The 57,158-nt window shown below is 32.2% G+C and overlaps 2 protein-coding genes across 3 annotated transcripts; one reads left to right on the top strand and one right to left on the bottom strand.

The window, feature by feature from the left end:
* Nucleotides 1-3,437: 3,437 nt before the first annotated feature.
* On the bottom strand, nt 3,438-30,917 carry LOC134683875 (E3 ubiquitin-protein ligase UHRF1-like). The gene is made up of 17 exons (XM_063543183.1): nt 30,634-30,917; nt 18,858-19,025; nt 17,336-17,398; nt 16,552-16,781; nt 15,569-15,784; nt 13,463-13,590; nt 12,627-12,813; nt 11,977-12,103; nt 11,133-11,240; nt 10,535-10,639; nt 9,751-9,857; nt 9,193-9,355; nt 8,605-8,742; nt 7,925-8,036; nt 7,247-7,392; nt 5,591-5,689; nt 3,438-4,885 (listed from the first exon to the last, which is right to left on the bottom strand). Exons 1-17 carry the CDS (start codon nt 30,784-30,786, stop codon nt 4,736-4,738), a joined length of 2,400 nt encoding a protein of 799 aa, XP_063399253.1. The 5' UTR covers nt 30,787-30,917; the 3' UTR covers nt 3,438-4,735.
* Nucleotides 30,918-30,944: 27 nt separating this feature from the next.
* On the top strand, nt 30,945-54,752 carry LOC134683885 (delta(24)-sterol reductase-like). 2 transcript variants are annotated; one of them, XM_063543201.1, is made up of 9 exons: nt 31,078-31,213; nt 32,594-32,638; nt 37,996-38,257; nt 42,056-42,174; nt 42,660-42,926; nt 43,263-43,403; nt 44,519-44,716; nt 45,703-45,881; nt 54,536-54,752. In XM_063543201.1, exons 3-9 carry the CDS (start codon nt 38,032-38,034, stop codon nt 54,690-54,692), a joined length of 1,287 nt encoding a protein of 428 aa, XP_063399271.1. In that variant the 5' UTR covers nt 31,078-31,213; nt 32,594-32,638; nt 37,996-38,031; the 3' UTR covers nt 54,693-54,752. The 2 variants fall into 2 exon arrangements, with proteins under 2 accessions (XP_063399264.1, XP_063399271.1); XM_063543194.1 differs by lacking the exon at nt 32,594-32,638 and having other exon boundaries at nt 30,945-31,213.
* The last annotated feature ends 2,406 nt before the right edge of the window (nt 54,753-57,158 follow it).

The raw sequence follows: 57,158 nt of genomic DNA, 5'->3' as shown, positions 1-57,158 counted from the left end.
ACAAAGGACAACAGTTAAACTTTTCCAGTTAACTGCATTAGAAATAATCCCACTAGTTACATGTAGTTAGGTTAGGCAGGTTTTTTTTTTTTATTTGTACATGCATATCTATAAATAGTATTGCTTTATTTTTATTTATACTCATTGATGCCTTGAAAAGGAATTTTTTGAAGAGTTCACGCCCAAAACTACTGGAATGCTTTCTAATGTAAAACATTTCTTTTTAACAAATTCACAAGCAAGATAAAATCATTTTTATTTTAATGGCCTTATCTCTTTAAGCATATGTTCAACAGATGTAATTATCACAAATATATGAATAATTTTATGTATTTTATTATGGGTTTTAGTGCTTTTTATTATGTTTTGTAATATTTAAATCAATCAAGTGAAGATTACTGTTGTTTACATTTATGTTGTACTATTTAATTTATATGGTGAAGAGTAGACTATAAAGCTGTATATTGTTTGAATTTTTTTAATAAGCATAATTAATTTTGTATGTGTAGCAGAGTGCTTGAGCTTTTTTTATTTAATGTTTGTTTTTATTATATTGTTCATGAAAATATATTTATGAAGAAAAAACTTGTTTGTATCTGCCATCAGGGAAGGATTATTTTAATTTACACCTTAGTACCTAAAGTAACATTAACATCAGAGGAGGTTAAATATTCACCACGGTTACTTTTAGAGTTAGTATGAATTTGAGTCAGAGGGAGTTGAACAATCACCAAGGTTACTAAACAGTACACTTGTAAATATGCTGGTAAAGGTTACTTACAAATGTATATGTGCAGTTGTACACAAAAAAATGAATAGGGAGTAAAATTCACTTGGAGATACATGTACATGAATTAAGGGTGAAAATACAGTACATGTACATGAATTAAGGGTGAAAATACAGTACATGTACTACAAGTCTAAGGAAAGACATACAGACAACACCATGGCATAAAGCATAAAAAATACAGGTGAAATTAGACAAAATCAAACATCAACTATATCAACTGATGAAATGAATAATAAGCAACTTTAATATTCGGTTATTCCAGACTTGAAGAATACTGTGGATTAAACTTGGTTTAATAGCTAGCTAGACAAATGAACCGTAAAAATGAGGTCAAGGTCAGATGAACCATGCCGGGCAGACATGTACAGCTCACAATCATTTCATACATCAAAATTGACAATTTGCTTCTACTTCAAAGAAAAATAGACCAAAACACAAAAACTGAACACTGAGCAATGAACCCTGAAAATGAGGTCAAGGTAAAATAAAACCTGTGAGACTAACATGTACATCATAAAATATTTCCATACACCAAATATAGTAGACCTATTGCACTCAGTATAAGAAAATAAGACCAAAACACAAAAACTTAACTTTGACAAGTGAGCCATGAAAATGAGGTCAAGGTCAGATGACACCTGCCAGTTGTACACCTTACAATCCTTCCATACACCAAATATACTAGACTATTGCTTATAGTATCTGAGGTATGGACTTAACCACCAAAACATAACCTTGTGCACTGGTCTAGGTCAAGTGAAAACTGTCCAATCCACAAAAAACGTGTGTGAAGTCAGGTGCTCTGTAGAGTTAAAGGTTCTGCTCATGGTGAAATTTTGGAATTACTATCCACAGGCAAGTAAGCTATATTTTAGCCATCTTCTCTGCCTAGTGTTGCAAGTATATTAACAGTGCAGTGAGGTGATTATTCAGTCAGCATTGTTTATAAAAAGATACTCAGATACTCAATTTACACAATGTGAGTTGGTATCCCCACACTTGACAAGAAAACCATTTCATTGTCTACAGGGAAACTAGTATAACTATCCATCTCACTTGTACACTACTTGCCAGTTTTTATTAAATTTATCTAAAAGGTCTAAAAAAAAAAATCATTTGCACTGCTTTACTGACCATGATTGATTTGATTTTATGATAGGACTTCAGAAGATTAAATATATATTTAAAAGAATTACATAAACAAAGCCAGACAGACATTTACATACACAAAATGTGGTTGACCTATTGCCTTTTGTTCATTAAAACCTCAGACCATTGAAAATGAGGTCAATGTTAGATGAAACATGTACACCTTTCTTCATTCCATGCACCAAATGAAGTGGACATACTGCTATTAGTATCTAAGAAATAAACTAAAACAAGAAAACTTTACATTAATCAATGAACTATAAACATGAGGTCAAGGTCAGATGAGCCCTGTACATCTTACAATAATTCCAAACCCAAATATAGTTGACCTATTGCATAGTATTAGAAAAACAGACCAATAAACAAATCCTTCATATTAAGCAATGAACCATAAAAATGGGGTCAAGGTAAAAAAAAACATGCCAGACTGACATCATAAAATATTTTCATACACCAAATAAACTGACCTATTAAATCCAGTATAAGGAAAAGACACAAATTAAACCTTAACATCTGAACCATGAAAATGAGGTCATGGACAGATGACACATGTCAGTTGAACATGTACACCTTACAATATTTGCATATATCAAATATAGAAGACCTTTTGCTCATGGTATCCCACTATCCTGAGAGATGGAACTTAACCTTGTTCACTGATCTATGAAATGAAACCGATGTACATTAAAAACTGTCAGGCTGGCCTACGGACATTGAAAGGTACACACATACCAAATAGTTAATTCTATTAATCACGATAAGAGAGAATTTAAGAATACCAAAAATTCTACCTTTTTTTCAAAGGAAAATGAAGTCAAGGACATATGACAGACAGAAAGTTCATAACATACAGCATCTATATACAAAGTATGACGGATCCAGATCTTTCTTTCTTTTTTATAAATTTTTTTTTGAAAAGAAGTTTGTTAACACCTCCACCAGAACAATGTTTCCATTGAACAATAAAAGATCACGGCTAAAGGGGCAGATACAACTGCATACAAATATCATCTCCATGGAATGATATGAGCCAATGCTTATATAACTGAATACAAAATATCATTGACCTACCACTTCTGGTTCACCATAAATTAGACATAATCAAACTATTACATTGTTGATGCTGCTAGAACCAATATACCCATGCCTTGCATCTTGACTCAGTCAATAACTCTATAAGTCTATAAGGAGATAAGATGAACATTTCTGTCTGTCACCTCTATCCCTAGGGACTTTCAAGATAGACCAAAACATGCCATCTCATGCCTTTGTAAACTTTAAGCCATATTATAAAGGCAGGTTGGATAATTGAACACAATTCTAATCTAGATATATATTGTGGCCAATTTTGGTTCTAATGTGCCCACAAGTTTCAAATCAGTTTAAAAAAATTGAATAAAGTATGCCAGATGCGAAGTGATTATAGTAGCTCATTTGAGCCTGTGTGTCAGGTGAGTTAAAAAGACATTTGGTTTTAGACCTAAATTAACAACAACTATTGCAATATCATTTTTATTCAATACATGGTAATAAATTTGATCAATATTTACATCTTAATTAAAATTATATATCATATATATCTAAAAATTTAATATGTTTAAATCAGGTTGTGATAAAAATGACAATAAAAATTAAAACAATTATTTAAATCACTCCCAGTTATTACATTTCATATTGTGAACCAAATCATTTAGAGAGGTTAGTTTTACATAAATATTCTGTTGTTATCCATATAAGGGCTATTCCAGAAAAGAATGTATGGGGGGTGGTTGGAAGGCACATTGTATTAATAATACATGGGTGATGGGTATCAGAGCAACTTTTCACACTATAATGCACTACAATTCTTAATTACAATTGTTTGGGTGGCGGGTGCTGACAAAAACTGCCTTCCACCCACCGTACATTTTTTCTGGAATAGCCCTTACATCAGTAGACAGGGATGGATTTTAGATTATGTTTTTTTACATTGAACTAATGATACTGAGCTTTGGAACAATATTATGAAAGAAACATTTTGAAAATACATACATGTAAACAATTACTGGTTTTTCATTTTACATGTTCAGAAAAATAGACAATTTCATTGTTTACAAACCAAAACAAACCTAAATCGTTTGTCTTAGAAAGTGTTTTAAATCTTTTCAAACAATGATGTGTGGTTGTGCAATAAAAAATCATGAGATTTTCGTTGGCTGTGGAAAATATCATATGGAAAGATTGATTGGAATGATGTACAAGTCTTACTGACCAAACATTTATAACATTACATGTTCTGAAAGTTGATCAACCTGTTCTTTCTTTAAAAGATTGCATCACAGTCAAACATAAATTAGTAACCATACTAACTGATTCAGTGTCTTAGACACACTAATCAGGTTTCATTGAACATTGGTTATAAATTAGGTACAATGTAATTTTCTTTTTATCTGGTTCAATACACAGATATATAAACTGATTCCCATCCATCTATTAACTATAGAATTTTATCCTTTTAAGATCATGATTTAATTCATTCAATTCTCCATTAACAAACATATATCAATCTACTTGGGAGGCCAGATTCAATAGTTACTTGTAGCATGCATGGTTTCAAATTTTATGTACGAATAGTTAGAATTTTTTGCAGGGGTTCTAAAAATATTCCCCTGTGGAAATATTAATTTGAATAGCCAGTACACACTTGCAATTTTCTTAGCACTATATCTGCCAAAAAATATTAATTGTGGCTGCTTACAGTATATTTCCTGAGACTGAAATTAGATTTATAAAATCTGACAAAATGTATTTTTGTGTTCATGACCTGCCATTGTCATATCCTGGATAAAACTTGAGCAATATTTGTGATAATGTCTTGTTCATAGGTGGATTATTATTTTTTCCTAGATCTGCTCTGCACATTGGACAGTTGAACACCTCTGCTTTAAAAGATCTTACTAAACAGGGCTGAAATTAAAATAAGTCATATTTAAAATTGACAACAAAATCAGTACAAGTGTTGAGCAATGTTATGTGTTTACCTCATTGTTCCAAAAATATGGTTGCTGCAGGAGTAAGCCAATTTTTCCAATAAACCCATTTTTTTTTCTTTCTTTACCAAGATGTTAAAAATAAATTCAAGGAACAATCACAGAGAGCCCTGCTTGAGTAAAGAATCACATTGTCATGGAAAGAAGTAGTAAATTGGTTTATCCCATTTATACATAGCTAATTACACTTATGCAAGTTAGAGACTACACAGTTGCACAACTAATTCATCCCTAACCACTTTAGTTGGAAAGCTGAAACTATATCTGTCCTTATGCAAAAGGATGGCTAGAATAAACAGTATTTATTACCATTACTCAAATTGATGCAATGTAAGACAGATCTTTCAGTAGTGTCGAATGCCTAGGGGTTTGAAAGTTAGGAGAGACAAACAATTTGTGATGGACTGACATAGAAGCTGATAAAATAGACTTTTTACAAATCAAATAACTATTTTAACTAAAATTGATTTGAAAAGACTCAACAATTTTTGGGCAAGTGAAGAATGCTTTAACTTCATTGTTCAGGATGATTGAAAACAAATTTCAAGACTAAGTAAATGAGTAATTGTTCACAAGAAAAAGTCTTAACAGTGAAGAAATCTGTGTAGTGACATTCTCTTACCTTACAGATATTGTGTTTACATTCTGTTGTAACAGGTTTAAAAACTATTTCTTGACAGCAAATACATGTAAACAATTCTTCAACTTTCTGTAGAAATTTCTAAAAAAACAAATTATATATGACTTACAAAATGCTTCAATGAATTAGATATCTATAACTATCTAAATCATCATCTTAAAATAAATTGATGAAAATGTAAACATGAGGCTATAAGATGTATGTATACTTCATCAGACATTTCACATTAAAATGATACAATGCAACAAGATATCTTGTCTGGTTGAATGTTTTAGAAGCACAGAGTTTTTGTCCATCCACAAGTTTTATGATTAAAGACAAACATTACAAGATAACTATGCTTCAGCAAAATGTTCCTGGTGCTGTATAAATTAAGAATCAAATTATGTTTCACAATGTGGCATTTTATTAAAAAAAGTCCCATAAAAATGGTCATATCAAAATGGTCTACTAAATGTCTTAAATGTGCAGTGAGGAGAGATTTGTTTTTAACCTGTGTTGAAGGCCTCACTGTAACTTTGAGATGAAGAACATCAATATAAGAGCTGTTCCTTTGCTTTTTGTATGTTTTTTTGTTGTTGTGCATGTGGTGATTTTGTGTTATGGATGAATACACCATATCCTTTGTCTTTCTATTAAGTATGTTAGTGGTTGTTGGTTGTCCTTAGTTGATGTGGTTCATAAGAGTTTCTTTTTTGTTTAAATAGATAAGACCATAGGTTTTCCTGTTTGAATTGTTTAACCATTGTCATTTTGGGCCCTATATAAATTGCTGAATGATTTGATCCAAGGCTCAGTGTTGAGGGCTGTACTTAGACCTATAATTGCTTACTTTTTACTCATTGGGACTTAGTCCTATACCACAATTGTTGTCCCTTGATTTTCATTGTTCATGAATATGGTCTCTAGTGTTAACAGTGGGTTACTTGTCATTAATTTTTATACCCCTTCCAAATTTATTTCTCCATGTTTAATGCCTCAAATTGTAAGTAGGGGGTGAAATTGCACTGTAGAAAAATTTGGGTCCAGAATTTTACAGGAAAGTAGTGATATGGTCCAGCTGAAAAAGGTTGAAAATTAGCACTTCCGAAGCTGTCAAAAGATTTCAAGACACTCTAAACACAAAATTGTCCATATTTTGAGTTAGAACCGATGAAGTTTTCTATAATTTTGATATAATTTGTCCCAAAAGTAGTACAACACACTGTAAAAATTTCACTGAGAAAGCGCAGGTGGGATTTTTTTTAATTTTTATTTATGTTCTAAAAGAAATGCACTACAAATTAATTGTGGTCTCTGACCACTTGGATAAAGAGATATCTCATACCACATGTCCTTCCTTTTTTTTTAGTTTCATAAATGTAACTCCTTTGATACCATTTGACATAAAGCTATCAAAGGAATTAGACTTAATCCTGTGAAAATAGTAGATTCTAACTGACAATATAGCATGGTCTAAGAAGATAAAAATATCTTAGATCTGCTCTTGTATGTTATACTTTATATCATAAATAAATAGAAGTTACAGTGTATTCCAATAGTTTTTCTCAATCTTTCCAAGGCAATAACTAAGTATCCTTCCTCTTTTTTTATGGAACAAAATTATTCTTCTACTTCTGTTTCTAAGCTAAGATTTACCTGTCCACCTTCTTTAGTGAACTTCTGAGCCTCCTCCCATACGTTTTTGTTGTCAACATCCTCTTTTATCAATTGGAGTTGTTCAGAGTCTATTTTATATCCCACTATTTTTTTCTTCTTTTCTGGAGATACACTTGGCGAAGAATCTAGGAAGAGTAAAATATTGATAAACATCAACCTAGACTTTAAAAGTTGTTTGAATGTACAAAGATAATTAGTTGCCATGTACGATTTTAGCTCTGATCTTACACAGTATTTTGATTAAATAGTACATTTTCAGCAGTGAACTCAATTTTACTTCTCTATACCATTTCAGCATATAAAAACGTCTTTTGAAAGCACTAGACTTAACATTTGTATAAAGGCTTACAAACTGGATAGGAATCTACAAATGTAATTAATTCCATTCTGTGGTAACTATTTTATAACTTCCTTCCTTTTAGAAGATATTTTTATTCTTATCATTTCTGATTTGTTCTGTACTTAAAATTTCTATTGGCAACCTTCAATATTCCATCCTGGTAAAAAAAGACATTGAAATTTCGGTCTCAAGTTGACTTATACAAATGCATAAACGGATCATAATACAACTCCAACATTCTTAAATAGGGATTATTAAAATGATAAAACAAATAGTAGCAATGAACAATCAGTGTACAAAACCTAGTGATGACTAACCATTCTCATCTCTCTTCCTTTTCCCTTTCTTTGTACTTTTTGTTCCATTCTTTGCATTATTCTCTGCTTCCTCTTCTTTCTTTGCTTGAGCCTCTAAGTAACCATCTGGATACTACAAACATAAATCATTTATACTCAGTATGATGGACACAGCATAAAATATAAGAAATAGCTATATTACATGTTTATACTTGTAGCCATCCATCAATTATTGATATTATGATTGTAAATTGAGTTCAGGATATTCATGACAGTATTAACAAACATAATGACTCAACTTATTCAAATGCAATTGCTAAATTCTGCCTTTTAAATGAATTATTAGATAAATGGATATCTCAAATGCAATTGTTCAGAGCAGTACAGCAGATACAAGACAGTCAAGGAGGCAAAATATTGAATACTGACATTCCAATTCTAGTGAGAACTAAGTATTTAAAGTTTTAAATGTTTGACATCAGACCAAGCTAGTCAATCATGAGACATTTCAACCTCTGAATTTACATCACAGGAAATAAAACAAGAATATATATCTATGCATGAACACTGTTCAAAATGAGCTTTAAAACACAAGTATGTATACTCTCACTTCTCAAATCAGTAATTCTCTAACATATCTCAATCAAAGTAGAGATTAAATTCAATAGGCCCATTCTAATTTCTATCAATCAGATTCAGACCTGCATAGCAAGACCAAGTTGGTCAATCTTTTTCTTTCCTGCTTTGGTCCAAGGTGCTGGATTGGGATCATCCCTTCGTAGAAGATATCGCCACACTAGAAAACCTGACTTCCCTTTCTCTGGCCAATACTTAACTATCTACAGAGATATAAATCATTATATACATTAATCCTATGTTGGTCCCTCATAGATATCTCTAATTGACTTATAAATTATTTGCTTTCTATTGTAGTCCATTTTGATATTTAATTTAAAAGTAACATTCTATACAACTATTTCTACCCTGAATGCATTATATACTGTACTCCAGAACACAACACAAGAAAATCAGCCATATTTTGATGGTTAACAATACCACAATATCTTCTTACTTTTACAATTGATTGTATAATCTTTGGCAAAAAAAGTACAAGATGATTGCTCATATATAAAATTTTGAAACTTTCACTTTTCCAGTAGGTCATTATTCTACAAAAAATAGAATTCAGTTTGCTAAAATTTCCCAAAATCAACAAAACAATATTGAAAGCCACATCCACATTATTCAAACACTGGCCTGAAAAAACATTAATATGCTGAATGTCCTACCTTATAAATACCATCATATCTGTTTCCTTCTTCTGGAGCATACTTAGAATGTTTCCTGCCTTTACAGTTTCTAATAACTCTTGTAGGTTTACCTCCCTTCCAGTTCTCTGCACATGATCCATTCTTAGCATCGATAGGAGCATTCACATTCTTAGCAAGAGCCCTTAAATTGACATGCAGGAAATGTTTATGTACAGGTATTGAATGTTTAGTCATGAAGATTGATGAAATTAATCCCTCAAACTTCAAAGCCCTAAACATAGAGTGTAAATATTGTAAACTATTGACAGAAATACATGTATACCTTGTCTACATGTAATTTTGATTCTCATAACCAGTTGATTTCACTCAATAAGTGAATATAATTAATGTTTGAAAGCCGCATAACTATTTTACAATACTGATTTTTAAACTAGTCAAAGACAATGCTAATATAAATCTGTGATAAAAGTCTTTTTCAAATTAATCTGACAAACATTGTACATGCAATCTGAACTACTGGAAATAAGAATATTTAGTTTTTTTCAAAATGAAAATTTTTCAAAAATGTGTTCCTACTTGTTCATTCTAGTTAGCTGTTGATCACATGATTGTTCTGCTGTTCTTTTATTACCAGACAAGTCTCTGCCTCCACTTCCTGTATATGTAAATTCATCACCATCATCCTATAAAAACAAGAACATTCTAGTTTTAATACATGCCTTTTTTTTTTTCTTTTTTTTTTTAAATATTCACTTCTAATATTTTAAAACAATGTCAGAATATGAGCAGAATCATTTCTCATTTTTAAAAATGTATAATATCAATTCACAAATAATACAGGCCAAAGATGCATATATTTTCATACATATCTGTGAGGGAGAAATATTTTACAGGTAAAAAAAAAAATGTGTTTATGTTGACAAAACAGTGTGTTCAATTATCTAGTTGATACCTGGTATGTGCTATATATTTTTTTCGTTGAAAAACTATCTTTGAAAAACAATCATCTGAAAGTTGACCAAAATCTATACATTTATCACAAAAGCGCACAGAAGGGGTCCTTCCATGTTGTCAAATAAAGATGTATTGTGATGTTTATATTACCCCAATTTAAAATAAATTGAGAATTTGTCTATGGGCCATAGATACACCTGCTTGTAAATATGCTTGGGTCAATTCAGGCTTCACATAGTTAAGACCAATGTGCTATTATAAGCATTTAATATGCATAAATATCAATATTTGATTAAAGCAAACTAAAGTTAGAGAACAGAAAAGACAGATTCAGCAATTTTCCCATAAATACAGGGGCATAACTCAAGAACATAAAGTTCTTTAATACACAGTGTACTTTATATACCTTGTCATCTTCATAACCACCTGACAATACAATAGAGTATGATCCTTCATCTTCCCTCCCATGGATACCAGCAACATGTGGTCTGTGTACTCCAGCTTCACTCACCTACAAATGACACATTATTTAACAACAATATGTACAGCCATTTCAATAGAGTATTAGTGGTTTTTGGAGGATATAGATTTGACAAATTTTTCAAAGAAATTACAGATACTTATTGTCAACATAAGTATAACAGCAGTGTACACTGTGAAATGTTTTGCCTGCTCTTATCTTGATTCAATATATGTTGAAAACTTTTAAGACAAAAAATAAAATATCAATGATCCATTAGAACAATATCAAGGTCAACATGTTTAACCTTGCCACATTTTTTATGAGTCTGTAATAAATGTATATATGTAAATTTGCAGAAAAATGTAAATAAAATACCTCAAGTTTAACTTTTCATAATAAAATTACTGTTTATTTACTAAGCATTTAGCAAACAGTCAATGGCTGAAAAGTCATAACTGTGAAATATCTTAATACTTTTATCTGTTGTTCATCTATCCAATAGATTTAACATTTAAAGAACTATACAAAATAAATAAAATACCTGAACTCTGAATTTCCATAATGTACCCACTTCTATACCAGGAATAGGCCCAAAATGATTTGGGGGAACAACAGAACAAACTTTCTGTCTACCTACACATGCCATACCCTAAAATAAAAATCAACCAAGTGTGTCAGAGAGATACTCAGGAATTCATTAGCAAGCAACTTAACAGTAAAAACATTTTTCATTTAGATTGCAAATCTTCAACTACATATGCACACTAAATAAATTAATATTTTCTAATTTTATAGTTCTAAAACGTTGTATACATTAAGTCTAAATATTGTGTTCTTATCCAATTTCATGGTTTTGCTCAAGTCTGCATACAAACATATGGAAAATCTGTAACCACGAAAATTGGTATCCAACATAAAATCAATGAATCTACGGTATTTTTGTTTATTATCTTACTAGGCCCTATTCCCATATCCTATTTAAGTTGCTCATCTGTTTTGAATAATTGTTGGGGTTTAACACTAATTTCAACACTGTTGGCTATATCATTGTGGCCAGCTTTTATTATAAGTTGAAGCCAGAGTGAATAAAGAGAACCACTTCCTATGACAGGAAATCAGGCAATCCTAGTCAATTAAGATAAGAGTCAAACGTGCCTGCCAATTGCTGGGTTTTAACTGACAACCTTAAGTGTTGACAGGCTAGTGATACAGCAGGTGAACTTCTGAGACCACTCAGCTTACAAGATGATCTTCTTACTTTCCCCATTTCCTAGTCCTGAATTTCATTCAGTCATACTTTCCTCAAATCCTTGTACTATTTTTGTTGATGATCTTACTTTACCCCAGTCCATTGCCCCTTGCCATATTTTTGTTGGTTTTCTTACTTTGCCCCAATCCCTTGTAGTATTTTTGTTCTGTTGTGACGCCATCTTTGATTTCTTTTTACTTTCTTTCAACTTTTCTCCAGCTTTAACAATAGCATTAGTATCTGTTTTGCAATCTGGACAATACCTTCAATAGATATCAATAAAAGTTTCAATTAAATGTGCAGAACATGAAATATAAGCAATTTTGGAAAGAAGTCATGATTTTCTTCTTAAACTGTGTAAGAACCTTCTTTACGATGAAAACTCATATGCTATAATCACTATTTTTACTATTCAGACTAAGGAATACAACTTAAATATTCTTAACAAGTACAAAATTTATCATGTTTGTAAACCCAATAATTAAGAGAAACAATGATTTTGATAATCTTATAAATGTAATGACTTTGGTGGGCTGATCACAATTGTCTATCTTGGGGAAAGTTCAAAATCCAGAATAATTATTTTTGTATAGAATTTTGTAAAAAAAAAAATTTTAAAGCTTTTTTCAAAATCATGCAATAGTTACACAAGCGGTCAAGATGGTGTAGTTTATGCCGAAGTTGTAAAGCTGGAGGTTTGATTTGAAGTAGTTAAATATGTTTTACTATTCAGCTCAACTACAAATCATTAATGTAATAACCCATTAATACTATCCATATCATTACCATTCATCATCTTCTGGTATACTTGTCAGAGGTGGCTTTAGACATGCTAGATGATAGGCCTGATCACATTCATCACAGAGTATCTGTTTATCAGGGTCTTGTTTACCTCCACATTCACAGCAGGCACAATGTTTACATTTCTTACGAGGATTGTCTAAACAATGGTCACAGTCTGGCTTGTTTTTTCCTGATAAAATAAAAGTAATTTCAACATAAGCTTCCCTTGGTTTATTGAAACTATGGTATGTGTACCAAATGTTTTGGCTAAAATTTGACGGGACCATAGGTTAAGGTGGTACCTAACACTACAGGGAGATAACTCTGTACAATCAGATAAACGTTTTAATTACATTGTGTTGTTAAGGGAAAATTAAGCTTCACAATAATCAAAATTAGTGTTTGTCAAACTGCTATATAACCAGTGTAATTTTTCTGATAAAATGGTTTGTTCAAATTTTTAGAAACTTTTCTATTTTTGTCAAAGGGTCAATGCTAATACTTTGTCAAAATTTTAGAAAATTGAACGAGCCAAATTAATTTTAGTGAAAGTGTTGGTAACCACATTAAATCTCCTACTATTTTGTAAACAGAGTGTACAAGCCTGAAGCACTTTTCTTTTTATATAAGTGATATTCCTGAAAGTTTTTTTTATATTTAATTGACTGAGTTTTGAATATACAGGCAACCTTGTTTAATATTTTTTGTTACTGTAAAGCTTAACTTATTCTACCTACACGCTATAGTTGTCTCATTGGCGTTCATAAAACAATTGTAGAAATATGTCAAAATTCCCCTTCTATGCAGCAAATCTGAATGAATTAGATATCTTTACTTACGTTTAACAGGAGATGCTGACTGCTCCACTGGTGTATCATATTCATTCAATTGGGTACCAGGCATTTCAACATCAAATATTTCATTAACAAATAGCAACTTACAGTCATCTAATGGCATCAAATCGGGACTAAAAAAGAAAATGTACAAATTACAAATTATCTATTTAATCTTATTCTAATTGGTTTATAATCAACAACATGAATTCTAATATTCAAACTGAGTAAAAATCAGTATTTTTTTAGTAAAGTTGTTTTACCTTACAGTACGTCTAAAATTTCTTACGAAAACCTTGTCTATCAGTCAGGATTCTACTTCGTCAAAATTATCTCCTCATTACACCAGTTCATTTTCACAATCGTAGAAATGGAAGCCATTGTAGGGATGACGCGCTACCAAATTTGCTCTTGGAAACCGATAAATTTATCAACATTGCACCATTACGATCTTTGTATGTCAGTTGTATCAAATAGCTAATGAGCATCAGTTAATGATCTTGTCTGAATTGATTCAACTTGAAACTATTGTCTGATCACAAACAAATGGAAGTTTTTAATGACCTTGACTGGCTATACAGCCCTTGCACGGTCGGTATTGTCTGATCGGTTGTCAGGTGGAATTTTCAAAAATTCATAAACATTTAAAAAAAATTTAATTAAATATTTAGTGGAAGGGCAGACTAGATTTTTTTAGAGGTTGAAGAATAAAACTAGAGGCTCTCAAGAGCCTGTATCGCTCACCTGAAACAACCTGGGTTTTAGAATTCATAAAAAAATAAAATTGGGCTACAACTTAACAACACTTGGACAGAACCTCATAAGGAAAGGAACATTTATGCTATGTTTGGTTTCATTCAACTCAGTGGTTCTCTAAAAGAAGAAATTTGTATGTATTTCCCATAGGGTCCTATGTTAAACTAAGTCCCCCCTGTGGCGACCATCTAGGAAGTTGGATTGGCGACAAAGTAACAACACTTGGTCGGCATCTCATTAGGAACATTCATGCTATGTTTGGTTTCAATCCATTCAGTGGTTCTCTAGAAGAAGTCATTTATATGCATTTCCCATAGGGTCCTATGTTAAACTAAGTCCCCCGCTGGCGGCCATCTTGGATAATGGATCAGCTACAAAGTAACAACACTTGGTCAGCACCTCATAAGGAACATTCATGCCATGTTTGGTTCCATTCCATTCAGTGGTTCTCTAGAAGAAGTTCAAAATGTAAATTGTTAACGACGACGACGACAGACGACGGACGCCAAGTGGTGAGCTAAAAATCAAAGGTTATGCATTTTCTACATCCAACTTGAAAGATACCCATGTCGTCAACTTGATATCTAATTGTTCTGCTGAACTATAAACTAGATAAATTGAAAACTTATGCAAATGGTGTTTTTAAAATAAAACACTGCGTAATTGAGAAGAAAATTGTTATTTTGTTTGTTTCTAATAACTTTTTAAAAATTTGGTCACTATGGTAAACATTACAGTACACATTTATCCCCTTCTCCAACAAAGGGCTTCGATTCTTTTGTGCAATTTCAACCAGGTTTCTGACTGCTATCAATTATGAAGACTATATTTAATAATATATACTTTCAAAAATAGAAATCAATAATCAATTTCATAAATTTCTGGACAAAACTAGTGAAAAAAACACTGTAAAAAGAAGGCCTGTTGATTCCAGCACATTGATGCTGCTATTTCTGGTTCAAACATCAAGGATCCACACAAATTATTGTGTATCATTTGATATGACATTCTGCAAAGACCAAGCAGATTAAACAAAGTTTCTGTTGCTACAGCTGAAGGGTTGTTCTACTGTGCAAAAAAATCCAGAAAGTTACAAACCTGAGCTGAAGCTGTAATTTGAGGAGAACAAGGCACTTGTGAATCCTGACGGCTGGTTTTACTGTCAAAGGTGTATAACTGTGCTCTGATGAAAATTATTGTTTCAAACAATTGGATTCTTAGTGCCTGGTAGTTCAAAATCAGTACTTATTAGAGATATTCTACAACAAGCAATTAATGAATAGCTCTTATAAGTTCTCATTTGAACTGCTGCTGACATTCTAATCAACATACAGACCACAACTAGTATTGACATACCCTATAAATACAGTGGCAAATAGATCTTTGATTGTTCTTGTGTCTTGTTTCTTTGTTATAATGCAGTCGTACCAAAACCCTCGTTGTTCTGGATCATCCACATTAAAATTAGCCATAACCTTTTGACCCTCATTTATTTCTTTAAAAGGAACATTTGTTCTTGCTCTTGGTCTGAGGTCTTTACACATAAGCTTTTCAGGGTCATTGTCATCATACCTGAAATGTAAACAAAATATGTCTTTCTTCCTGGGATCACATTATTCTGAATCTTAGCTATAAGGAGAAGTAATTTCTCTTTCTTAATCTGACTCGAAGAAGTAGAAAGACCTAAGAGATAAGTAATTGAAATCTTAATTGCTGAACACAAAAGCCTAAAGTGGGACAGATTGACAAACGAACACATAGACCAAACAAGAATGTGTCCCAAGTACACTGATGCCCCATCTGCACTATCATTTTCTATGTTCAGTGGACTGTGAAAATGTGATAAAATCTCTAATTTGGCATTAGAATAAAAAAGATCATATCAGAGAAAATGTTTATAAAGTTGATTGAACTCCAACTTCATCAAACACTACCTTAACCAAAAACTTTAACCTGAAGCAGGAGGGAGGAACAAAATTCCAGTTTTAAGGCGATATTAAACCAATATACAGCGTACATGTAATTGAAAATTTTTCAGCTTGATAGTTTTCATGTGTATGATGTCATGTTTTGAAATAACTTTTAAGCGTGAAGATCGTTCATAAAATTCTATTTTATATTAATTTTATACATTTAAAAAATTTCTTAAGCATTAATTCTTATGATCTAGGAGAGGAACAACAGTTCTATAGTTTCTTTTTCAACTTTTATTTGAACAAAACGAAACCATAAGCATGTTGAATTCAGTAAGTCCACAAAAATTTCAAAGAAATATTCTTAAACATCTAGGACTTGGAACTTACACGTTTTCAACCCTAACCTTTACTTATATCTCTTACCCTTCAAATACTACATGATACACAAATCCATCAGATGGAGTATTGTCTATATTATGGCGTTCTTTGATAGCTTTTGTTTTATCTTGGCTATCTGTTTCCATAGAATCCACACCACTGTCATTGGAATTTTCATCCTTAATCTTTGGATTGTCTTCTTTAACTACTTTGACAAGTTTTGCCTCAAACCAAGCACCAACTGAGAAATCTCTTGCATCAATTACATCTCCAACCTATTAAATTAAATGAAATAATGTTAAGAAATAAAACTAAGTACTATATTAACAAACATTGTCTTGTATATGATCTGGACTTAAATAAATTGATGCAGAAGTAACTACTGAAAACCAACTTATTTTCAATACTTTATTTCGCGTTTTATGATTTCTAGTCCACTTCGCGGCTACTTAATTTCACGATTTTCTTATCTACTTGATGTAGTTTGATAAGTAAAGATCCAATTTAACATATTCGCAACGATTTATATTCGCGTTATATTACTACTCGCAAATATCGCGAAAATAAATCGCTGGCGAAAATAAGTTGGTTTGCAGTATTTGCTGAATGTGTACTTTTTTACATTGCCAAATCATTTTGCTCCATTTTGAATAGCATTGACATGAATGTCCATAATTTGCAGTTCAAGTTTCTCAAGCAGGTTCAAAATTTAATCAAGCATTCTTTCTTAATTTGAAGAAGTTATGTCATGACCACTGGCCTGAATGTTTTGTTGTTAATAACAAAGTTGTTAAAGAAACCCTGTATGAAACTAAATGTTAAAGTATACCTTATATGTGCTTGCATCTGTGTTATCACCAGCTTTTTCTGTTATTTTATCCACAGGCTCTGGCTGAAAAGAATAAATATACAAGTTTATTTATATACCCCAAAAATAAGCAGTTTTCAAAAGTAGAGAAAACAAATTAGATCAGAGACAGTAGTTTGCTAATGTTCTAACTCTGTAATTCAAATATAAAATATCCCAATCATAAAAAATCCCTATGGGAATCACATGAAATCTAGATATTATTCCAGTGTCTTTAATAAAATCTAAACAAGAAAAAAAAATTCTTGCACGAATCAAGACATGTTGTATGTCATCAGGTCTGTACAAATTCTAGCTTTAAGCATAGGGTTCAAATTTTGAGAATGATAAAATTGTATGTCACACAGATTTTTATCATTGATTATGAAAATATTATGAGGAAGACATCAATTATTATTACATGTACATCTCTTAAATACTGTAGACCAATACCCGAGACATATCATAGAGATATATATGTAATGCTTTTGAAAAGCCTCAGTCACACCTTACTGGATAGCAGGAACGGACGCCTAACGGATGAAAATAAAAGTTGTCTGTTGACAAATTTATTATCCGCGTGGAGTCTGTTGATGAAATGACCAAATAAAACGGACTAGTAATGAATGCATGACGGACACGCACAGGATATGCAAGGTACGAGAAACGGAAAAGTACCAGACAGAACAGATGTCGAACGTATATCCAACAGACAAGTACCACATAAAACGGACATCTAATGGAAGCGTACCGAATAAAACAGACGAACAAGATATACTGAAAATTTAAGGCAACAATAATAATAAATGTAAATGGCATAAATATTAAAATTGTTTGTCTTTTTGTGCAACTGGTTTTGGTTTGTTCTTCAAAATGCAGCCAAAGGGCAGCGTCTGGCCTGAATAAGAGCTGCTTGATTGTGAGGATTGATTATGAATAATAAGAATTCATGAACCTTAAGAAATCTGACATACCAATAATATGGCATTTCTTAAACAAACTTTTCAATTGGCATTTATACGTTTCAGATCCGTTCATCGTCCGTTTAATCCATTATACGTCCAGATGAAGTCCGTTTCTCATTCTTTCAACATCTGTTTTATCCGTTAAAAGTCAAGTAGAAGTCTGTTGGTAAATTTATCTTCCAGACCTCCAACAGATGTATAATGGACACGTAAAGGATATACAACGGACAAGTACCATACAAATCGGACGCCTACCGGACCTTCAACAGACATTTCATCCATTAGACATCTGTTCAGTTTTGAACATGCTCAAAATTTTCCATCCAACAGAACCGATGTTGACGGATAAAACGTACGCTAAACAGACATGCAACAAATATGGACAGACATCTAACAGACATGAACGGATTGAAAAAAAGATATCGGTTAAACATCTCTGAGCTATCCCTGAAGGTGTGACCGAGGCTTTTTCCAAAATAAATGTTCATCCTGACATGCATGCATGCAGAAAATATTGATAAAACAATTTAAAAGCATACTCTCTGATTTTCTTTATCTGATTTAGAACTTTCATTGTCACTGCTAGCATAGCCATTAACTTTCTTCTCTTCATCTTCAATTGGTTTGACATCTGCTGCCCTTACCATCAATTGTACCAAGTCATTCAGACCTACACTGTAATCAAATAAGGTGTGTCCATCTTCAAGCTGAAATGATAAAAAAATTAAGTAATTTTATCTAGCAGTAACTAGTTAACGCTAAGTTAAAAACTGAGGCTGTGCATTTGAATCCCTCACAGGTAGGTGCACTAGACTCCAATTTTAATTGACTAGAATTGTCAGTTTTCGTACTGAAACAGTTATTTTCACGACTCCAGCTTCACTGCCACGAAAAAGCACAATAGAGTTGAAAGTGCCTTAAACTTAAATCAATGAAGAAATAAATCAATCTAGATGGAAACATTTCAATGTACATTGAATCTGTTTTTTCCTCCCAAAACTGGTTTTTAAAAACTATTTTCTTTTTTCTGGAAGAGAGTTGTATCTTTTTTCATTTACCACTTTCATTTTTGACTTTAAGAATCTTAGAAATGTTGCATCCAACAGCAGATTAAACTTTTATCTTATTTTAAATAGGAATAATTTGTAACCATCAAATTAATGACCCTCAACAGATAATTATCACTTTCTTGACATTAGTCAATTTCAACATTAAAGGGAAACTTACAGCTAATACATTAATGCTAGCAAGACAAATCTTTGTTTGGTTTGCTTGCTTTGCTTGTATCAATGTTTGCTCAAGCATGGCAATTAAGATAGGCGGGGCTTCAGCTTGTATACATCATACTTAAATTGTATTGAACAATATGTTTTAGGTTAAGGACACTAAATTTTAAAACATCAGAGGATGACAAATATAAAGCGCAATTGTAGAAATGGAAGCCAATATTTTTTATTTTTTTCCCCTAAAGATATGCCTTTTCATCATCCAATTTAAAAGACTATCGTCAAGTACTTTTAGTAAAACAAAATAGCTATTCGAACACACCTTCTCTGATTTTGTGATTCATTACATAGGTATTTCATTTGACCCATATATTTCATCTTTTAGTGCTGTGATTTTTTATGTTATAAAGTCAACCTGTAGCTTTGCTAAACTAGAGGCTCTAAAGAGCCTGTGTCGCTCACCTTGGTCTATGAATATCAAACAAAGGACGCAGATGGATTCATGACAAAATTGTGTTTTTGTGATGGTGCAGTGCTTGTACATCTTATTTTACTGAACTTGCTGCTTACAATTATTTCTATCTATATTGAACTTGGCCCAGTAGTTTCAGTGGAAAATGTTAGTTAAAATTTACAAATTTCATGAAAATTGTTAAAAATTGACTATAAAGGGCAATAACTTCTTAAGAGGTCAATTGACCATTTTGGTCATGTTGACTTATTTGTAGATCTTACTTTACTGAACAGTATTGCTGTTTACAGTTTATCTCTATCTATAATAATATTCAAGATAATAACCAAAAACAGCAAAATTTTCTTCAAATTATACCAATTCAGGGGCAGCTACCCATCAACGGGTTCTCTGATTCATCTGAAAAATTCAGTGCAGATAGATTTTGATCTGATAAATAGTTAAACCTTGTGCGATTTGCTCTAAATGCTTTGGTTTTTGAGTTATAAGCCAAAAACTGCATTTTACCCCTATGTTCTATTTTTAGCTACAGTACAGGTAGGGACTTATTTTTATGGAAGCCTTAATACGTCTAGATGTCAGACTGGTCGGACAGTTGTCCCAGAGTAATAAACACCTGCTGTGCAATATCTAAGTGGAAGGTCGTAAATCAAATCTGTACCAGCTTGATTAGAATTAAAATTTTACCTGTACAGATATATTTGTATTTATAGTGAATAGATAAATGTAAAATATTGTTTTGTATTCAAAGAGAAAGAATTGAAATTAAAATTAAATATAAGAATTTAAATTAAAAATTTAATATTTAGAATTAAAATAAAAATTAAATATCATGAATGTGGGATTTTTTTTTTATAATTTGAAAATGAAATAAAGACGATTTTTAACAATATATTGTGTTGCCAATTATAATTATAATAGTTTTGTGCCAATAAACTATTTTGTATTTGCATTTGTATTTGTAAACCGTAAATATTTCATCAAAATAATAAGCCTAATAACAACCAAGACTTGTTTTCAATCGAAGTTTAAATCAAATTGTTGAGACATCAATCCCGTAAATTATACGAGTTTTCATTGATGGTTATATTATTTCCCCCTTTTAACGTCCTGTTCCTTTATATGTTATTATTAGAAACACAATTTTAAGTCATGATAAGGCCAACATATCGTATTTATAAAATATGTATAGGCATTGTGAATAAAGTTATTTTCCTTTTGATACAACTTTCCCCGTCGGAGCCTCTACATCAATTCACACCTGTCAATCATTTCTCGCAAGTAAAACATTTTGGTCAGACAGATCACTCGTGCTTTCTATTTTGACATATTTCCCGTTAATCTCTTTGAAAGTCAGACAATTGGTTTCTTTAAATATTATACAATATTTATAACGCCGTGATCATATTTCGATTCCTATTTTTTATTTAACAAAAAATTGTTGATATTCGAGATATTGCCTTTCTATTTTCATGTCTCAGTCGACTCTTTTATGAAAATTGCCGGTGTTTTTATTATAAATATATTTTACGAATCGATACACGAAAATCAAAATTTAACCTTATATAGTTTATTGAATAAATGCACATTTATACCCCAATTGGGTTGAAGGCTAATCATACTATTCATGATCAGCTGTCTTTACCTTTTCGTCGTACTTCTCGTCATTCTATAGCTCGCGCAGTCCGTAAGATTTTTTAAATCGATGTATTATTTCCGAAGTTTAAAGGAGTTCTCCAAAGTAGAATATTTAAATGGGAATTTCGGGAAATGAATGATAAAAATAAAACAAAAAATAGTTAAAGAAGACTAAATCTTGTTTTGATTTTACATATAAATGTATGTAAATCGATTAAATTTCTATTCTGGTCAATCGATCAAGAGCCTCAAAACTAACGCACAATACTGTCAATCATTCCACATCAAATTTAATCATGCATGGATTTTCCCACGGTCGTTCAGTAAGGTCACCTGAGTTTACTGTTACGACATTTCCCGCCATATAAAAATCTCGTGCAGTGGACAAAATTGATCTTTAACATCTTTTATTAGCATTCAATAATATTGCGAGTGGAGTCAAGTTAAAATTCAACCACGTGCACACGCTGTTGATCACTAATATGTGTATCATGGAATTATCTTTTCAACTGCAAATTTTTCTTAACAAATTGCTGTTAAAAATATATAACATACAAGTTTCCTTTTTTACATGGATTGTGCGTAAATTAATATTGCGCAATTAATTTAAGTTCGGGATTTCGGGGTTTAACACTTTCGGGATCTGGGAATTCTTTTTTCGCGATGTCGGGATTTTGATTTATTTAAATTCGGGACCTTGGGACTTCGTGTTTTTAAGCCCGGGATTTTGAGATCCGGACCCTATTTACCCCCTACCCCCAAATGCAGATCAATTATATAAATTTAGCAAAATGAACAAACACAAAAATCCTAAAATAAACTTATGTCCGGGAAGAATCAATATCTTCTTCTAGTGTTATTATTTGCGTTCTATTTTATTGATACATCTCCAACTTTGAAGTTTCGGACAATAAATTGTTTACAGTAAAAAGTAAAAACTACAAAGAATCAGCAAGCTACTCAATAATATACAAGTATTGCTCACTATAATTTTTTTTTTTTATCTCGGAACTGACCCAACACAGACTGAATATTAAATACATATTATAGAAATATTTTGCATGTGGCCGCGTCAAACTAACCCTGGAGACAGCATTCTGCTAATGGATTTAGGAGTAAAACAAAAATAACCGTAAGCTTCCAGAAATAGAATACATGTAAAAATATTTATGTTTGAAATTTTATGCAAACAAATAAGAAACAGAAACACAAAAAAAAAAATAAACAACAAAGAACATAGAACAAAAATAATTTTGAGGAACAAATTAGAAAATAAATAGCAGTTGAAATATAAAAACCATAATTAAAAAAATAGGCTATTTTTATTAAAACAAAGTTTTCTCCAGTACTTCACCTGTAAAAATATTTTATGTCAAAAAACGATGTAATCAATAAAGTGACTGAGAGGTTAAAATTACAGGTAACCTGATTCTGAAATCAGTGAACCGTAATTCTAGCAGCATGGATTAAGATGAAAGGACAAATATATTGCCAATCACACCTGGATTTGTTGATTAATGACCATACTACCTACCATATAAATGTCCGATTATTCATATCCGACTAGACGGATTAAGACATCCATAAAAATAAGTCCCTACCCGTACTGTATGGCAGCCATCTTTGGTTGGTTGACGGGGTCACGCCACACATTTTTTAAACAATATACCCCAAAGATGATTGTGGTCAAGTTTGGATTAATTTGGCCTGGTAGTTTCAGAGGAGAAGATTTTTGTAAAAGATTACTAAGATTAACGAAAAATGGTAAAAAATTGACTATAAAGGACAATAACTCCTAAAGGGGTCAACTGACCATTTTGGTCATGTTGACTTATTTGTAGATCTTACTTTGCTGAACATTATTGCTGTTTAAAGTTTATCTCTATCTATAATAATATTCAAGATAATAACCAAAAAACAGCAAAATTTCCCTAAAATTACCAATTCAGGGGCAGCAACCCAACAACGGGTCGTCCAATTCATCTGTAAATTTCAGGGCAAATAGATCTTAACATAATAAACAATTTTACTCCATCAGGTTCGCTCTAAAAGGTTTGGTTTATGAGTTATAAGCCAAAAACTACATTTTACCCTTATGTTCTATTTTTAGCCATGGTTGCCATCTTGGTTGGTTTGAAGGGTCACGCCACACATTTTTTAAACTAGATACCCCAATGATGATTGTGGCCAAGTTTAGTTCAATTTGGCCTGGTACAGTCAGGGGTACTACTTGTACAAATGTATTTTATTTACTTGAAGAAGTAAAAAAAAATATACACATATAAGTAAATTTGTAGGATACTTATACAAGTGAATTTTATTTACTTGTATAGGTAAAAAAAAAAATGGCTAAATTATGTCCCTTTGGCATTCAGATTTTTTTACTTGTATAAGTAAAAAAATCATCCTTTCTTCTTTTCTTGATTTCTTAAGATTTCTTTGCTCTAATAGAATTTTAAATTGTGTACCTTTTGCAGATGTCTTTGATAATCATTCAAGTGTAATTTCATGGACAATGAAAGTCCCATTTGTCTGTTATCTTCTTAACACTGCTTATTTACAAGCCCCAAAGGAGCAATTTTTGAATGCCTTGCGCAAATATACAAGATCTTTGCTCAATTAGGTTCTTTGATGAATTAATGAGATGAAACATTGAACTTTAATGAAAAAAATTTAGCAAACCTGGGAAAAATCATTAAAGGCATGATTTTACATCTCAAAACTTGAGGATTTTTGTGGGATTGTAAGAAAAATTTACTTAGACAAGTAAATTTTTTAGAAAATTAAGGGGAGATTATTCAAACATTATTTATTTACTTATATGCGTATATTTTTTTTCACTTCTTCAAGTAAATAAAATACACTTGTACAAGTAGTACCCCTGACTGTGGTAGTTTCAGTGGAGAAGATTTTTGTAAAAGATTACTAAGATTAAGGAAAAATGGTTAAAAATTTACTATAAAGGGCAATAACTCCTAAAGGAGTCAATTGACCATTTTGGTTATTTGACTTATTTGTAGATCTTACTTTGCTGAACATTATTGCAGTTTTCAGTTTATCTCTATCTACAATAATATTCAAGATAATAAGCGAAAACGGACAAAATTTCATTAAAATTACCAATACAGGGGCAGCAACCCAACAATGGGTTGTCCGATTCATCTGAAAATTTCAGGGCAGATAGATCTTGACCTGATTAACAATTTAACCCCCGTGTCAGATTTTCTTTAAATGCTTTGGTTTTTGAGTTATAAGCCAAAAACTGCATTTTACCCCTATGTTCTAATTTTAGCCATGGCGGCCATCTTGGTTGGTTGGCAGGGTCACCGGACACAATTTTTAAACTAGATACCACAATGATGATTGTGGCCAAGTTTGGTTTAATTTGGCCCAGCAGTTTCAGATAAGATTTTTGTAAAACATAACTAAGATTTACGAAAAAAGGTAAAAAATTGACTATAAAGGGCAATAACTCCTAAACGTGTCAACTGACCATTTCGGTCATGTTGACTTATTTGTAAATCTTACTTTGCTGAACATTATTGCTGTTTACAGTTTATCTCTATCTATAATAATATTCAAGATAATAACCAAAAACAGTAAAATTTCCTTAAAATTACCAATTGAGGGGCAGCAACCCAACAATGGGGTGTCCGATTCATCTCAAAATTTCAGGGCAGATAGATCTTTACCTGATGAACAATTTAACACCATCAGATTCGCTCTAAAAGGTTTGGTTTATGAGTTATAAGCCAAAAACTACATTTTACCCTTATGTTCTATTTTTAGCCATGGTTGCCATCTTGGTTGGTTTGAAGGGTCACGCCACACATTTTTTAAACTAGATACCCCAATGATGATTGTGGCCAAGTTTAGTTCAATTTGGCCTGGTAGTTTCAGTGGAGAAGATTTTTGTAAAAGATTACTAAGATTAACGAAAAATGGTTAAAAATTTACTATAAAGGGCAATTACTCCTAAAGGAGTCAATTGACCATTTTGGTTATTTGACTTATTTGTAGATCTTACTTTGCTGAACATTATTGCAGTTTTCAGTTTATCTCTATCTACAATAATATTCAAGATAATAAGCGAAAACGGACAAAATTTCATTAAAATTACCAATACAGGGGCAGCAACCCAACAATGGGTTGTCCGATTCATCTGAAAATTTCAGGGCAGATAGATCTTGACCTGATTAACAATTTAACCCCCGTGTCAGATTTTCTTTAAATGCTTTGGTTTTTGAGTTATAAGCCAAAAACTGCATTTTACCCCTATGTTCTAATTTTAGCCATGGCGGCCATCTTGGTTGGTTGGCAGGGTCACCGGACACAATTTTTAAACTAGATACCACAATGATGATTGTGGCCAAGTTTGGTTTAATTTGGCCCAGCAGTTTCAGATAAGATTTTTGTAAAACATAAGTAAGATTTACGAAAAAAGGTAAAAAATTGACTATAAAGGGCAATAACTCCTAAACGGGTCAACTGACCATTTCGGTCATGTTGACTTATTTGTAAATCTTACTTTGCTGAACATTATTGCTGTTTACAGTTTATCTCTATCTATAACAATATTCAAGATAATAACCAAAAACAGTAAAATTTCCTTAAAATTACCAATTGAGGGGCAGCAACCCAACAATGGGGTGTCGGATTCATCTCAAAATTTCAGGGCAGATAGATCTTTACCTGATGAACAATTTAACACCATCAGATTTGCTCTAAATGCTTTGGTTTTTAAGTTATAAGCCAAAAACTGCATTTTACCCCTATGTTCTATTTTTAGCCATGGCGGCCATCTTGGTTGATTGGGCCGGTCACCGGACACAATTTTTTAACTAGATACCCAAATGATGATTGTGGCCAAGTTTGGTTAAATTTGATCCAGTAGTTTCAGAGAAGAAGATTTTTGTAAAAGTTAACGATGACGGACGACGACAGAAGACGGACGACGGACGCAAAGTGATGGGAAAAGCTCACTTGGCCCTTCGGGCCAGGTGAGCTAATAAAAATGATAGAATCTGAAGCGAGATGATGTATCAAATGTTCTTGCATTGTACGTTTTTAAGACAAAATATTCATCTCAAACACACCCTAACATAACAAGGTGCACTCGATTTTCTAATAAAAGGGATAAATTAAGAAGGAGGGATGACTAAATTCATCCCTTTTATTTATTATGTCCATTGTTATTGAATATTGCGCACTTTGGATTAATTTTTGCTTGCTCTTCAAATTTGTACTCTATTTGGCCTTTTGAACTTTTTTGGAATCGAGCGTAACTGGTGAGTCTTTTGTAGATGAAACGGGCGTCTGGCGTATATACTAAATTTAGTCCTGGTATCTATGATGAGTTTATTTTGCGTGTAAACCTTCAAACTGATTATACTTTGTTTATAGAGAAGGCGATAAATGTTTTCTGTAATGTTTACTATAGTAACAATTTTTTTTAAAGCTTATAGAAACAAATGAAATAACAATTTTCTTCTCAAATATTATAAGAAGTGTTTTATTGTAAAAAAAAAAACCATTTGCATAAGTTTTCAATTTATCGTTTACAGAAGTTAATAATAAGATATCAAGTCGACGACATGGTTATCTATCAAGTTGGATGAAGAAAATGCATACCCTCCGATTTTTTTAAATTACCATGGACGGAGAACATATCAATCTATAATTACAGTTATTTCCGTATCTGCCCTTCCATTATGTGACTCAAGAAAAAAAATCAAAAAATTGGAAACAATTGTATCAAAAAGAGAAAATCGAGTGCACCTTCTTATGTTAGGGTGTGTTTGGGATGAATATTTTGTCTTGAAAACGTATAAAGCAAGAACATTTGATACAACATCTAGCTTCAGATTCTATCATTTTAATATAGCAAAGCTACAGGTTGACTTTATAACATAAACTAGAGGCTCTAAAGAGCCTGTGTCGCTCACCTTGGTCTATGTGAATATTAAACAAAGGACGCAGATGGATTCATGACAAAATTATGTTTTTGTGATGGTGAAGTGTTTGTACATCTTATTTTACTGAAGATTCTTGCTGCTAACAATTATTTCTATCTATATTAAACTTGGCCCAGTAGTTTCAGTGGAAAATGTTAGTAAAAATTTACAAATTTCAGGAAAATTGTTAAAAATTGACTATAAAGGACAATAACTCCTAAAGGGGTCAACTGACAATTTTGTTCATGTTGATTTATTTGTAGATCTTACTGTGCTGAACAATAATGATGTTTACAGTTCATCTCTATCTATAATAATATTCAAGATAATGACCAAAAACAGCAAAATTTCCCTAAAATTACCAATTCAGGGGCAGCAACCCAACAACAGGTTGTAGGATTCATCTGAAAATTTCAGGGCAGTTAGATCTTGCCTAGATATACAATTTTACCACTTGTCAGATTTGCTCTAAAAGGTTTGGTTTTTGAGTTGTAAGCAAAAAACTGCATTTTACCCCTATGTTCTATTTTTAGCCATGGCAGCCATCTTGGATGGTTGGCCAGGTCACGCCACACATTTTTTTAACTAGAAACCCCAATAATGATTGCGGCCAAGTTTGGTTTTATTTGGCCCAGTAGTTTCAGAGGAGAAGATTTTTGTAAAATATTACTAAGATTAACGAAAAATGGTTAAAAATTGACTATAAAGGGCAATAACTCCTAAAGGGGTCAACTGACCATTTTGGTTATGTTGACTTATTTGTAGATCTTACTTTGCTGAACATTATTGCTGTTTACAGTTTATCTCTATCTATAATAATATTCAAGATAATAACCAAAAACATCAAAATTTCCCTAAAATTACCAATTCAGGGGCAGCAACCCAACAACGGGTTGTCAGATTCATCTGAAAATTTCAGGGCAGTTAGATCTTGCCTAGATAAACAACTTTACCGCTTGTCAGATTTGCTCTAAAAGGTTTGGTTTTTGAGTTATAAGCAAAAAACTGCATTTTACCCCCTATGTTCTATTTTTAGCCATGGCAGCCATCTTGGTTGGTTGGCCAGGTCACGCCACACATTTTTTTAACTAGGAACCCCAATAATGATTGCGGCCAAGTTTGGTTTTATTTGGCCCAGTAGTTTCAGGAGAAGATTTTTGTAAAAGATTACTAAGATTAACGAAAAATGGTTAAAAATTGACTATAAAGGGCAATAACTCCTAAAGGGGTCAACTGACCATTTTGGTTATGTTGACTTATTTGTAGATCTTACTTTGCTGAACATTATTGCTGTTTACAGTTTATCTCTATCTATAATAATATTCAAGATAATAAGTGAAAATGGACAGAATTTCCCTAAAATTACCAATTCAGGGGCAGCAACCCAACAACGGGTTGTCGGATTCATCTGAAAATTTCAGGGCAGATAGATCTTGACCTGATTTACAATTTTACCATTTGACAGATTTGCTCTAAATGCTTTGGTTTTTGAGTTATAAGCCAAAAACTGCATTTTACCCCTATGTTCTATTTTTAGCCATGGCGGCCATCTTGTTTTGTTTGGCGGGTCACGCCACACATTTTTTAAACTAGATACCCCAATGATGATTGTGGCCAAGTTTGGTTTCATTTGGCCCAGTAGTTTCAGAGGAGAAGATTTTTCTAAAAGTTAACGACGACGGACGCCAAGTGATGAGAAAAGCTCACTTGACCCTTCGGGCCAGGTGAGCTAAAAAATCACAGCACTAAAAGATGAAATATATGGGTCAAATGAAATACCTATGTAATGAATCACAAAATCAGAGTAGGTGTGTTTGAATAGCTATTTTGTTGTACTAAAAGTACTTGACAACAGTCTTTTAAGTTGAATGATGAAAAAGCATAATTATCTTCGGAAAAAAAAATCATTTTTTTGCTTTCCATTTCTACGATTGCGCTTTATATTTTTCATCCTGTGATGTTTTAAAATTTAGTGTCCTTAACCTAAAACATATTGTCCAATAAAATTTAAGTATGATGTATACAAGCTGAAGCCCCGCCTATCTTAATTGCCATGCTTGAGCAAACATTGATACAAGCAAAGCAAGCAAGCCAAACAAAGATTTGTCTTGCTAGCATTAATGTATTAGCTGTAAAAAACAGGTTTAAACAGGGGAAGCAACCCATACTTTCTTTGAAGTGTTTTGAAAGCTTGAAGCAAAAGTCGTTAATGATCCTTATAAATTAGTACTTTGATTTACACCCAAGCTGCTAAGTGAAGTCATTCAAGGTTAAAATATCCCAAAATGAATTCTGTACTCCTGCGCGGGAGGGTACTGGCAAGCAGGAGATTTCCTGAATTTCAGCATTTAAGCAGGAGTTTCCAGCTCAAAAGGGAGGGTTGGCAGGTATGATTAAGTTAATTATATCTACATAAATGTATATTCATTGTATTCATAAAATTGATGTAATATACATTTGCCAAAGCTATTTTTCATGTTGACATTAAATAGTCTGAGATTCCTCTGACGTCCAATGACTGTTTTGCCAGACAAGCTGGGGCCGTAGATCAGAGCTCCTCCCATTTCAAAAAGTGGATAATTGCAGAAATCGATATGGCTCTGAAAACTGTTAAAATATGGAAAAATAAAGATTAGCAGGTAGGTGAAACTTACATGAATGAAAAGATAAATGAAAAATGAACAGATTGATATAATTCCAATGCCGTTAGTCGGCACCAGAAGCGACGAAGTAGCACATCTATTTTGGGTGGGCAAATATCCACTTTTTGATATGGGACGAGCTCTGACGTCCCACGGCTCCAGCTTGTCTGGGAAAACAGCCGTTGGACGTCACAGTAATCTCAGACTTGACATTAAAATGCTCCAACTTTTAAAGCTCTAGTTTTACTGTTTTATCCATTTATAATCAAAGTAACAATACTCAAATTCATAGTTTGTCAATTCAATTGTGCTTGACACATCTCCTTTTATTTTTTTTAAGCAAGAAGCTAATATGACATATAGAAAAATTAAGAGGGAGTAACCTGTTTTCCCCTGTAGAAAAGCCTTTGGCGTTCTGGCGGAGCTTCAAACTTTTCCACAAGACGCAACCTGAGATCTTCAATCTTAGTCAATTTAGACAAATCATCAACTTGAAGACTCGTCCTCCCATCGAAACTGCGAACTTGGATCCACATTATTGACAAACAAAAATATATTTGCGAAAGCCACAGTACAAAACAACAAACGGTGGCGGGAAAATATCCCGGTGTATTCTAAATCGAGGCTTTTCATTCGGAACTCTAATCTCTACTTTCACTTTGACCTTTGTCGACCAATAACCTGACATTTAATTTATATCATAATGATAATATGATTGAAGGTATCGAACCGACGTATATTCTGCTTGCTGCAGTTTCAGCAATTGTTTCACTTTGCACATGGGCTAAATACAGGGGAATTGAATATATTATCAAAAATTACAGATGGGTGTTTGTCTGTCTATTTTTGTTGCCAATGTCAGTTTTGTATGATCTTGTTATGTATGTCAGGAACTGGATCATATTCAAACTGAATTCTGCACCAAGGAAGCATGACAGTAAAGTTAAACATGTACAAAATCAGGTATGTTATTTAATATGATATTGCATAGTAATACATTTTGACTTTATAAGGTCTGGGTATTTTCCCCATCAAATTCTCCTTTATATTCTGATCAAGTCCTTTGAAACCCTTTTAGGGATGCCCTTTTCCGTCAGATGTCAGCTGGTCTGAATTGGCTACCGCTAGCTTCAAATTGGTTGAAATTTTTCAGTGATTTCAAAAATATCCTTATTGTGATTAGTCAGAGGTCTCAAATAATTATCGTTAATGTTATTTTTCGAATTAATGTGTTTCATGAAAATCTGTTGATTTTTTCATTGTTGAAAAGGAAAGAGTACATTTTACATCTTGCACCAAAAATTACTGTTCAAGTCATAAGGCAAGATTTTTTAATGATTTTTTCATTTGTCATGAACATGATGAAGGTTCGCTCATTACTAGTCTCATTTTTGGTACATTCCCACTGGGTGATTTTTTCTTTGATTTTAAAAAATTATGATATTTGATCAAGTATGTGAACTGATTATATATGTTTTTTTGTTCATGAATATATATAATTTGAAAATTTTACAGGTCCAATTTGTGATAATTCTCTAACATTGTCTAATCACCAATCTTACATGTACAGTGATGAGATATGTAAAAAAACAATACATGCATCAACAAAGGAGTAAATATTGAGATTTAAGTAGTATTTCTTTTATTAAGAATTACTGAAATATAATTTGTAGGAAATTCAACTATAACTTCATTATCATCCTCGTTTTGACTGCATCCACACATTTAATTTTAACTATACTTTGTAGAAGGCCTTTTAAACAAGATCTTCATTTGTTTTCCAAGTTTAAAAAAATTGAATTCTGATTGACAAATTTTCATAGATTACAAGGCAAAAAGAAAAAAAGGAAAATTTAGGGGATATTTGAAAACAGTAATCAAGTATAATTTTGTTAGAATTTTTTTTCGTCTTTTTGGCAATTTAGGGATACATTTGCCAGTTCAGAAAATCTGGCTCACAGGAAAAGTACTATTTTGTTATAGTAGACAGCTTCAAGTCATATCTTGATAAAATCATCCAACATTAAACCATCCTAATGTAAATTGGTATACAAAGGTGATCAATAATGTACAATTGATCATGTGTACATGTTCATGTAAATGTATATCAGCTGCAGTTTGAGGAGGGATAAGGTACTGACATAAAAGTAAGAGGACATGATACCATTATAGGTTCTATCCTTGGATGGGATGGAAGCAAATAATCAGATCTACTTAAACAATAATTGGTTGATTTTCTTAAGCCGTACATAATCTTGATTACATGTATATTATATATTTTAATGTCTTTTAAATATCTGGTACATTGTACATGTTTAAAACATAAAAAAACAAACTTTTCAGATTCATTAAGCTGGCAACTGTCAGTGTGTTTGTCAAATCTGACAGGTCAGTATTATTCCTAAATATTTTAGAGGTTGCTGAACTTAATTTCTGGCTATTCAGGCAAACTGAAGAAGTGCCGCTGGTTGCTGCAAGTTCTTCACTTTTTTAATTCTAGTCAAAATACGAATAAAAGAACATGGTTCTCCAAATTAAGTTTTAAGAAACAAAAAATAAAAGACTCATTAATTTAAAAGATGAAATTTGATAAGAGTTTTCCAAATCATTTATTCTACTGCCACTTTTTAGACAATTCATTCAATTAACACTTTGACCATTAACACTTTGGCCTTATGTTGATTCTACCATATACATATACCTGTTTTGCCTGGGTTGTGTTGGTCCAACATCATATGATAGCAGTTCCCTTTTGTATCAATAATTATGAATAAAGAAATTAAAAGGTGACTACAGTCACTACATATAAATAAGCTGTTTGGAATGATAATGAATATTGAATGGAGAATGTCACAGCAGGTTAAGTTAAGGCATAATTTTCAGAATGTGTGAAAATGATTTAAAACCCCTTGGCCATGTAAACATTCTTGCAGCAACAAGTTGTAACTTTTCTTATTTATTTGAAAAACTTTATTCCACAACTTTCTCACATTTCACTTGCATGTTTAAAGCTAAGATATTTCAGGTTTCTCAATACAATATAGGATATACATATTCTATAAAACACTATTTATTAATTTTTGATTACGCTTTGCATTAAACATAAATGTTATTCCTACATTTTCTGTAAAATGAAAAATTGGTCCTTCTGAAAAATTTGAAACATGTTCCGGGAAAAATTAAGATTGTGTCGCCTTTATATTTGAGAAAATCTAGGTTTTCTGTGATTTTGAAATTTTGAGTTGATAACAGAACAGCGAATGTCTCTGCTAAGTTAAGCACATTGTCTTAAGATTTCTGGTGGTTTAGATATATTGATATATAGTTAAGACGTCTGTCTATCATTATCTACCTATCAAGTCGTTTGTCGACCTCTTTTTCTTTTTCCTTTTATTTTATTGGCTTGCAATCTCATTGGCATATACCTCAGAAATGATGCCCCCTTCATTGATTCATCTTTAAAAAAAGAAAATTGTGGTTTTTTTTTTAATTCTTAATTGCTTGACTAACATACATGACATAGCATATCATCTAAAATACAATCCATATCAATATCTTAAACATTAATTGTAACTGTTCAGTGAAATTGGATTAGCATTTGCCCTCACTCTCATCCAGAGCCTGAGTAGTCAGAATCTGGCAGGTCTGATGTCTCTGACAATGATGAGGCTAACATTCACTCACACTCTGATTAAGAGCCTGTGAATTCAGAATCAAGGGGTACTGATGACTCTGACCATAATAAGGCTAACATTCACTCACACTCTCTGATTAAGAGCCTGTGAATTCAGAATCAAGGGGTACTGATGACTCTGACCATGATGAGGCTAACATTCACTTACACTCTCTGATTAAGAGCCTGTGAATTCAGAATCAAGGGGTACTGATGACTCTGACCATGATGAGGCTAACATTCACTCACACTCTCTGATTAAGAGCCTGTGAATTCAGAATCAAGGGGTACTGATGGCTCTGACAATGATGAGGCTAACATTCACTCACACTCTCTGATTAAGAGCCTGTGAATTCAGAATCAAGGGGTTCTGATGACTCTTGACCATGATGAGGCTAACATCCACTTACACTCTCTGATTAAGAGCCTGTGAATTCAGAATCAAGGGGTACTGATGACTCTGACCATGATGAGGCTAACATTCACTCACACTCTCTGATTAAGAGCCTGTGAATTCAGAATCAAGGGGTACTGATGACTCTGACAATGATGAGGCTTACATTCACTCACACTCTCTGATTAAGAGCCTGTGAATTCAGAATCAAGGGGTACTGATGACTCTGACCATGATGAGGCTAACATTCACTCACACTCTCTGATTAAGAGCCTGTGAATTCAGAATCAAGGGGTTCTGATGACTCTGACCATGATGAGGCTAACATTCACTCACACTCTCTGATTAAGAGCCTGTGAATTCAGAATCAAGGGGTACTGATGACTCTGATCATGATGAGGCTAACATTCACTCACACTCTCTGATTAAGAGCCTGTGAATTCAGAATCAAGGGGTTCTGATGACTCTGACCATGATGAAGCTAACATTCACTCACACTCTCTGATTAAGAGCCTGTGAATTCAGAATCAAGGGGTTCTGATGACTCTGACCATGATGAGGCTAACATTCACTCACACTCTCTGATTAAGAGTCTGTGAATTCAGAATCAAGGGGTACTGATGACTCTGACCATGATGAGGCTAACATTCACTCACACTCTCTGATTAAGAGCCTGTGAATTCAGAATCAAGGGGTACTGATGACTCTGACCATGATGAGGCTAACATTCACTCACACTCTCTGATTAAGAGCCTGTGAATTCAGAATCAAGGGATTCTGATGACTCTGACCATGATGAGGCTAACATTCACTCACACTCTCTGATTAAGAGCCTGTGAATTCAGAATCAAGGGGTACTGATGACTCTGATCATGATGAGGCTAACATTCACTCACACTCTCTGATTAAGAGCCTGTGAATTCAGAATCAAGGGGTTCTGATGACTCTGACCATGATGAGGCTAACATTCACTCACACTCTCTGATTAAGAGCCTGTGAATTCAGAATCAAGGGGTTCTGATGACTCTGACCATGATGAGGCTAACATTCACTCACACTCTCTGATTAAGAGCCTGTGAATTCAGAATCAAGGGGTACTGATGACTCTGACAATGATGAGGCTAACATTCACTCACACTCTCTGATTAAGAGCCTGTGAATTCAAAATCAGGGAGTTCTGATGCCTCTGATAATGTTGGGGATTATATTCACTTTCACTATAATCCATTGCCTGAGTAGTCAGAATCCGGGAGGTCTGATGATGACTTTGACAATGATGGGGTTTACATTAACTCTTACTCTGATCCAAAGCCTGAATAGTCAGAATTAGGGAGGTCTGATGACTCTGACAATGAAGGAGCTTACATTCATCTGATTTGTGTTCTAATTTTGATGAGGTCTCAATTTAATTGTTATGCAGTCTAGCCCATAAAATCACCAATTTACCTTTACTTATACTGCTGTCGTTTGTATATGGTCAACCTTTGCTTTGCTTACATGACAATTGATCATCTGTCTCAATAGGCTTTGCTTCTGAGCAGAAGCAAGAACAAGTTTTTCTATTTAACCGCCTGTGCCAACCAAATTAATTGAAAAACTGGATTTGTTAACCAGTAGGATGTGAGCATAGATGAGTGATTAAAGGACACTTCTGTCTCAGTGATGACACTTATTTACCAGGGGTACTTGTAATTCAATTTTGTTTTTTTTAGCAATGAACATCACAATTTTGCTTACAATTAGTTTGTGTCAGAGACCCTAATTTTCCCCTTTCAAAATATATAAAAATTTGTAAGCATTTTGAGAAATTAGATTTGACATGATTATAAATATAAATAAACTCATCATAGATCAGGACTAAATTTAGTATATACACCAGACTCATCAGTGACGCTCAAATCCAAAAGAGTTTAAAATTCCAAATAAAGTACGAAGTTGAAGAGCATTGAGAAACCATTTATATATATTGTGAAATACAATGTATTATAAATTATTGATAACATCAAGGATTATGTACTTATCTTGCTACACAAATCCTAATCACATCATGTTGCTTATTTCCTTCCTACTGTATTTGTTCTGACACTCCCTTATACATGTAATACACATTTTAAAATTTGTACTTATCACAATAATATGAAAAATCTATTTAAGTTTTATTTATAACTACCTCCTAACTCTTAATAATCATAACATGGACAAAGTATGTTAAAACTTTTACTTTTTGAGACTGAACATTCATTAGGGACGACATCAAAAGTTCATTGAAAGATAAAAAAAAACTTAATTCACATTGTTTTTTCACTGACCCCCATTCCCTTCTTAACTTAATTTGGGAAAAATTTATTGACCAATATTTATATATATGTAAACTTGCAGCAATTTTACCCACCATCCCCAAACTATTTGATTTAAGGTTTTTTTTATCCTACATTGGTATTTTGATGTCGTTCTAAGTATGAAGATACAATAAATGAATTTTTATATTAGGATGAGAATTTAAAAAAATTGTTGTACCAGATCTCTTTTAATTTGATAAAGAATAAAGCTATGATATATGGAAAAATTGGTATATGGTCGAAACAACCAAGGCTGAACTTGTTCGGTTACTGAATTTTCTGGTTTCCCTACTGCCCACATGTTATCAAACTTCTCCAGTTACATGATCATATTTAAAACTGACATTGAAAGTTGATTTCTACACCGAAAGTGACAATGCCTTGTCGAATTGACATATAAACTATGTCTTGTTATAGAATTTTAAAATTCAGTGGGCATGTGATCTCTCAGTAGAATAAAGGATTCATTAAAAATGGTATTTAAATTTGGTAATAAGATATCTCATATTTTTTTTCAATTTGGTTAAAGGTTTGCCGATGGCCATGCATGATATTGCCTGTCATAATAGCCTTTTTGTTTAGATTTTATTTCTTATTTTTTATCACAGCGTTATAAGATCTGTACATTTTGATTTGAGTGTATCCGATTTCATTTGATTTAGCATACATGTATGTCATAGTGGTCAAGATATGATTAGGTATTTTGATTGTTTTAGCAAGGGAGCATAATGTGTGAATAAAGATGTTTGATATCCCTACAGCATGCAGTGCAAGATCAAATTTCCTGGTCCTCATCTCACAAATACTAACACCTCAACAATACATTTTAAATGCATAAGAAACCTTATTATGCATGTTTTGTAACAAAACCAACCCAGATTTTTTGCTTTCATTTGCTTAATTTAGCTGCTTCTTTTATATGGATGGGGTGAAAATTATATTCATTCAATATTTTATATTCAACTTTTATTGAAAGTAAAGTCACATTTATTAATGTTATAAGGTCTGTGGTATGATTGTCATCAAGACAACTTTTCACCAGAGTCCTAATCGTTTGGAATTATAATGGGTCACCATACCTGACATTATACTGATACATTATACATCAGGCACAGGATTAAATAGACTTTTCATTTACTGAAGAATTATTTTTTCCCCTATCTTATGTTAGCAGATTTCCATCTGTCCATCCGCTTAAATAAACTGGGTATATTCTTATTGGAATGATATTTACAGTAACCAGTATACGACAGATTTTGTTTTATCATTCATTCATTTTTCAAGTGATTGCTTTATATTTTTGCTTGTTTAATAATATGGACTTGTTTGTTCCTGAAAGGTTAAGCAGTGGAAACAAAATGGTTGTAAATCAAAAATGTGTACAGCACGCCCAGGATGGGCTACAGTCAGCTTTAGACAACCGCTATACAAAAAACAGATGCAAAACATAGAGGTGAATTTAATTGACATTTTGGACATAAATGAAGCCAAGCAGACAATAAGAGTTGAACCATTAGCTACAATGGGACAAATTACAGCCTTCCTAAATCCCCTTGGTTGGACTCTTCCTGTGTTACCTGAGCTGGATGACCTAACTGTTGGTTTGTATCAATTCAATGGCAAACTTTATTAACTTTAAAACCATAAACTAAAATGTTCTCATTATACTTTTATCTGCCTATACATCTTAGGTTACTTCTTTGTGATACTATGTGACCTGCTTTCATAAAAATAGGTACCTGGGTGCATTTGTTGGTAATTGTTAATCTATTGACCTTTAAATATTATCAGTATAGCTTTTGAAATATCATATTGTATTTCCTTTTAATTTATTTTCAATTTCACTTCAATAACTGTTTTAATGACTAACTGTAAACCAATTTATTTTTCTGTTTAGTCCATTGTGGCTGACTTCCAGGTGATTTATATTTGAGAATATCGGAAGTTTAAATCTTTTCAATAAGTTATTTTCATAATTTTCTGTTTAATTGTGAAAAAATGTGTAAATCAATTACGCATGAACATTAATACTGTAATTGGGTTATGTGAGACGAAAGGGGATCAGTTATAAAAACAGATTGGACTGTAAATGTCATGGGGGTTTTAAATGCCTGTTTATGGAACGTCTATTATGGTATACCCTTTTTCCTATGTCTGTCTGTCTGTCCATTGTCAACATGTCAGACAATAACTTAAAAAAAACCACTTGAACCAATTTGTATGAAACTTTGATGAATTGTTTATATCTATTGACATGAGCTCCCTTTCGTTTTTTTATAAATTTTAGATATTTTAAAAGTTTCTGAGTTACGTTTTTATTTCTTGAAAAAGGGGGATATTCCAGTTTTCAGACAAAAATTCAAAAACACTTTCACCAATTTGCAAGAACTTATTGTGATTTTTTGTATATCTATTGACATGAGCTCTCTTTCAGTTTTTATGAATTTTAGATTTTTATGTTCCAAGTGAACTTTCTGTTCATAAAAAAATTGGATTTTCTAGTTTTCTGACAATACATAATTTTATCCATAAAAAGGGAGATTTTTCCAGTTTTCTGACAATGCTTTGAGCAGTTGTCAGGAAACTTTGGTGACTGGTTAATATCTATTAGAATAACCTCCCCTTAGTTTTTTCTATGAATTTCTGATAATCAATTAAGAAATTATTGAACTTTATTCTTTGAAAAAGGGACTGGCATAACATGCCCTCATGGCTCAGCTGTTTATTTAATCTTTTTATTATTTTGTTCAAATCATCTTAGATTTCCTTGTTTTATGTTTGTAATGTTAAGTAGGCTAATAAACGTAATGATGAGATTAAATTAGAATGAGATGAAATATAGATCCTTCCTGGGATTAAGTCTCGCCTGCTGACATAGGGATTACAATGCAGATGTGACAACAGTTTAAACTATTTATATAGATTTTTATAGTTCAGAAGGTAGAAGACCTGGATGCTTCATACCATGTATGCAAATACCTTATGTTAAGAGGTTTCTATTTGTCATATGTCCTTTGTCCATGACCTCATTTTATGGTTCAGCAACTGCATGAAAAACAGTTTTAAGGTTTTTTGTCATGTGAATTCCTCACCTATTATGAGTAAAAGAATATTTATTAGGAGTGTCAAAAGATCTGTTATTTAGTACTCCAGCAATCGGTCATGATACTCACAAGTACTTGAGTACTCAGATGAATCTTTAAAACATATTGTGAAAAGTTTTGCTTTTTGTTGGGTGGTTATTTCCTTTCATAAACCTGATTATAATATGACGCCAAAAGACATACATATTGTTGCAGAACTCAATCCCTATGATTACAGAATAAAACTTGATACTTGGTTATGTGTTTCACTTGTCCTTTTTGTATCAATAGAACAATGAATAACATACCACCATTTCTAAAAAATAACCTATCATAATAGCAATTATTGTTCTTGTTTTCATGAATCAAATCAGAAACATGCCAATAAAGCCATAAACTTGTTATTAAAGTCTGACTTGATAGACAGTCTGTATCATCTGTTCCTATGGAGTTTTTTTTTTTATTACGACTTGTCTCATAATTCTTCAGAAATATAATCTGAACAACAACTCCTGATGAAAGTCTGGTTCTAAGTTTTGTTACAAAGCTTGCACATGAAAAAATCCTCTATGCTAGTATTGCTAAACACAATGTGTGATTATAGATAAACCTGAAACTAATTATAAATCAGGATAAACATATTTGCGTTGTGAATAGATATTTTTTTTTAGTAGTTTGAAGGATATTTTAAAGGGAAGTAAAGTGAGGGGAAATGTAAGGAAAAATTTCTCAAGATTTATAAAAGACAAAGCAGCATCTCTTCCATCTAAGAAAGTAACCGAGTACTTGTTGCCATCCCTAATATTTATATTTGGTATTTATTGGTTCCATGCGATGTTTTATGTCTGTTAGACAAGGTTCACATGACCTTTATCTTAAATTTTGGATCAGTGATCAAGGTTGAAATTATGTTATTAAGTCAATTTCTCAGATGATATAAGCAGTAGATAAACCATAGTTGGTGTGTGGAATGATTGTAAGGGGATGCATGTAAGTCTAGCAGGTTTCATCTGACCTTGACCTCATTTTAATAGTTCATTGGACAATGGTATGTTTCAGTAGCTAGGTCCTCTTTTGTGATACTATAAGCAATAGGTCAACTATATTTGGTGTATAGTTTTAATAATTGTAATGTTTACATGTCTGTTTAGCAGTGTTCATATGACCTTGGCCTCATTTTAATGATTCATATGTCAAAGTTAAGCTTTCATGGTTATGTCTGTTTCTTATGTATTATACACCTTAAGATGAACTATATTTAATGCGAGAATTGGTTAGATGTACATGTCTATCTTGCAGGGTTCATCTGAACCCTGACCTCATTTTCATGGTTCATTGATCATTGTTAAGTTTTCAAGGTTTTTGTCATTTTCTTGTATAATATACACAAAAAGGTCAACTAAATTTGATGCATGGAATTATTGTAAGATGTACATATCTGTCTGGCTTGATTTAGCTGCACATGTACTTAATCTCATTTTCATGGATCATTGGTTATGTAAAGTTAAGCAGGCAAGACAATTCAGCTTTAACACTATTTTTAAATACATGTACAGTTGTAAGCAACCAAGATATGCCATAGATTAACTTTGTGAACCTGATATGTGTGTATCTATGGTAACACTTATTTTTGCCAATAATTTTTTTTTGCTAGAGGATATTTGAATTATACTATTGTGCACTCAAGCATAAAAAATATGTTGCTGACTTCTCAATCTAATCATTTCTACATAAATTAAATAAAAATCAAATTCTTTTCTTCTTCAATTTACTGTAAAACTGCATTGCATTATCTGTATTAAGATGGAATTAAAACATTACAGGATTTTTATGCCCCACCTACAATAGTAGAGGGGCATTATGTTTTCTGGTCTGTGCATCTGTTCGTTCGGCCGTTCGTTTGTCTGTTCATCTGTTCGTTTGTCCCGCTTCAGTTTAAAGTTTTTGATCAAGGTAGTTTTTGATGAAGTTGAAGTCCAATCGACTTCAAACTTAGTACAGATGTTCCCTATGATATGATCTTTATAATTTTAATGCCAAATTAAAGTTTTTAACTCAATTTCATGGTCCACTGAACATCTGAACATAGAAAATGATAGTGAGAGTGGGGCATTCGTGTACTGGGGACACATTCTTGTTTTTACCTGTCTGGAATGGATATGAAAACATGAGTTCAAAGTTTATAGTTTCTAACATATATAAATGAGAAACCACATGGCTGAAACATTGAAATTATACTTTTTTTTATCATATATTCATCAGTTCTCTGTTTTTGTAGAACTTTATTCGTATCATTTTTATGTTTTTTAACTTTAGGTGGGTTGATTATGGGAGTTGGCATAGAGACATCATCTCATAACTTTGGTCTATTTCAACATTGTTGTGTGGCATATGAGGTTGTTCTAGCAGATGGCAGTGTTGTCACATGTTCTAAGGTAATTTATTTTCTAAAGTGTCACAAAGTTTGGGAATTTGTTTATGAGTTTTAAGAATATTTGTTGGATATAACAATGGTGAAAGCATTGACTTTTATTGTTGTAAAATATGAGGTCATTATGATAAAAGACTGTCTCCATAAAATTATGAGAGAAGTATATTGCTATTATAACATTTATTATACATTGTTATATGAAAGTAATTTTCGTAATTTTCCATATTTCACTGAAATATTTGGACTTGCACATGTTTTAAAGTACACAAGAAAGAGAAATAATATTATACATTTGTTTCACAATTCTTCTATTCACACAATAAAAAAAAATGTACTTATTTTTGATATGTGAATAAATTCCTGAAAGTTGTTGCCATTTAAAATTTGGAAAGTTGAAATATGGAGCCATACAATACATTACTTAATGGTGGCTCAAAATAAGTTAAAACTTATGTTCCTTTGAAAGATAACTTCAAATTTTGATTTTAGGATGAAAATTCAGATTTGTTCTATGCTCTACCCTGGTCCTATGGAACTCTTGGATTTTTAGTCTCAGCAACCATCCAGATAATTCCAGCCAAGAAGTATTTGAAGATGGAGTACATTCCTGTTCATTCCAAGAAAGATATGGTTAAAGCGTTTGCCGATGAAACAAACAAAGGAAAAGAAAACATGTTCGTAGAAGGATTGGTGTATTCTGAAAACTCAGCAGTGATTATGTTAGGAAATATGACTGATATTGCTGATCCAGAAAAGGTACGGGGAATAAAAAACTTTTTGCAGATAAAAAGTGTCAATAAAATCAATACTGACTGAGATTTTCTTCCTGGTTGGACCTTTAATAGTCTGTTGAATTTGAAAAGTTGTCTGATTTAATCCTTTACATATAGTACAGACACTTATTTATGGTTGCATAACTTGTATGCCTTTAATTAACTTTTTTTTTTCCAAACTATTCAGGGAAACAGAAATTCAGTCTTTAGAATTCATCGATTTAAACATTTTTGTTACAATGTTCTTGCTTGTATTAGCAATACCCTTTCTTAGCAATGGATTGAAAATTGTGAATTATAAATAATACTGTTTTTTCAGATAAACCCTATTGGATATTTCTGGAAACCTTGGTTCTTTAAGCATGTGGAAGAGTTTCTGGAATCTGGTCCGGCTGTAGAGTACATTCCATTGAGACATTACTACCACAGACACAGTCGTAGTATTTTCTGGGAGATTCAGGTAATAATCAAATGGCAATAATGGCATAAAGTTGCTTAAATTCAGAATCTTCTGCATATAGAGGACATGATTGATTAAGTATCAATGTTTTTTTTTTCAGCCAGTATGGATATTTGTAAATATTTTATCCACCAACATGGCAAAATTGGATTGGACTTATTTCAAGTAAAAGAAAACCAAATTCCACCAAAAATGGACACTATAATGTGCATTGCATGAAATTTAAAACTAATAAAATCAAATTTTTCACTGATGTCAGTTATTCAACGATTGAAGTCGTTATCTGGCCTTTGTTAGTCTTGTATTATTTTAATTTTAGTTTCTTGTGTACAATTTGGAAATTAGTATGGCGTTCATTATCACTGGACTAGTATATATTTGTTTAGGGGCCAGCTGAAGGACGCCTCCGGGTGCGGGAATTTCTTGCTACATTGAAGACCTGTTGGTGACCTTCTGCTGTTGTTTTTTATTTGGTCAGGTTGTTGTCTCTTTGACACATTTCCCATTTCCATTCTCAATTTTATTTGTTGAAAATTTTGTCACTTGTAATAAATTTTAATCTCACATTAAAATACACTGAACTAGTAAACATTTTTGTTTAGGGGCTAGCCAATACCCCTCTGGTTGCAGGGTTTTCTTGTTGTTGTAATGACCCATTGGTGGCCTTGTACTGTTTTTTGCTCTTTGGTACAATTGTTGTCTCTTTGAAACATTCCCTGTTTCGATACTTTATTTTATTATTGTAAAAAGTAATGTTTCTATTTCCCACATCAAGAAAAGTTTCTGGTATCACACTGAACTTGTTTATTTGACTGTCCTCTCTGCTATGTACAACCTATTTATAACATTGTCATTAGCTTGGCCTATTCCTTAGCTCAAAGATATATTTTTCTCTGTTATTAAATTTTAAATGTGGTTCAAATTTATAAGATTGTCTGATATCTGAATACTATTTTATGTTTTTTCAGGATATCATTCCCATTGGAAACCATCCAGTCTTCCCTTATCTCTGATATCTGAATGCTATTTTATGTTTTTTCAGGTTATCATTCCCTTTGGAACCATCCAGTCTTCCCTTATCTCTGATATCTGTATGCTATTTTATGTACTTTCAGGATATCATTCCCTTTGGAAACCATCCAGTCTTCCGTTATCTCTGTGGATGGACAGTTCCTCCAAAGATATCATTGTTGAAATTGACACAAGGGGAGGCAACAAAACAACTTTATGAGAAATATCAGATTATACAGGACATGCTTGTTCCTATGAAAGACCTTGGTGATGCTTTAAAAGTCTTCCATGATGAAATTGAAGTAAGTGAAAAATTAATATGTTTAGTACTGACACAAATTTAACTATAATATAAATACATAAAAAAAAGATTCTTCGGCACATCCAGTGAGAAACAATTTTTCTGTATTTATTAAGGTAAATATTCAAATTTCGAAAATGTATGGGTTTACAGGCATTATTTTCTTGATGAAAATCTATTTATTTCTGTGTGACATCATTAGGCATTATAAAATATTCTGTGCAATTCTAATATCTCAAAACCACAAAGAACAGCAAATACATTAAACCAATACTAGTAATTGATTTTCAAGCAAAAAGCTTAGGAATAATTCAATCATGAGTTGTTTGTTATAAAAAACAAACTAACTATAGTTTATGAATTGTTGAGTTGATGTTAGTTGTGCAGATAAGTTTATTTCTAAAAAGTGTGCTATTGGTTATTTATGAGTATACTGACTGATTAACTGTTGAAAGGACAAAATATTGAATACCAAAACATGGAAGTTTATCAGGGCTTTCAAGTATAATGAATTTGATATAAACGTAAGGAAGTCAAAGATAACAATGTTGAATTTTGAATTGAATGTCATGGTACTGAATGTAATCAATTGTCCAGTATATTGATTACTTGATTAACGCTGAAACATTCAAACTTTACACAATTGATTAGCACATTCGATGTGACATCTTGTTTATCAGTTTGGGTCAAACTGTAAAGACATAATTAACATGGTATACTAGGTGTGTAAAATAAATATACAGGGAGACAATTGTTATTGATCAAAGTTCACTATTTAGTTTATCAAAAAAACTGTTTAGGTATAAATATTTGAGGAATAGTTTGAATTGTCAATAGTAGTGTAAACCTGAATATTTTTTTTCACATTTGGATCATGTTGAATTACATTTTATGTTTTAATGGCTCAGCATTTTCACATTATTTATTGGTGCATCCAGGTTTTCAGACATTTCATTAAGTTTTTTTTTATTAAAATTAATTTTACAGATGTATCCCCTTTGGCTGTGCCCTTTTAAGCTTTACAACTTACCTGGAATGATTCACCCTCAAGGGGCCTCTGATGAGATGTATGTTGATATAGGAGCATATGGAGCCCCAAAGACAAAACAGTATGAAGCCAAAAGAACAACAAGAAAGTTAGAAGCTTATGTTAGCAAGGTTAATGGGTTAGTATGATGTATAACGGGATACACATAATTAATATGGCTTCTACTAACGAAAGCTTAATTTGGAGCTAATGTGTTTAGAGACCTTTTATGTCAGTACACCTTTCCTTCATTGCCTGTTGTATAACTTGGTAGTTTGAGGCTTATGTTAACATTGTTAATAGGTTTAATAGCATGATGAATGGCTTGGTGGTTATTCAAATTTTACAAGTTCTTCTGGATTTGAAGTCATATTAAATTTGACTTTCAAGTTTTAAAATAGTAATATAACTGAAAATTTATGAAAGTATTCTAATCTTCTATACAACGGGGAAATTTGCAAATGCTATTTTGGGAGGCAGAAAAAAATTGATGTTCTTGTGCCAGCCATATCTTAATGCGTTTTGTTGTCCTAGGCAACGTATATAGAAATATCAGGTGAGTGTCTGGTCTTGCTCTCAAGGGTACATTTGAGAGCAAGAATTGCCAGAATTTAAAAAAACTTATAACATATGTTTATATTAGCATTGTCTCGAACAAGTTCAAAAATCAGTGGCGATCAACAATTTTTTAAAGAGTTATGCACTTTGGAAAAATCAGATATATGGAAAATTGTTTGTGAGTTAACTATTACCAATGTTATTTCAACTGATCGGGCGGAGCTAACGTTTTAATTTGCATGTGGACAGTCTATTTGAAGATGTGTGTGATAAGGATGATAACCGTTATAATTAATACTGATTTCTAATCACCAATCAGTGTCATCGAAGGAATTTACAAAAGAATGACTAGACACTTCATTGATGAGTTTATCCTAAAACACCTATCTATAGATGGACTGGTTTATTATGAGCGAACCGGTTAAACTCCGCCCAGTCAAGTGAAATAAATCGAGTAATAATTGACAACTAATAGTGTTTGGCGAAAGGTGCTTTATTATAGTAATGCATATATAGTTATACCAAGCATGGTATCAATAAGCTACAATGAACAAAATGTCAATATGAAGCACCTGAACCCCAATGTGGGTAATAATAAAAGTAATTAGAAAAAATTAACAATAAAAAGAAAAAAAAAAAAAAAAAAAAAAAAATGTTTTATATCAATTACATAATAAAATGGCCTGGAACATACTCTTTCGCTTAAAACCACATGGTAATATAAACCCTGGATGAAGTATCAAAGGGAAGCAATCTCTTACAAGGTGTTATCAATTAGGTACAATGAGAGTTGCCTCCCATTGTACGCAATTGACAACTAATAGTGTTTGTCGAAAGGTGCTTTATTATAGTAATGCATATATAGTTATACCAAGCATGGTATCAATAAGCTACAATGAACAAAATGTCAATATGAAGCACCTGAACCCAAAACAAAGTCGCCAAACACAGGGGTTAATATAAATAATATACATAAAAAAAAACAACAACAAAACAAAAACAAAAACCCAACAACATCAAATCAAGAATATAATAATACACCGGCAAAATACCCTAAAACTAACTACCAATCAAATAATTCATAGCTGACGTGACCCGATACATATCAACACTAGCTTGTTTAATGTAAGTCTGAAAACAATCAGATCTCCAGTCTCCGTGATGTTTCAATAAAATCTCAGGAATGCCAGCCTTGGTGGCTAAAGTAGCCCCTCCGTGTCTCAGCGAATGAAAAGAATAAACTGAAGGGTCTAAACCAACAAGAACAATTAACTCTCTAAAACGGTTCAACAAAACGGATCTAGATAAGGGCAATAATTTACCATTAAAAGGTAAAGCAAAAACGGGAGCATTCTTATCACCAGGTATTAAAGACACAAGATGCTTATAAGCTCGAACAGGACATATTGAAGGCTCAACTGAGCAACACAGAGAAACCTGATGGGTGTAATCATGATTTTGTCTAGTCTTTGACCATTTCAATAAAAGGAGGATACCCTTTTCACTAACAACAACATTATCTCTGATCAATTGTTCACGGGAATTAAAAGATGTAGAGCTTCTGCTGACCAGGTTTGACGCCCTAAGCATACAAAAAAAAGCAAACGTTAGAAAACACCATAAACAAGCATCTAAATAATCATAAATATTCAACAACCTAACAATATCAATTAAATGTGTAGGTAACAATGGTAATTTTGACACAGCCACATTAGTCCAGTCAATCTAGCATAAATTTGACCCCAACCCGAAAGTAATTGCAACAGAAGTTTTTTAAGTTTTAATCTTTAGTATTATACCCCAAATATACACAGAAAAAAGTCCCATAAAATCTAACTTCAGGAAGATTAAAAAAATCACCATTTAAAATTCCTATGGAGATTTGCATTGAAAAGGGAGATAACTCTTGCAAAAAAGGCAGAACTATCAATAAAAATTGATACAAAATTATTACTCTACTGCTTCTATTCATCAGAATGTATTGATTCTTGATACTTTAGCTGTCTTTGGAGTATATCAAACAACTGGAAAGGTGTTTTCTTATCTTTTATCAAGCTATAATCTAGATTTTGTAATTCATTAGTTAACCATTTGTTGAATTTTTCAACATGTTAAGGTAAAGAATCTCAAATTTAGTTAAAATAATTAAGCATATGTTGTTCTTTTTGTGGTTTAAAGTTTCTTTAGATAAGTAAGTTGCTGCAAAAATATAATATACAGATATAAACAATACCAAATTTTCACATTGTTTTTTCTAAATGGTCACAAACCTTCAAATTTGCAATTTCTTTAATGGAAAATGCACGAAAAAAATAAAACTACCCCTATCACTTCCGTTTTGTACATTTCATGAGCAGAAGATTTTATAGTTAGGTCAAATACTTACTCATAACCCCATCAAAGTATCATACTTTACATAAATTTCAAGAAAAACAACCAAAAACTGACCAAAAAAGACTCATTTTTGCAAGAGTTATCTCCCCTTCCAATGCTAATTTCCATAGGAAATTAAAAATGCTGAATTTTTAGTTTTCCTCAAGTTAGATTTTATGGGACTTTTTTCTGTGTATATAAAGGGCATAAAGCTATAGATTAGAACTAAAACATTTTCTGTTGCAATTAGTTTGAGGTTAAATCTTAGATTGACTGGACTACATGCTGATTCTTATGACTCAATCCTCTTAAAGTCAATTTGAATTCTGTAGATAAAAAAGGTTCCACAGTAAAACCAAAAAGTTGACTCCAGGTCTTAATGCCAGAAATATAATTCTTAACAGATGAAAAACTGCTTAAACTCTTAGATAGAAAACATGCATAAGCACACACTATGTCCTTAATACAAGGAAATGGTCGAAATTTATAATAAACACAAAAAATATGGTATGCATTGAGTTGACTCTTCAAATTAGAATAAGTACCAGGCCAAAAGGCTGCACCCTTAGCAAGCTTGACCTCTTTCTGCAAAACTGCTCTTCTGGACTTAAGACCTGGAAGTAATAAACAACAGTAATTAGATAAACAACAATGTCATATTAATTATCAAAGTTTGTCTTATCTGACACTAAATATGCGCAAAAAGAATGTCAATGTATCATGTATGAAAACCTAAATGTGTATAATATCATTAAACATATGACAAAACACCTCTTTCTCAATAAAATCTGAATTTTAAAGTTTAGATTCTATAAAAAAAAACTGTGATCTGTTCTTCTCCGAAAGATTCCAACGGGATAGCAAATCCGATAACGAAATAAAAGCCAACTTCCCAATAACTTGTTGTAACTGACGTTTGGTGCAATGTTTTTTTTTTTTCCTTTCAAATCTTTGTAATAACTTATAAGTCTCTTGTAGTGACTGTAGATAACCGTCACGGCTTCATGAACATGTGAAAAATTATTTATATTCATTTCACAAAATTTGGTTGATACATCTTTCAAAATACTGCCACTCATATCTGGTGAATACTCAAAATCAATAGACCCTGCTGTTTTCGTAAACCAAGGACAAATACTTGAAGCTAAAAGTACATTATTAGTTTCATCAACAACATTGTAATTCATGTAATTGTTATCTTTGACAACAGTGTCAAAATCAGTGCTACAAAATAAAGATTGCAATAAATATGAATCATTTTCATAAATAGACACACCTGTAAACGCAGGGGACGTTTTTTCACTCAAAGCATTGTCACAATAATCAACGCCTGTTAAATTAAAACCTACGGAGCTTGACTTGCCTATAGATTCACATGACGAAACATCACAAATAATACTCAAAACATCTGCCTCATATGCAGAGGATATTCCTAATGAATTTTGTGAATAATCACACAACACACCTATATTTGCAGGGGAATAAGATTTCGTTAACTCATCATACACACCTGAATAATCAGGGGAAGCAATCGCACCTGACACAATTACAGGGGGTTTCACAACATCATTTTCGTAATTATCACACAATAACACACCTGTAATTACAGGGGAATATAATTTCCTTTGAATACCACTATTATTGATCATTTTAGTAGATTCACAATGTAGCACTGAAGTTGAACATCATTGATGATGTGGACAATCCTTCGAAGGGTGTAGCACAGACGCATCACTCAAATCTTTTCCTTTACGGACGCACTTTCTGCAAACATGCAATAGTTTTTTGTCCCCATAGGCTCCAAAATGATCTCCGGATCGACTACAGTTTCCCGCTTGATATGCGCCGCAAATTGGATTGCGATCAACCGGCTTATCCTTGAAACCTGTTTTAGTCAGGGTAGACGAAAACGAAGTGAGGGGAGTGACGAGAGAACGGCCTTGTTCTTCAACAAATGCATGGGACCAATTTTTGTGACCTCTTTCTATGGAACGCAAAACTTCGGCGTGAAAATCCTTTATCTCCGCAAAGGGGTATTTTTCAACGAGATAAAGCAAATTAATGAGATGTTTTTGTCTGTGCACAGAAATGGCTTGTTTTTCTATGTTATGCATAATGAATGTTTCACCTCTGACTAGTTGTGCTAGACCGAAATCTTTATCAGAATAATTGACCGATTTGGTTTGTGCATGCTCATGTGGCCATGGCACATCATATTTAACTCTATCCTTAGCAGCTCTTGCTTCACCGGAAACTGCTGTTCTTTTTTGTTTATCTTTGAATATCCTTATCCTCGTCGTTATCATTTGAAAAATCAGAATCATCGGAAGAGGACGAAGATTGATTAAGCAGCTGTCGAGTAAGCTCTTTAGCCTGTTTTCCAACTTTATCTTGATCCCGTAACTCATTAAGCGATGGAAGCTTTAATGTTTTAACTTTTTTACCATTGTCCTTCGTTTTAGTTCTTGAAGATTAACCACCGGATGTTTTCTTGGCTACAATGAGCTCGTGTTGTTTCGCCAACAAATCACGTTCCAAAATTTTGTTTTGTATTGTCAATTCTTGAATTGTTTTATCAAGTTCAATCGCAATGTTCGTAGATGAAGGTAATTTTGAACGAACGCTAGCACTTGCTTCGTCTGATTTCGGTGTTGATGTCTGACGATGAACCACGTTTTCAGAATTAATTATATCTCCTAGTCCAGCTTCTGTAACTGAATCAAAATCCTTCTGCATTTCAAAAGATGATAGAATAAAGTCTTTTAAGTACGCTGGAGGTTTTCTTGTTCTATTGTTTTCCATCGGATGTAAAAAAAAAATGTTTGATATCAATTACATAATAAAGTGGCCTGGAACATGCTCTTTCGCTTAAAACCACATGGTAATATAAACCCCGGATGAAGTATCAAAGGGAAGCAATCTCTTACAAGGTGTTAGCAATTAGGTACAATGAGAGTTGCCTCCCATTGTACGCCATTTGTAAAATTTATGCCAGATTTTGATGTATGATATAGGTTTATATCAGCAATGGGTCAGAAAAGTTTGAAAATTAGTGCTGATCAATTATTTTCAAAAAGAGTTATGCCCCTTGAAACTATTAATTATATAGAAAATTAATTGTAAGAGCTCTCACATGTACAATTATTGACAGATTTTTATGCCCCACCTACGACAGTAGAGGGGCATTATGTTTTCTAGTCTGTGCCTCCGTTCGTTTGTCCGTGCGTCCATGCGTCCTTTTGCTTCAGGTTAAAGTTTTTGGCCAAGGTAGTTTTTAAAGAAGTTGAAGTCCAATCAACTTGAAACTTAGTACACATGTTCCCCATGATATGATCTTTCTAATTTTAATGCCAAATTATAGTTTTGACCCCAATTATATGGTCCACTGAACATAGAAAATGATAGTGTGAAGTTCAGGTTAAAGTTTTTGGTCAAGGTAGTTTTTGATGAAGTTAAAGTCCAATCAACTTGAAACTTAGTACACATATTTCCTATGATATGATCTTTCTAATTTTAATTCAAAATTAAAGTTTTGACCCCAATTTCATGGTCTACTGAACATAGAAAATGATAGTGCAAGTTGGGCATCCGTGTACTATGGACACATTCTTGTTATTAAAGGTTTATATTAGCAATGTCTTGGACACTTTTTGAAAATCAGTGCTGATCAAATTTTGTTTAAAGAGTTACATCTCTAGGACATATTCATTGCATCTGAAATTGTATTCCATTTGCTCTCAAGCCTTTGTTTCTCTTAAGATGTTTATAAGAATTTTAATGAACCAACAAAAAGGTTTATTTTATTTATTGTCCTTGGAAAGATCAAATATGTGAAATAGGGGTTAATTATTATTTGGTGAATTTAAATTAAAAGATTTTCCATAGGCTGATCCAGTGGGGGGCCCTGGGTGTCCAGACCCCTCCTTTTGTGGGAAAAAAATTTGGTTGGTTTTAAAGGGAATCACTGAAGCAGTCAGCGGGGCCCCTCCTTTCAAAAAGTTGTGGATCACCACTGTTTTTAATAGGTTTTTTTTACACTCTTTAGAGCTTGACGATATTCTGTAACACCCTGTCTATTGTTGAAGACTTTATTTTGATATCTAGATATTTTTTGGCTGTTTTTAATGTTGGATTTCTGTCTCATTGACATAACCATCATGTCACTTTTTATGCCCCACTTAGGTGTTGAGATGAATATCAATTATATGGTAATTTTTATAAATTTACTGTTTGCAAAAGTATGAATTATTCAAAATACTAAGGATTTTCTTATCCCAGGCATAAAATGCCTTAGTTGTATTTGGCACAACTTTTTGGTATTTTGGTCTTTTCGTCCATCTGTTTGTCTGTCCGTCCTGCTTCAGGTTAAAGTTTTTGGTCGAGGTAGTTTTTGATGTAGATGAAGTCCAATCAACTTGAAACTTAGTACACATGTTCCCTATCATATGATCTTTCTAATTCTAATGCCAATGAGTTTTGACCTCAATTTCATGGTCAACTGAACTTGTAACATAAATTAGATTTTTTCCTTTGATGTTTTTATGAAATAATTTGCTTAACAAGTGTGGTGAGGGAAAACCATGGTATATTATATGCAAATTAATGTTGTACCATACTTTGCTAATTAAATATGCAACTCAACTAGAATTCAAAGGAAAAAAGGCGGAGCTTCAGCCATGGTATAACATATTCATGTTCATGTTATTCCATGGCTGAAGCTCCACCTTTTTATTTTAAATGTATTCACCTCTCAAATTTAGGAAACTGTTAAACGTACTAAAAGGTCAAGATCTTCATTTGTTTTCATTTCATAACAAAAAGCAATAAATTATGTGTACCCAAATCTTAAGAAACCTTTTTCAAACTATATAGGATTGTTACAAATTCCCCTAATTTTGGAAACGATTACTAAATGTTTCTTCTTTAAGTTGTGAAAAAAATGAAATGTGAAACTATCATTTCCTTTGCGAAGATCCAATTCAATTTCGATTTAAAAAAGGGGGTACCTATAGAAAAAGGAATAAATATCGGCTACAAATATCTGTGAAAAAACATGATTTTTTTTTTGCGATCAATTAGGGGAACGTACACTTTCTACGCTCCCTGGATCCGCTACTGTTTAAAAAAAGTCTTTTATCATAAAAATTGTGTTTTATTACATAATCTAATAATCGAATTTATAAAATAACAGAAGAAAGCAGTTTGTACGAAAACTAGAAATGTATAAATATGCATTTTTCAATGAGATGAAAATTCTGTATAATATGATTAATTTGTATGATACTTGAAAACAAAAAAACAAAACCAATTCTTACCGTCATTAGAATAATTATTTAATCCTTGTACGACATTTTTGTTTACCTCAGTCTGATGACAGTATGAAGTTACTTGCGCAAACAACCATAGAGCAAAACTAATTAAAAATCATGAAATTCTGACATTTTCTTTCCTTTTTGCAAATTCAGGGGTTCTATTACATGAAATACACATAATATCATACACGAGGCGCAAAAGTGACTTGCGCAAGCTTCCATTTCATTGGATAAAACTGTAATGTGATCAATTTCCAATATTAGTTGAAGGTCTTGAAGCTGTCAATCATTTTATTTATATTACAAATTTTATATACCATGTGTCTTACTCATTAACATATTTAAACAAACGAATCCGAACTTCAAGACCTTCGGATTCGTTTGTTTAAATATGTTAACTCGTAAAAACCATGGTATATATAGTATATAGAAAATGATAGTGTGAATGGGATATCGGTGAAAACATTCTTGTTATTCATCATCATGTAATATTATTATTTCAGAATTATTGCTTGTGGATTTATAGTAGTTCAATTGATTTTTTATTTAGATTTCAGATGTTATATGCTGATACCTACATGACAAGAGAGGAGTTCCATGACATGTTTGACCACACCTTATACAACAAGATGAGGGAGGAACTGCCGTTCTGTAAACAAGCTTTTCCAGAGGTGTATGATAAGATTAACAAGAAAGTTAGATCATGATGAATAGTCTCTTTAGGGTTATACATGTAGTTATTTTAAGTTGTTGAGTTAACTTGTATTAATGAAGCCAAAAGTAGTTAACTTGTATTAATGAATCTCATTACACATAGCCAAAAGTAACAATTTCCTTCCCGGAATGTTTTAGTATTTTGAAAATAATAACTTTCATGCCAAGTATCTGCCAAATGAATCTCTTACAGTCAGGTCTGAATTTGAAAAAAAAAATGACTGAAATATGTACCAAAATTCAGTGAGATTAGAATTAACATTTTTTTAAGATCAGACAATTTCAACACCCTTTATGTAGAAATTGGCAGTGTTGGTCTTCATAAGTAAATTCTGTGTGCTGTGTTTTCCTGGTAATAATACTGCATTTCATTTGATTAAATACTACTGATCAAGTTTAGACAATTTACATCTTTATTTGATATCTCAACAGTAAAAGAATCTCAACAAATTAAAATGGAGATTTAAATTGTGTTGAAATTTTTTTTTCACCATTTAATTATGTGCTGTTATTTACTACACAAAATAAATATGCTGAAGTTTGTCCTCTTTACATGTACATGATAAATCCCTTATTTATTAACCAATAAATCAGGATATCAAGAAAAAAATTATAACTTTTAAATTGAATGGCATTGAAGAGTTTTTCCTCATTTAAAAAGGATTTTATTTACTACACAATATGCATGTGTTCAAATTTGATCATTTCGAATGATCATGATTATGCCTTTAAATTATCATGATTAATCCCTTAATTATTTAAACATATCAGCATAGGATAGGAACAATATAGATTTAAAAATAAGAACTTTAAATAGAATTGTGTGGAAAAAAGAGTTTTTCTCTATTCAAACATGTGCTTTTATTTACTACACAATATACATGTGTTCATGTTTAACCCGTTTAAATGTACATGATGAATCCCTTTTAAAATCATTATAACATATCAACAAATGGTATCAACAATTTACTTACTTTAAATCAGGAATTCATAATACAGAACATTGAATTTATTTATTTTTTCACTTAAAATGTGTGCTTTTATTTAAGGTTCTGTATATTTAGATATTTATTATTGCAATCTTTGAAAAATGAACAAAAAATAGAGATTAGTTATTGCAATACACTATATGCATGGGTTCAAGTATACCACTTTACAAGTACACAATGATCAACTTGATTACTTAAAAAACATGCTAAGGATATCAAAAATTTAGATTTGAAAATTTAAATATTAAATAGAATAAAAATTGAATATAAAATAGAATTACATTGAAAAAGTAAAACATGTGCTTTTTTTGTCTCACTTCAACACAGTGGAAAAAGTAAAACTGGACAAGCTGTTTTATGTCAGCTGTGACAACAATGTAATAGTTTGTGATTTGGTCAGTTTAAGGTCAATGATATAAGGTAGAATTTGTATAAGCATTTGTACATCTGAATTGTATAGAGATTATTTGGCCCTCCCCCTCAGCCGTTGTTTTATGACTTTTGCATAGTTGTCATGTTAAAACTGCTGATTAAGTTAGTTTAAGATGAATCACTCATTGGAGGTCAATAATAGTTGGCCGTTAGTTGTTTTAGCATTTGCATATCTTATTTCCATGGAGATTTTATGACCCCACTCCCTCATTATGGTTCATTTTAACTTGACTGTTACAATAACAAAAAGGGCGAAATTGATGGTGTTTGGTATGCAGTTGTATTAACATTTTCCTTTCTAATTTTTATTTAACTTATTTAACCCTGCACCTACAGTCATGGTTTATTGGTTTTTGTTAATGTTTTGCATAGTTTACATATACTTGTTCAAGTTTTCCATTTTAATTTCAACAATTTCATTATATGATCAAAATAACAAAGGTGAGACATATCTGTGTCAACATTTATTTATAATTACAAAGTGAAAATCTATTAATGTTTTAGTATTGACCCTTTCCATGCTGTGACCGTCATATGATGGGCTTACCCAAAGCACTGTTATTTGGCTTCAATGGCTCTCAATACTTGTAGAGGTCAAATTTATGACACATTTGTACTTATTTTAAAATGAATGCATGTTCCCTCAATCTGAGGTTATCTATTATCATGTTTCTCATGTTTAAGTTGCATTTTGAATTCAAATACGAATTTGGAAAATTGAAATCAGATAAGACTGATTTTTCTGCAGGGGTGGGCTTCCCTTCAGTGTCTTACACAGGAAGTTCAGAGGCCTAAAACTTTCAAGGCATATAACTACTTATTGTAATTATTATTGAAATACACATAGGGAAACAACTACTTATGGTTTCAAGACCAGTTGAAGTCAAAAATAGGGAAAAAAATTTTAATTTAAAAAATTAGGATAGTAGGATAAGATCATTAAATATTTGAAAAATAATCTCAAACGACAGAATGTGTTGGAATTTTGTTATCACCAAAAAAATATATATATATTGATGTCAAGCCTAGTTTTCTCCA

Source organism: Mytilus trossulus, chromosome 1 (genome assembly GCF_036588685.1).
Source record: "Mytilus trossulus isolate FHL-02 chromosome 1, PNRI_Mtr1.1.1.hap1, whole genome shotgun sequence".
Taxonomy (NCBI): Eukaryota; Metazoa; Mollusca; class Bivalvia; order Mytilida; family Mytilidae; genus Mytilus; species Mytilus trossulus.
Note: the sequence above shows the minus strand (reverse complement) of the source record. Positions and strands in the feature narration are given on the sequence as shown.

Excerpts from the sequence above, each read along its gene's own strand:
- LOC134683885 (XM_063543194.1), top strand. The coding sequence starts at position 30,962 with ATGATTGAAGGTATCGAACCGACGTATATTCTGCTTGCTGCAGTTTCA. Across the intron at positions 31,214-37,995 it reads TTAAACATGTACAAAATCAG|GTTAAGCAGTGGAAACAAAA; the intron begins GTATGTTATTTA and ends TGTTCCTGAAAG. Across the intron at positions 42,175-42,659 it reads GTGTTGTCACATGTTCTAAG|GATGAAAATTCAGATTTGTT; the intron begins GTAATTTATTTT and ends TTTTGATTTTAG.
- LOC134683875 (XM_063543183.1), bottom strand. The coding sequence starts at position 30,786 with ATGTGGATCCAAGTTCGCAGTTTCGATGGGAGGACGAGTCTTCAAGTT. Across the intron at positions 16,782-17,335 it reads CAGATGCAAGCACATATAAG|GTTGGAGATGTAATTGATGC; the intron begins GTATACTTTAAC and ends TTAATTTAATAG. Across the intron at positions 5,690-7,246 it reads TCACTAAAGAAGGTGGACAG|AAATTTCTACAGAAAGTTGA; the intron begins GTAAATCTTAGC and ends TTGTTTTTTTAG.